The following is a 72089-nucleotide window of genomic DNA, read 5'->3' on the forward strand; positions in this document are numbered from 1 at the left end:
AGTGTGGGTATAATTATATGTTTTTCACACATGTGGAATTAATGGCACTAAATATAAAATAAGTAATCTGGAAAATTAGTCTTTAGGAGTTTCATCTCATATTCAACACAAAAACACTAATGTATTTGAATATTTTTCTTCCATAAGCACGAGAAGTAATATTTAAGAAACACTTAAATGAAGACAAATGTCCTCACCAGACCTTTTTTTTTTACACTAAATTGTTTGAAGGTGTTATTTCATAATTATGTCAAATAAAAGCTTGGGCAATTTAGTCCAGTTGTGCACAGCTGCATTATTAAAAAGTAACTTTTGGCCGGGCGCGGTGGCTCACGCCTGTAATCCCAGCAATTTGGGAGGCCGAGGCGGGTGGATCAAGAGGTTAAGAGATCGAGACCATCCTGGCCAACATGATGAAACCCCGTCTCTACTAAAAATACAAAAAATTAGCTGGGCATACTGGTACATGCCTGTAATCCCAGCTACTCAGGAGGCTGAGGCAGGAGAATTGACTGAGTTTGCGGTGAGCCGAGATTGTGCCATTGTACTCCAGGCTGGGTAACAAGAGCGAAACTCCGTCTCAAAAAAAAAAAAAAAAAGAAACTTTTCCATTCGGTGAAGTACATTCAGCAAGCATTAAGTGAGCACTTATTATCTACAATGTCCTCAATGGTTAGAATGTGCAATGGTCACAATGGTCAACTGCATACAGATTGGAAGCTTCCAATCTCATGGCGTCATGAGGTGGTGTGGAGGTGTGGGTATGTGGGGCTGTCAGGCTTCTCTCATGAACAATTTCTGTTGCAAGTGACAGAATGCTAAATCTTGTGGCTTACTTAACTGAGAAGGTGAAGAATAAATCTGACTTCAGGCACTGAGGGCTGCAGGCAGGGCTTGGCTTCTCAACCAGTCTCCAGGTCCTGCTGCCTCCGTGCTGTCTCTGCTTTGCCCTAATGGTGGCAACGTGGCTCTAGCAGCTCCCAACTCCTAGCTCTCAGTTTCAAGTAAAGACACCAGAGTTCTCTTCGGATAGCTTCTAAAATCAGCTCAAGACTCTCTCTCATTGGATGGGCCTGGGTCACATGTCCATGCTCCAGCCAATGGCTGGAACAGGAATCTGCTGAGCACTGATTGGCTTAGGCCTCCAGAAACCCTGCCTAAAACACCTGCACTGAAGATGGGGAGGAGTGAGGATGTCCAAGGGGAGCTGGGCGCCCTTGTTGAGTGAAGAAGTTTCCTTTGTACATGAGTCTAGCGCCAATGTTGCATCCCAGTGTTCCCTCTGCACCGCAGATAGGGATGCAGACCTGGAAATTGATGATGATCATGCACAACACGGGAGAGCTGGTTTAATAGGAGCACCGGAATCCTGCTGGGGGCCGTCGGAGGCCCGAATGACACACCTGACTGTGTGGAGTGTGCATATCGAAGGGTTAAGAATGCTGGTGGTCTGAGAGAGGAAAAAGGACATGATTCACTCAAGAAACAGTGCCAGCCAAATCACAGAGGCATGGCATCGAGTGTGGCAAAGGTCCCGAGAATTTTAGTGTGCCTGGAACTCAGAGAGCCCAGAGAGATGGAGTAGGAGGCAAGGTGGTCAAGCTTGTTCAGGGTTAGATCCTGAAAGGCCTTACATGTCATCAAGGGAGGCTTCTTTTGCGGGCATCTGTAAGGTTGCTAGAAAAGGGACATAAAAGTGCAGAGTGTGGCTTCGCTAACTGCCTTCCATCCCCATCGCACTCGTTAGAATCAGGTTTTCGTGATTAGGCATGTTCCTTGAAATCAAACTGGTAAAAAAAAAAATCCCCTAAACTTCTTCCTATTAAAGAATAATGTTAATTGGTGAGTGTATATAAAAGAAGGTTGTATGGCCCATTGACTTTATATAGATTGAAATGCTAAGTAGGCCCAAGCAAAGCCTCGGTGGGGAAGAGAGGGTTTGCACTCATCAGCTTTATGTTCTCTTTCCTGTTTACAGCCTACCCCTCACAGTGCTCCAGAACAAGATAAACAGTGTTCGCCTTACTGCTTCCCAAAGAAAGAAACAAGAAATAGCCCCGAATGCCACAACCCATTTCATTGCTGAGGAATGTGTTTTGCTCTGCAAACTCTATGCTCCTCCTGAAGTATAGGACCAGGAAGAAAGTGCCAGCCTTTGGAACTATGTTGATAACAGAAATCTCAGGTCCCAGCTCCCATGCTACCATCCACCTAGTCATTTATTCATTTCTCAAATATTTGTCAATGTCTACAGTCTGTCTGGCATTGCTACAGGCACAGGAAATGCATTAGTGAACCAAACTGACCAAGGCCCTGCTTTCAGGAAGCTGACATTCCTAAAGACAACAGACCATAACAGATAAACACGTGTTATGTAATGCTGAGGTTGATCATGTATGAAGGGAAAGGGCAGGGCAAGATACACTCTGTCCCATGGGCATGGCAGGGAAGATCTCACAGAAGCCTGAATGCAGGCAGGGGGGTAAGTTAAGCTGGGTTCTCCAGAGAAACAGAACCAATATAGAGAGAGAGAATGAGGAGTTGGTTCAAGTGACTGTGTAGGCTGGCAAGTCCCAAGGTCTGTCGAGGGCAAGCTGGAGGCCCAGGACAGTGGATGGCACAGTTGCAGTCCAAAAGCTGGCAGGCTGGAGACCTAAGAGTGGATGTTTCGGTCTGAGTCCAAAGTCTGGAAAAGATCCGTGTCTCGCCTCAAGCGCTCAGGCAGGAGGAGTTTCCTCTTACTCACACTTTTTATTCTATTCAGGCCTTCAACAGATTGGACCAGGCCCACCTGCATGAGGGAGGGCAATCTGCTGTTCTCAGTCTACTGACGCAAAATGTGTGTCCCTAAGAATCTAATCCTAAAATGCCCTCACAAGTGCATCCAGGATAATGTCTGAGAAAATGTCTGGGCACCTGGTGACCCAGGTGAATTGACACATAAAATTAACCATTGCACAGGCAAGGCCCACAGGCATGGAGCATTGCAGGCACAGGAGACGGCACAGGCAAAGGCCCTGGGGTGGGTGCCTGCTTTGTATGTTTGAGGAGAAGCCTGGAGGTTGCTGGGTTGGGGATCATGATGCCCCAGGGGAAGGGTGGTGGGAGGTGAGGTCCCAAAGACACATAGAGAGGTGCAGGTCAGGGAAGCCTCTTAGATTTTAGGGAAATTTGACCCATGTCCTGCTTATGCTCCACTTGCCCTGTTCAAACCTCCCGGGCACTTCCAATGAATGAGGTCATTTATTTACCTGGATGTCTGCCTTCCCCACCAGATCATGAACCTTAAGGAAACGGGGCAGAGAACGAGCTCATCTGTGTCTCCAGCCCCTCGTAAGATGCATAGTAGAAGCGTATTAGGCATTTATTGAGTAAATGCAAAAAGCCTGTCTTTTGACAGAAGGTATAAAATCTGAATGAAAAGAGAAGTATGGATTTCATTTTGTTTCAAAGGTTTTGCAATTGAATCCAATCTTTAGTCAATTAAATTCAACAAACATTTGTTGCTTACCTTCATTATGCAAGGCATTGTGTTGGATACTGGGGATTCGGAAATGAAAAGCAAAAATAGACACACAATAAACAAACCATGCTATGCCAGTTGCGATACTGAGTGTTTTGCATGTTAACTCTCGTTTGATTCTTGAAATAACTCTCCTTGAGGCGGGTTTTATATATATATATATGTATGTATCTATGATGCCCATTACATAATGGGGAGACCGAAGCCCAGGGAGATTGAGGCAGGAGCTGGTCTAAAGTCACCCCAAAAGAAGGCTGAATTCAAAATAGGATTGTTTTGACTCTAAAACCTTTCTCTATACTCTACCACGGTCAGGGACCTTGTGGCAGGATAGAGGAGAGGTGTGGGATGGAGGGAAATATTTGCATGACTATAATACAAATCAGGCAATCATAAATGCAAAACTCAGGGCTAAATACATTGCTGGGATGACTCTAAGCAATCTGACTGATCACATATGGAAATTAATAGAACGCCTGGGTAGGGCCTTCTGGGTAGAAAAATGATGAGAACGTGTGGGCACAGGACGCAGCATGAATGGCTGTGGCACTCGGGACTTGGCTGTTTCCCTCTGCTCTTCTGGGGCCAGTTCTGTCTCGACCTCCCCATTCTCATCCTCTTCTTTTCTGAAGCAAACTTGTCCATCTTCCTTTGCACTGTTTCATTTGATTTTTAATCAAATGGACTTGCTGGATTTTTAATTAAAAATTAGAAATTTTTAATTTTGTTAAATAAAACACATAGCTTTTTGTTTCTGTAAAAATGATAAATACTCATTGAGAAGATGTAAACGATATGGAAAAGCCGAGGAATCGAAACCCATTCCAAATCTCACCAGTGGATAAACCACGGCCAGTAGCTTGGTGAAGAAGCACGTAAGATACATGCAACATACACACCTCTCTGCAAACGTTGTAGAGCACAGGGTTATAGCCCCTGTGCTCTTCCAGCCAGTTATGCAAACCAGAAGCCAGAAGCTCCCTCCGTTCTAGCAAGTCCTATTGATTTGGCTGACTAAATATTTCCTGAATACATCCTCTTTTCTTCGTCTCTGCGGATATCAACAGCAGCAGCCTACCGTCCAGTCTTGGATCCAGCCCTTTGCTCCCGCATCTGACCATGCGGTAGCTTCCTAATCGACTTCCCCACCCACTCCTGCCACCCTGGAGTCTGTGCTGCATGCTGCAGCTTGGAATTCTCTTCTAATTTCCTAAGTCTGGTCATGCCGGCCTTTTGCATAACCCTGATATGCTCCCTCCAGCGCACCCTCTCAGCTGTTCGTCCTGCGACCTACCTTCACCCTCTGACCCAAGACCCAATCACCACTTCTTGCTGCTCCAGCTGCATGTCCTTTCTTGTGGTTTCTGACAGCCTGCTCCCGGCTTCATAGGTTCTTGGCACCTGCAGTCCCTTTGATTTGCCAAGACCACTTTCGCATTCAGTGCTTTCAACCAGTGACCTTGACTCCTGAACCAGGCATTAATTAGCTCAAATATCATCTCTTCCTGGAAACCTTCCTAGACTTGACAACATCAAGCTCTCATTTTTATTTTATTTATTTATTTTGAGAGAGAGTTTAGCTCTTTAACCCAGGCTGCAGTGCAGTGGTGTGATTTCAGCTCACTGCAACCTCCAGCCCCTGGGTTCAAGAGATTCTCTTGCCTCAGCCTCCGCAGTAGCTGAAATTATAGGTGCCTGCCACCACGCCTGGCTAATTTTTGTATTTTTTGTACAAATGGGGTTTCACCATGTTGACCAGGCTGATCTTGAACTCCTGACTTCAGGCGATCTACCCTCCTCAGCCTCCCAATGTGCTGGGATTACAGGAGTGAGCCATCATGCCTGGCCATCAAACTCCTAATCTTTGAAAGTGTATGTTCACATCTACTTTTTCTTTCCAACACTTACTAAAGTTTATATATTCGTACGAAGACTTGATTGCCACGGAACCATGATAAGCTCCTTCACATTCGTTGTGTCCTTAACACCTTGCAAAAGGGCAGACGTGAATTGGTGCCCAGAAAATATGCGTTAAATAAACAACTAAATAAGTGTTCTATGCCTGCCCTATTCACTCATAAAATGTCGTGAACGTCTTTTCGCATCTGTGTGTGCGTGTGCGCATGTGCGCACGCAAATGGCCGCCTCAGATTTAACTGTAAGTGCTACAGTCGTTGACTTAACAGGTCATCTACTACCACTGGGCTGTTTCCAGCTTTTCCCCGTGAGCAACAGAAATGTGATGAATATCCTTCACGCCAAAGGTTGTGTGAAGTTTTTTTTCTTTTCCTTCAAAGTTTGTATTCCTTTCCAGAGGACACATTTCTAGAAGCCAGTTTTCTCGGTCAGAAGAGGATGGGGCATCTTCTATTTTGATGTATTTGGCTCTGCAGGACGGCTCTAGTGAGGCACACTCCACCGCTTCCAAATCCTCACCAAAATACAAGTTTCCCCCATTCTTTTAAACTTGGTCAGTCTGAAAGTTGGGAAGAAAAATTTCTATTGTTTTTATTTGACTATTAGTGTGATTACTTAAATATTATTTAATGGCTAATGTATTTTCTTTATTTTGTGAGTTGATTCATTCTGAGTCTTAGACCAGTTTCTTACTGGGAAGTGTTTATTTTTCTTGTTGAATTTTAACAGTTGTTTACCTGTTAGGAATATTACCTTTATTTATATTTATATTTATTATTCTTTTGGGTGATAATTTTTTTTTTTTTTTGAGATGGAGTTTCACTCTTGTTGCCCAGGCCGGAGTGCAGTGGCATGAGCTCGGCTCACGGCAACCTCCACCTTCCAGGTTCAAGCAATTCTCCTGTCTTAGCCTCCTGAGTAGCTGGGATTACAGGTGTGCACCACCACACCTGGCTAATTTTGTATTTGTGGTAGAGACAGATTTCTCCATGTTGATCAGGCTGGTCTCGAACTCCCGACCTCAGATGAGCTGCCCGCCTCGGCCTCCCAAGATAATTAAAAAAAAATAACATGATTAAAAGATGCTTTTCAACTCAAAAATTATGGGGGGAAAGAAAATAAAAAAGTTCTCTTTTTGTGTTCCATTTTTTTCCATTATTTTTTCCCATCTGAAATATCTTTTGGTGTGAGGACTGTGTTGGGAACCTAGCTAGGCTCTCTGCATGGCTCCCGGGTGTCTATCCTCATGCCCTGTGGAGGGGTCTGTTTTCTGATTCCTTGGAGCAGAGCTGCTTTCCTCACCGGCAGAAATTCAGGGTATGTCCTTGAGACTATTGCTGCTCTACCCACTTGACTTCTGTTCCTGGTTCAGTACCTCAATTTTGATTACTGAAATCATATAAAAAATGAGTGAAAATTCTTCCTCATTGCCCTTTCTCCTTTCTTCGGAATTACCTTTACGATCCTTGAGTGTTTATACATACAGATACATCTGACAGCTATTTTGTCAAATTAAAAGCAAAATAGGTGGTGATTTTGATGGGAACAGTCTGACTTTTCAGGGGATTGTTTCACAGGAAGCTCATTACAATGATCGCCTGTTCTGAGTTGACCGGTTTTCCCTCTCCTCCCAAATTTCTGTGTTGAAGTTCGAACCCTGTGTGTGACCTAATTTGGATTTAGGGTCTTTGCAGTGATAATCAGGTTAAAATGAGGTCATTCATGTGGACCCTACTCCAATATGACTGATGCATCATAAAAAGAGATATTTGGACACAGAGACAGGCACACAGGAGAATGCCGTGTGAAGATGGAAGCTGAGATTTGCTTCTACAAACTCTAAAGATTGCTAGCGACCACCAGAAGCTAGGAGAGAGGCATGGCACAGATCCTCCCTCACAGCCTCAGGAGGAACCAGCCCTGTGGACACCTTGATCTCGATCCAGAATTGTGAGACACCCAATTGGTGGCACTTTGTTATGGTAACTCTAGCAAACCAATACAGCATCATTCATTCTTTCCTTCCTCCATGACTTTGAGGTTGCTAAGGATGTGGGGTTAGGTCTCCTTCATCACCCACAAGAGTGCCTGGCACATAATTGGTGCCTATTACATGTTGCAGGAATGAGGGATTAATGAATGGGAGGAAGTCACATCACAGGTGACGATTCAGGGCTGCTTCTCTTCTATGCTTTCTTTTCCTCCTATGTGGTTACAGACATGGAGGTGCCATTCATTAGGGCTACTACTGGACCCCTTTTTCCCCCATTCATTCCTAGCCCTCTCTTGGGTGTCAGTGACTTGAGGGCATTTCATTCAAACTTCTGAGTGAACATATTCATTTCCTGTCATGGCAAGCGTGCAATGGAGATTGAGACAGTGACGTCTCTAGAGACTCTTCTCATCATCCAGGTACTGCAAGAAATGACTTTCATGGAGGTACTTTCTTTCTGCGTCTCTTTCACAAACCATCTCATTGAATTATTTGAGTTAAACACAGCTTGCTGTCTAAGAATGGATCTGTTTGGTAAGACTGCATTACAAATGGTAAAAATTATTTTTCTAATTATACCGTACCTTCAATGTATAAGATGTGATTCATGTATAATCATCGTTTTAATGTTTTATTCCTTCCACAGGAAAAAAAGTGATGGGAATAAAATATCAATATTCTCCTTAAAATTGACAGTTTGTACTGACATGTAATTTAAGTGAAGGATGAGATATCAATTAAAAGAGGGTGATATAACATTTTGCTCCTTTTTTCTCATTTTTTTTGTTGAGAGGGAGTGAAAGAGATGTTTGAACTTTTTATTTCCTCATTCAGTTAGAAAAAGCCAGTTTAATACTGGTGTATATTAAAATGGATTCAAAAGCGGGAGAGAGATACTATCTTTAAAAATACTCTTATTAATTTTATGATATGTTAGCCAGAAAAAAACTGTAGTCATTCAAGTTAAAGATTCATAACTCAGTGAATCTTCCCAGCCTATTTTATTTTCAAATGACAGTAATTTATATTAAATAAATAACATTTTAGTATGTTGGTCATTCTATAAAGGGCTCTGCAAGGCTTAAAGTTCCATATGTATCCAAGACATACCATGTGGATTAGAGAGAGCAAATTTAGGGGACTGAAAGTACATGAAATTTTAGAGGTCATTTCCTGAAAGAATTCTTTGGGCCAACACTTCCCCACTTAATTTAGCTTAAATTAAGTGTTTAAAACTCATGTTAGTCTTAATTTGCTGGATCAAGTAGTGCAAAATGAGAGTTGTAACATATATATCCCGAGCAGACAGGAAATTTTTATTTCTGGAATTCATTTTGTTTAAATGTTAATTTTAGACATTTTCCCTAGTGTCTAAATCAATTTCTGCTACAGCAGAAACTTACTACATGTTTTACAAACCAATGAAGAAATGAATGAGCAATGAGATGAATGATTGAATAAAAATAGATGGATGGATGAATGTGTGGATGGATAGATGGGTGGATGGATGGGTGGTTGAATGAATGGGTAGATGGATAAGTGGGTGGATGGATGAATGGATGGATGTGTAAATGAATAGATGGATAGTGGATAGATGGGTGGATGGATGGGTGGATGGATGGATGGGTGTGTGGATGAATGGATGGATGAATTAATAAATGGATGGATAGATGTGTGAATGAATAGACAGATGGATGGATAGATGTGTGGATGGATAGAGGGATGGATGAGTTGATGGATGGATGGATGGATGGATGGATTTGTGGATGGGTGGATAGATTGGTGGATAGATGGATGGGAGGATACATGAGTAGGTGAGTTGAATGATTAACAGATGGATTAATATACGGTTTGATGGTAGATGAATGGTGAAGTTCCCAGGTCCAGAGATAGAGTAAGTAACTTTGCACAGAGTCTCCTCCAGTTGGGAGAATGGCTGTCAAATTTGGGTTTGAACATGACAATGTGGTGTGTAGACAGAAAGGCTCAGAAAGTTTTTCCTGATTCACCTTCTCCTTCATTCCACTCCTCTGCTTTGGATCCCTCCTTTGTTTCAGGCTACCTGGAAGCCTGAGCTCTGCCATTGCTTCTGACTGGCTAAATGGTAACTCTCCGTTGTGACTTCTTCCTCCTCCAGGCTCTGAGCTCCTAGAAATCCAGTCCCTCCTGCCCTACCCACTGTGGATTCCCTTTGCCTTGTCCAGTGTCTGGCATGCAGGCATGGCTCAGACAATAGTCCTGCGAAGCCTCAGGTAGAGTCAGACAATGGAGAGTCCCGGTGGTGGCTCTCTTATTCACCAGCTCTCTCACTTTGGGTGAATCGCTTGATGTATCTACTGATTCCTGGAGATTCATCTACTTAAAACACTTTGGGCCTACCACACAGAAAGCTCAATAAATGTGATCTAGCTGTTAAAATAAATGCCATGTATTTTTACAACTATGGTCATGGTCTGGGAATAAATGTCCTTGAAGTCTTCACGTCTGAACTTTATGTTTCAGGAAGCAGCATTTTCATTTGGCAGGCACGCAGCTCGGCAGTATCCCTGACCTCCTGCAGAGTCCAGGTGAGATCAAGGCAGCAAAACAAACCGGAGGGGCTTCACTGCACCACCACTGAATAAAACCCAGCACCTTCGCAACCAGGTGATTGGCAACATTCCCTCTTGCTGGAGATGAGAAAATTACAGTAAGGTTGTTTTCGAGACCACTGGAATCAGGTGGTTGGCCTTATATCCCAGTGTTGTCACTTACAGCCTCCAGATTCTGGAGCCTCAGTTTCCCATTTGTGCAAGGGGGCTAGTGAAAGTCTCCACTTCACACGTCTGTTCACTGGAGTAAATAAGCCAGTATTTACTTGCCTTATGCTAAATGCTCAATACATGTCGAAAATAATGATGATGATGGTGATGATGATGATAATTAGAGTTAATATTTAATGAGCCCTTTCAGACTCAAGTCTTAGAATAAGCTAGGATAAAACATATCTCCAGTGCAGGTCAGAACAGAAGAAAGCCCTAACTTTGATGGGCACCCAGGTTTTTCTGCTGTCCTGGAAGTATTTGGAAATAACCATTATCATGCAGACATATGATCTTTTCTTTTTTTTTTTTGAGACGGAGTTTTGCTCTAGTTACCCAGGCTGGAGTGCAATGGCGCGATCTCGGCTCACCACAACCTCCGCCTCCTGGGTTCAGGCAATTCTCCTGCCTCAGCCTCCTGAGTAACTGGGATTACAGGCATGCGCCACCATGCCCAGCTAACTTTTTGTATTTTTAGTAGAGACGGGGTTTCACCATGTTGGACAGGATGGTCTCGATCTCTTGACCTCGTGATCCACCCGCCTCGGCCTCCCAAAGTGCTGGGATTACAGGCTTGAGCCACCGCGCCCGGCCCATCTTTTCTTAATAGATGGAATCTTGCTGTGTTGGCCAGGGTGAAATACAGTGGCTATCCACAGGCATGATAATAAGGCACTACAGCCTTGAACTCGGGAGCTTAGGCAATACTCTTGCCTCAGCCTCCGGAGTAATGGGGAGTACAGACATTGCCACTGTGTCCAGACAGACACATCTTTTGAGGCATGTCTGGGTCATAGAAGGTGCTCAATAAATGCTGATTATTGCAATAAGAATAATAAGAGCAAGGTACAGGATTAATGATCAATAATATGGGGTCCCTGATAACAAGGTACTAGACTGTGAGGGAGCTGAACCACGTGCCCTTGTAAGATAATGTGCCATTGAAAGGAGAGAGTGTCTTAACAGAGGAATCTGGGAGAGGATCTCCTGGAGTGTGGATAGGGGTGACTTTCGGGTCATGGTGTCAGAGAAGCTTCCTGGTTGGCATGACATTAGAGTTAGTCCTTGAAGGAAGGTGGAAGGAAAGGACAGTGTGGGAAGAAAGGACAATGTGGCAGAGAAAACATCAGGATCCAAGGTGTGGTGACCGAGAAGTTCACCATATGGTGTTGACCTTGACTCTGTATTAGAATCAAAGCAATGCAAGCTGGGTGTGGTGGCTTATGCGTATAATCCCAGTATGTCCGGAGGCTGAGGTGGGAGGATTGCTTGAACCCAGAAGTCTGAGGCTGCAGTGAACTATGATGGAGCTATTGCACTCCAGTCTGGGGGTCACAGAGTAAGACCCTGTCTCTCTCTAAAAAAAAGCAATAAATAGATTTTATGCACCACCCCATGCAAGGAGGAGGTGTCTTGCAAATCACATACTATTGAGAAATGTGACTTTTGCTATGCGTGACCAAATATCATTGACTTGCTATATAAAGAGCTTGGAGAAATCAAGAAGGAAAAACCAATATTCTGTAACAAGTCAGAAACATGAAACTACAATCTGCAACCAGGGCTAGCTTTCCAGGCGTGTGATCTAACAGTCACACAGAACTCTGTGCTTACAAACGTCCTGGGCTTGGTTTAATGCTTTGCTGTAACCATCTTGAAATTCTGAATGATTTTTGAACAAGGGGCACCCACACTTTCATCTGGCTTTGCGTCCTGCATGTTCTGCCGTGAAGACACACAGAGACAATATGTATCTATCAAGGAATCTCAACTTCGTTGTTAAGCAAGGAGATAACAATTGAATTTAGACTGCAAATTTATATGTATTAAATTAGTTAAGCAATGTCACTGCAGACCAGGTGTCCATGACACAGGCAAGTTAGGTGGGTTCTAAGTTGTCTCAGCATCTTGAGCCACTCTCTACTTACCCGTGGGCTCAGTTGAAGGCTTCCTATGCCACGGGGCTCCGCCTTCTAAAACCACATCCTCATATGCTCTGACCACTGGAAAAGCCCTTTCATTTTCTCCCTACATCCCCAAGTTTCTGGACTATTCTTCCCACTGAGACTGTACCCCTGACTCCCATCCAGCAGCCAGGCTTTACTCTCTTCCCCAACCAGCCTCATAACTTGGGACCCTAATTCTGAGCCAAGATTCTGGGGCCCTAACACATTCAAGACCTCAAAATCAGGTCTGTCACTTAAAATAAGAGACTATCTCCATCACCTTTGAGACTGGAAGCTTTGCACAAATGTATTAGGTTGGGACTCTAAGTTGCAACTGACAGAAGACAAACTTGAAATAGTTTAAGGAGGAAGAAAAGAAAATTTATTAGCAATAGAAAATCTTCTAAGATGTCAATTGGCCATCAGACACACACAAATACACACACTCTTACACACATACATATATACATACATATGCATACACAGATATGCACATATACAGCCATATACACGTATGTGTAAATGTGGGTATTCATTGCAAGATTGTTTATGGTATGAAGAGCTTAAATATCCAACAGCAAGGGACATTTCATATTAATTGCTGAATATATTTATCATCAAATATAATACAGTTATTAAACATCAAGTGTTCAGAGGGTGATAATAGTTAATAATAATAAAGAGGGCTAACGTTCTAACATTTATTGAACACCTGTTATATGCCAGGCACTGTTCTAAATACTTTGCTCAAAATAAGTCCTTCAAGCTAGGATTTTTAAGAATATGAAAGAATGTGACAAAAGGCTTACACTGTATTTCTTAGCGGAAAAAAAACAACAGAATTGTTTTTACACAGAAATTTCAGGTTCGTTATATATATTTTTTATATCTACTATATGTTATATATCTATATAGAAAAAATTAGCTGACATATTTATTATATTAGGGGGATTATATCTGGGTGTTTCAATTGCAGTATATTTTGATTTTTTCTTTATTCTTTTCTTCTATATTTTACAAATTATCTATTATATATTATTTTATGATTATTAGAAAGCTAAGCACTGTTGACATGGATATAGGATAAAGAGTTACTTGGTTTGTTTTGGGATAAATTAAAAGAAGAAGAGAGAAATAAGATTAAATCCATGGCTTGGAACTAAAACATGGAGGGTCCAGAATGTCAGAGAACATTCTATTTTATTTGAAAAGCAATAGGGAGCCACTGAATGTTTGTGAGGGAGGTAGTGACAAATGCATGTTTAAATGATTTTAAAGCTGACATTGAGAATGCGGTCAAATGGAAAATGGGAGTCAAGAGGGCCTGACAAAGGGACAGAGGCTTTAAGCTTAGAAATTGCAGGGAGAGTAGAGAGGGGTCTGGCGGTGCAAGCGGTATAGAGGAGGTGGCATCCGCAGTATCCGGCAGCTAGTAAATGAAGAATTCGGACAGTAGTCTTCTCCTTACGCCGACAGTGCGTCTCCGCGTGCGCCAACCACGAGGGAATCATTCTCAGCGTGGCTGCTTTAAAGAAAAAAGAAAGAAAGGAAAAGAAAAAAAAAAAAAAAAAAAGCAGGCAGGAGGCCGGGATGCTGTAAGGGGTTCGCACAGATGCAGGGTGGAATGGGGCAGATGAAGAAGCCCCCAGAGGGAGAGGAACGCATGCAGCCGGTGGAGGCTGCTCACCCCTCCTTGTGTTTTGCTACCTTCTTCCTCTGCTGCCCACAGAGACTTCACAAAGCTTATTAGACTTCGTTCATTCCAAGTTCCAGTTTGGTTTTCCATGGATTCCAACTATAGACTCTTCAAAAGTTCTTCCGTTAATACCCAGTCTTGAAATCTGCTCTGAGTGTTTAGTCCACACGGGCAGCTCAGTATTGCTCTCAGCTCCGGGATGTGGAACAGCACTCACGTTTTCACCCAAAGGAGGGTGATCACAATTTTGTGTTTTGGAATTTGGAAAGGAGAAAAAAAAAAAAAAAGACTTTGTTCTCAGATGACTGTTTTTGCAAACAACAAAGCACATTTCACTCAATTAAGAAAATGTAAAAATGCTTCACCCTTGACCACAGAGGCTCATAAAATCCACAGCGCTCCCGGCTTTAGAAGGAGCGTCATCTCTGCTCTGTCGCTAACATGCAGCCTTGGGTTAGTTGCTTAACTAATCTGGGGCTTGTTTTTGTGACTTACAGGATGAGACAACGGTAGTGTCTCACCTCTTCATGGTTGTGAGGATTCGACCAGCCAGCACTTGCAAAACACACAAAACTTACCTCCACGTAGTAAGCACCCAACACGTGCTAGTTCTTGCTGTGTTCGTTGTCATAACCATTATCATTCTTCCAGCCTAATTTTTGCCTTCATCTACAAAGCCTTCTCTAAACACTCTAATTCACAGATACCTCTTTTATGCCGAACGGGTATCACCCTTAATAAATGCCACCTATTTGGATTTGTTGTCCATTCTTCATCAATTATTAATAAACACACTTGAAGTCCTTGTCCAGAATACACTGAAAAGAGCACAGCCTTTGCAAACCCAGGTGGGCTTTCTGGATCTCGCTGCCTGGTCATTGGACTCAGAGTGCATCTTTTACATTCTCCAAATTCCAGTTGCCTCAAATTGTGAGAAAGCCTTCCTCACATAACAGCTCTGAGAGGATTAAATAAACCCAGGCTTCTTCAGCACCTGGCACGGTGCCCCGACACAAAGAAAGGACTCACTAAATGTTTATTGAATTTTAAAATAATTATGATTGATGGCCACTAGTATCATCGTTTTGAATATTATCCCTGAAAGCCCTAAACTCAAACACTTCTTGGCACTGCAGGTTCTGATAATTTATCCTTTCTATTAAAACTGCTAGCTGGGAGCAGAGACAGTGATGTTGCCCCCATGTCCTTTCTGCATGGGGGTTTAGGGGGTCTCCATGTTCTTTCCAAATGCCTGTAAGTTAATCTGCCTCTTCAAGTGCAGGAGAATGGGGCCCCAAGTCCTGCATAGCACCCAGCCTTTCTATCCCTGTGACCTTGAGCAAATAAGATCCTCTCTCTGATATGGGATATTTACCCTTCTTCTTTTTTTTTTTTAAAGACATTGTTGTCCCTTTCAAAAGGATATTAGGAAAATTACAAATAGATTAGCACAGAAAACTGCTTTATAAACTCTAAAGCACTGTGCCAAAGAGACGCTTGTTTTTATTCTGTATAGAGACAGGACTATTTTACTTTATAAGTGTGTGTGGGATTAGGGACCATGAATATTTTTACACCTTTTCCATATGATTGTTTTTGTAAACGCACATTTTTGTAGTAGCATACTAGAGGAATGATTTATTAGTAAATTCTGACCTGATTTAATGAATACATTCATCTATTCCGCAAACATTGAGAGCGCTTCTGTATATTCAGGGCACCCTGCTCAGTGCTGATGAGACGGATATAAATAAGACAAGTTTTTCCACCCTTAAGAATTATAAGGTTTAACTTGATAAGCTGAAAAAAAAATGTCTTTTGTTAGTTTCAGTTTCTACACGTTAGATTGCACCATTTTTTGTTTTTATTAAGATAAGGTGACCGCCTGGGTTACTTCCTTACCCTGGCTGTGAATAACAAAGTCTGTCATGTCCCTCTCCTTCAGAAACATCCCGTCACGGCATGGCTTCATTCCACACTTTTACGTGAGGCCGTATTTGCGAACAGAACCTCCCCCAATAGTTATTCGTGTAATTCTATTAATATGATCTCAATCACCATATGGCGGTGTGATAGCAATTATATTGTAACCAGCCGACTTAGGAGAAAGGAGGCCGTCTTCCCAGCCAAAGGCTGCACCCTCATTATAAAGATCCCCCAAATAATGGTTTCCCCACTGCCTCCTCCGTGAGATGGATTTTTCCCAATTATTTGATCCGGATATGCTTGGTGGTACTCAAAAGACTAAGTGTTAGAAAGAGGTTGGAATATTTGTTTTCCTTTTTCTGTGGGAAATGTACAATGTTTGCAGTGCTGGTCTGTGCCTTGATAAATGCAAGGCTTGTACAGCATTTTTTGTTGTTGTTAATTAGGGTGGGTTGTGCACAGCTCAATCTCTGTGGAAACAAAACATAAAACTTAGCTTAAACCAACGCAAAGCACATATATTTATTTTTGAACTCCAAACGCAAGTAGTTCGTCTCAGTTATAAAACTCCTGACAGTGGTGTAAAAACGTGTAACACGGCACACTGCATTCCTCTCTAGGACTCTGTGTAAAAGAACTTCCTTTTCTCCCCCCAAAGAATTACATTCGGCACCACATGTCAAAACACAATTGTAATTGTGTAGCACAATATTTCATAAACCTGAAAATGTTTTAAAAACCCATTGTATTTCCGAAGCTTCCAAAGTCATTTTCTGGGTTAGCATTTTTTTTCTGTACTAAGCCTGCCTTTTTTTTTCTTTCTTTCTGATTTCCATATTCCTCAATAATTATTAAGCATTCTTATCTCCCAGGCAGGCATCTCCGATGTAGACGCTGGTGATAGCAGCAGTGGCTGTAATTCTTGTGAATTACTACGTTTAAAAATCTTGTGTTAAAACATGTTACTAAGCTTCCTGAAGTCAGCAGATGGCCTCAAGAAAGGCTCGTTTTAATTTTTCAAGTGCATAAGTATAATAATCCACACTAATGTATGCACATAACAATAAAGAGTGCTTGTTGAGCAATTATAGTCACCGTTTCCCGTGTATACCTGTAAGGAAGGGCTCAGCAATGTGCAAATAGACGTGCATGGACACAATATTCACATGATCAAAACAGGTGATCAAAATGGTTGTATGTCAAAAATAAGAAGAATAATTAAGAGCAACGCTAGAAAAAAAGCTGAGGAATGGAAGAAATAGCTCATTCACCAGAATGGAAAAGTTTGTGAAAGCCATTTAATGGAACTGAATATCAAAACATTTTAACTTTTTCAAAGTTTTTAACATGAAACAATTAGGATGAAGCGCAATTAGGCAGTGCATTGTAGAGGATGGTCACTTTTTGCATGTCATGTGGCTTTAAAAACAAGTCAGATAAATGATGATGCCATTAAAACTGAACTAATTAAAGAAAGCTTCTTTTAAGAACTCATTAACTGCAACCTCATTTGCATAATGATGCATATTAATTAAGTTTTAATGAATCTGAATTTGCACCAAGCCTATTCATGTTGGCTTTGAAACAAATTGAACAAATTAGTTAAAAGCTTTTTGGAATCTACTTTTCACACCAAACAGGATATGAATGCAATCATCTCTACAAAAAAGAAATATTTTTCTTTTAATTTAATTCAAAGGTATGCAGGCCCATTTATTAATTATTTTTAAATGCAATAATTTTCACCTTTTCTTTGGAAAATCAGCAATATTACTTATTCCTGAATGGGAAATATTATAAATGTAAGTTGTGGGGGAAAATCATTACGGCCAATTTATTGGCAATAAGTTGGAGATATTTGACTTTAGGGTACATTTAGTTTATTTAATAGTGGGATTAAAAATTGAGGAGGTAATTTCTGGGCATTCTGAATGAATATCTTCAATGCAGCAACTGAAATGAGATGTCTAAAGGTGGCATGTCTCATTTTTTGGGACATAGACGGCAGCGTTACATTATGGGTGTCACATTCATTTCTAAATCTGATTCTATTCCATCATAAATCTCCTAAGTAGCATGAAAAAAATTAAACATTTACAGAACATGTGTTCTTTTCTTCTGAATTTGTGCAAATCCTAATTTTTTTATACACGGGAAGCAGAATTCAATTTTAACAAGTTTGTGTTCGGCTCATAATAAAAACAAGAATTACAGCAGCGCTATTGATTTGCTCATACTCCATTGTGTCTTCATCAAGAATGAAGAGATTTATGTAATTACTGCTCCATCTTTTGTTGTTTGAAAGCACTTTTTTTGTAAGTCAGCATATACAAAGGATGGAAACGCTTTTATTGTTGAGATTACAAGATCATTTCTCCCCCTTGTTAAAAATGTTTTCTCCAATAGGTGTTTTGGTGAGGTCGACAATTAAGACGATGTTGTATTCTGGAAATGCACATTTTAAAAATGTATTTACAGGTATTCCTTTGCAGTATTTTTTAAAATCCACTTATCCCTTCACCTTTCTCTCTCTTTTTTTTAATTCCTCCTTGGCTGTTTCAGTTTCTGGAGAAGCGACTGTCGGCACCAGGGCAGAGCCAGAGCAAATTCCTGCAGCAAAGTACCGTGAATGCTTTTCAGATGTAGCAGGACAAAATAGCAACGCTCTAGACTATTCTCTCTTAATTACTTACTTTGCTCTTGTTGAAATTTACTTGTGCCTGGGTCAGTGATCACTTCTGACTCTTTTAGAGAAAAATAAAATTAAAATCAGCGCTTAGGCTGCCCCACTTTCTCCCTGAAGTGGTCGAGCTTGCATCCTACATAAACTGCCTGCCCTTGCTCTGTGCAGGGGCTTCCTTTGAGTAAATGCTTTTCCACTTTGGAAGCAAAGTCCAAGGCATTATAAAATACTGTGAGCTCTCTGATCACTTTTCTGAGCTAGGTATTTGTACAAGCCATCCTAAGACTCTTGTTTTTTTTTTTTCCCCTAGAAGGAAGAGGAATTGCCATTTATCAAAACAGGAAGCAGAAGCAAGACTGACAAGCAAAACAATTTAAAATATGTATTAATTCACAAATCATGTTTGGGGTGGTTTTGAAACGAACTGCTCTCCCCTTCCCCCTTTTTGTTGGAATAATCCTGTGTGTCTTTTCCTATGGAATAGTTGCTGTTACCACGCTGGGCTACAATGTAGCCTGTGATGGGAGGCTCTATATAAGATGAAAGCCAGGAAGGGCAGCCTGGTGGGAGTCAGCCCTAAGCTGGGGACCGTTTGCTGTGTGATCCATTATGCTTTGAACGAAATATTTTTTCTGTATTTCCTCCTCTCATTTCTATTATACTTTTTGAGCATGTTTGTTATTGGGAAAGCCAGGGAAGCTGTAGCATATTTTAAATACCATCTGATGTTCGCAGAGAAATATGCTGTTACTAGATCACCCCCAGAGGATGGGGAATCTCTCTTCCTGAGTTTTAGGATTCTGGGTGTGCCAGGGAACAGGAGCACCACCACAGGAACGTATCATTAAAATAATTACAGTTAAAGCCATTGGACTCTTCCATGATGGTCTGTATTCAGATAGGCAGACGTCATTCCAGAGAGCAGAGCTGGGGTGGGTTGTCTGCACCGCCCCCTAGCTGTAGGACTCGGGACAGGGGCCAGGGGGAGAGCGGGGACCCTCCCATTTGTGTTCCCAGCCCTGGAGATGATTTTCCTCTTTAATTTTTAAAGACTCAAAATAAAACCAGGCGGGGAAAAGGTTTCCAGTTGCAACGACTCTCCCCACCCCCTCCAAATGGCACCTCATCAAACCCATTTCCTTTCAAAAGTCTTTAGTAAGGTAGCATTAAAAAAAAAAAAGAAAGAAGAAAGAAAAGTGCAAATTTTGCGTGGAGAATTGGCTTCTTTGGGGGGAAATTTTGACAGAAAGCGCCTTCCTTGGGGGAGGTCAGGAGTCACTGGTATTAAACTAGACAAGCTGGTAGCGGAGTGTTAATGGCCACAGCAAGCAGATGTTCTGTAATTAGGGGAGATGTGACTGACAAGGCGGGAGAGGTACGGAACACGGGCGGGCTGGCACAAAGCAGCTGCCGCCACCGCTTCCCTGTCATGGATGTACACAAGTCAGACCAGCCCCCGTGAGGCTGCCGGCACGGTGACAATTAGAAAAAACTGTATTTGATTAAAATAAGTAATATACCATACAATGCGATTTCTTCCCCCGAAGAGAGAGGAAGACTGGCCCAGGGTTCCACCTGGCAAAAGTAGACCGGAGTCCCACCACATTTCAGAAATGAGGAGCTTCTGCTGGAACTGGCATTTTTGTCTTTTTTAATGATTATTATTTTCTAAGCTGATATTGAGCCTTTTTAAGAGGAGGGATGGATTGCCTTCATTCTCTCCCTTGGTCTTCACATTCAAGCAGTCTGCAAGGCCTGTCTCTTCTCTTTCCTAAATATTTCTAAGTTCTCCCATTTCTCTCCATCCCCAATGTCTGATCCTCATCGTTTCTTCTAGAGTATCTCACAGCCTCCTCCTCCTGGTTTTCCTGCAGCCGAGGAGCCTTTCTTCACTCTGACCCTCCTCTCTAAGGATGGGTGGAGCCCCTTCCCCAGACAGCTCCAGAACCTTCTCATAGCACTGAATTACTCTCTGGCCCCTAGCACACCTAGCACAGTGCCAGCCACAAGGGAAGTCCTCGGGAAACGTGTTTGTGCAAGCGTCAGAGCAAATGCAAAATCCATCACGAGCACAGACTGAGCCACCTCTCCATTGCCGGGTACCATGATAATGAGGAGTCTGTGCCCCTTAATGCTAAAACTGAATTGTAAAACCAAAACATTTTCTTTGCTTACATAAATTGTTTTAATAGCAGTGAATGAGCAAAATCTGTTTTGCAAAGGCTTGTTTGATGCCTATGCTGGTTAGCCATTTCACGGAAACAGCACAAAGACGTGGTGAAGCCTGTTGACTTAGTCCCACCAGAAGGAGGCAGCCTGGCCTGGTGGAAAGAATTCTGGGCTTCAACTCAGAGGCTCTGGGGTGAGTCCCTGCAGACCTCAACTTCCCTGAACCTCAATATATTTTTCCATGAAATGGGGATAATAACACTAAACTCTCAAGGTTGTCAAGAGGCTGAAAAAAGATCACAAGTGCTTTGTTATGACTGAGTTGGCTTCATTTCATCAAATGAGCTCATGGGCTTTGCAGACTGCGAAGCATTATGCAGGAATTATTAAATTCCTCTGTGTCCTGGAAATCCAATAGGACTTGCTTATCCCATGTTCTTAATGTAGGGGAAGGAAACAAGGAGAGAAAACCTAATTAACTTTGACTGAGCACCTCTCTCTTGCCTTTCATTCTCATTTTTCTCACTCCTGGTGTATGTCTCCTGATCTCCATTTACAGGTGGGCAGACTGAGGATCCAAGAGGTTGAGCAAGTCACTCAGGGCCACCTAGTCAGTCGAGGGGCCAGGATGTGGGCCCTACGCTGCCTGATAGCAAAACCAGCGCTCTCTGTGATGTGAAGCTGCTGAGTAAGCCTCAGCGGGATGTCATCCTGTCCCTGCCCTTTGGGTGAGAGGCTGAGATGTCACTGCCTGTCCTCAGAGATGGAAAGAAAGCATCCCTGGGAACCGTTTCAAAGCAGAGCCCCAGTGAGGAGCGTGGCCCCTATTCCCCGCCGTCTTTGTCTCTTTTGCTGCCTCTGTGGGTTCCTCCAGGTCTCCCACCTTAGTCTCTTGACTTCTCCCCAGCCCCTCTTCTCACCCCTCGCTTCCTCTTTATCTCTCTCTCCATCTCTCTCCCTTGATTTCTAATTTCCAAGCCCGCGAGCTATTACAGAAAGCATAATGACGGTTACACTTGTCTATAGCAATATTGCTGTCTAGCTTATTGCTTTGTAAAGTACTTCGGGAGCCTTGAAAATGAAAGGTGTTATGTAAAATGAAAATCGATTCTAATTCTAAATAAACATCATTGCTTCAAGTTTCCCTTGGATAGCATTGTTTCTTGCTCGGGAAAGACAATGGTTCAGAATTTCCTCCTAATGTTTAAAAGATATATTTGGGCATGTCAGTGTCTTGGGGTTTGTCACGACACGGCAAGGTCTGAATCATATCTCAATATATCATTACAACTGCATTTAATTGCATCTGGTAAAATGTGTCTTTGTTCATTATTTATGCAGGGAAATTATTTTTGTCCATAGAAAAGACTGATACCACTTTTACTTGATGTTCAGGTGATTCGTGATTACGTGTAATTTATTTCTCTATCAGCCACCACCATTCAGAAATGGGGAAAGAAACTTTTTCTCAGCAGAAAAACAATCTCCACTTTAGGAAGCTGTTTCCTCCTCCTTCACTGGTAGAGCAATTTACAAGGACATGCACGCCACAAGAATGGAAGTTTGAATCATTTCTGTGCAGAAAGCTCATCATCCCAAATCAGAAATGTCATAAAAGTTAAAATGCCATAAGAGTGTGTTCCCCAAGAAAGAAATCATTTTCTTTTTCATTGGGAACACTGGAGGACATAATATACTTCTTGAAATTCAAATTTTCTTAGCAAATGCAATTTATCTCTCCCTGGCCTCGTTCATCTTTCTTTAAGAAAAAGTAACCGAATATTATCTGTATTTTATATTTATCCACAAAATTATCTTCCAAGTGCTTGTTTCCTTAAAATCATGCATACAGGATGGGGAAGAGGAACAATTTCATCCTTGGGAAAGTACACTGGAAACTTCCAGCACTGGGAAGTACCAACGAGTCGGCTTGAATTCGCTGTGATAACTCAATCATAAGTCCATTTGCATCCACAGAAAGACCCAGGATGCCTGTGGGACTCGTGGCCTCAATTCATTTTTTTCCCTCTTTCAGTTTTATGTCTGGTTAAGTGATCTGAAGTGTCTGCCAGTAGTTCAGGCCCTGCAAATATTCTGAATATAAAATGCTGAATAAAGGTGTCAGTGTTTGAATATGAATGGATTGCTAATACCTGTGCCCCTCTATCAAACAGGTCCTTTCTCACATACAAATCCAAAATATTATTATTTTTTTCCTCTTTACAAAGTTCTCCTTGTCCGATCAGTCGTGTCTGAGCCTGTTAACTGGGTGACAAAACTGCTGGAGATTGATAGACTGTCATTGAAGGTGTGGAGTGCTCAGGTAGGCATGGCCCTGGAAAGGCAGGGGGGAGCAGCACATTTGGGACAAGTGCGATTAGCACAGGAAGCCATCAGAGACCACGCAGAGCTCCTACAGCAAGTCAAAGCCTCCCTGAGCCTCGGCGTTCTTATCTTTAAAATGGGAGAAGTGACTCTCCCTGGAAGGGCTTCGTGGGGATAGAGAAAAGATGTAGAAAGAAGAGCCTGTAGTATGCAGGACTTCCAGCACTGATGGCAGCACATGATATGGGCAGAGTCTGAGCCCAGCAGTGTTTCCTAGAGCTTCTCAACAGACCCTCAGGGCACATCGTGCTAAGTAGTTGTCCTCCACATGTTGATTTCCTTCTGTGTCAGGGCATTTACCCCTGCTGTTCCCCTGAACTGGCATTTCTCCCAACTGGCAGAGGCCACTCTTTGCCTCTCCTTTCTTAGTCAGAGGCTGTCGATTTTTAGCTGGGCACACTGCCCTCCAGAGTACAAAGCAACAGGTTACAGCCTTTTTTGCAATAAATATGGCCAATGATATTTAGGAGACGTGGCAAAGCCATGAAGGCCACTGGTTCAAGCTCAGAGGGAATGAGCTCTCCTGCTGCTCTTCTCTGCTGGCCTGGAACTCTGCTATGATGGCTGGAGTTCCAGCATCCATTGTGGACCATAAGGTGACATTCTATGAAGATGGCAGTAGAAACAGCTAGGAACCAATGATCTAGTGGTTTGCTTACAGCTGGAATTCTCACAGATGAAAGAATATACCTTTACATGTTTAAGTCAGTGTGGCAAGGGATTTGTTTCTGGTAACTGAACACAATCTTAATTAGTATTTGCTACATATCCAAATTCTTTAAAGCCTCTTTCCAATCCTTTCTTTTTCATGAAGTCCTCCCAGGTGACTCTAGAGCCACTGTGATCTGCGTCTCTGAATTCTCACGATGCCGGAGTGCAGTCTATGACTTTATTCTTCTCTCATTGTCTAGGTTTCTTATTCTTGGGCCCCTAGTGAAATATCAAGCTCTTCAGGGACACAGGCCCTGTCTTAAAACTCATTTTATCACCCATAGTATTTATGAATGTGAGAACCAAATAGCTTCTCTAATGAATGTGAGAACCAAATAGCTTCTCTACGAGGAAAGAAAATGTATTGAGCACCTGGCATATTGTTATATGTTATCTTATACTATCCCATTGCCCCCAGTATCTGGTTGAGAAAACTGAGCCTTAGGGAGACTTACAATACGGCCAAAGCCACATAGCTCATAAGTGAAAAAGTAGGATCCCATCCTAGGCTTATAGAAGTCCAAACAGCACACTATCTCCTCTATACACAGGGAGTGACTTAAACGAAAATCACACTGGCTTCCATTTTGTTCCTGGTTATGATTTTTACATGTTTGTTTATTGCAGAAATTTTAGCAAAGTACATAATATTATAAAGAAAACAAATTAAAATGATCTTATGGTATCTCATCATCTAACCATCACTGAAAACATATTACCTTTTTCTTTCAGTGTGCATAATCCTTGACTCGTATAGTAAATATTCCTTCCCAAGTAGTTATTTTTGTAATCATATATAATAATAGCAGTTATAAATTACTATCTGCCAAGTAGTATTCTATATGCTTTATGAAAATTACTTCATAGAGTTCTTGCAATAACTTTATGAGATAGATTCTTTTATTTCCCCTACTTTCAGACGAGAAAACTTCAGCGAAGAGAGGGACAGTACTATTCTTGAGTTCACAGTAGCAAATAAATGACAAAGTCCAGAATCACATGTCACATGCAAGGACTGGGCTCTGGAATCCACTGAGGACTAAGCTATATGGTTTCCTCAATACGACATGTTGCATCTATTTTTTAAAACATGAATCTTAAGATCGGCTCCATAGTCTACCATAAATACGTGCCATACTTTTCCTGGCCATTCCTCGTGGTTGGACATCCAGGGTATTTCCATTTTGTAGTTAATATTAACAGAGATCACCTTTGTACATAGGTATCATTGTCTGAATGTCAAATTATTTCCTTGGGAAAGATTTTAAGGAATAATATTATGAAGTAAACAGTCTGCATACAGTTTATCATTATCCCAAATTTGAAATATCTGGAAGCATTGAATCACAAAACAGAATTTGAAAGCAATCTTCCAGGTCATTTAATTTCACCTGCTCATTACAGGTGTGGAAGTTAAGGTTCAGGGTGAGCAAGGGACTCGCCTAAGGTCACACATAAATTCTGATACCCAAGTGCTTTGTTTGCTGTTTGAGGTTCTTTCCAAGGCGATACCTTTCGTTTCTATAGTAGCTGACTTTGCTGGCAATCCTATGTCTCTTACTATAAAAGGATCAAGACATTCTTTCCTAAGACAAATGTTGACAGAGTATCGACCACATCCCTGTCATTGCTCTGGGCACAAATTTACATGTGAATTTCGATCTTCTCCTACTGTCTCAGGGCAGTTGGGAGATCTAAGATGTGAAAATGTCAGGAGTAGACATTGAGGCCTTTCCCCCTCGCTTTGGCCCTTGTTGTGATTACTGCCATTCTTTCTACCACCTGAGCTTGACTGCTATCTCCGTGAACTCTGCTCTGATGTGCTCCTCTGCCCAGTCTTCTCACTCCAGATCACAACATCAGGACTTCCCTCTTATTACTCTTTAATGCAAGCATTACTTCCTTTCTGTTGTATTCAACCAATGCTTGTTCATTTGCAAAAACAGAAATACTTACCACTTACTGGATGCTAACTGAAGGGCTGGGAGCCACTGAATCCTAGAAACAGAAAAAGGACTAAGACACAGCCCCTTCTCTCAAGGAGCTCCAATCAATGAGGAAGCCAAAAATGAAGACATGGACAGTATAATGTCACAAATACTATTAGAGGTCTGCACAGGATCCTAAGAAAATAGAGAAAAAGGGCATTGAACAAAGGGGGAGTCACAAAGTCTCTTTCTTCCATTTCTATTTTTTCAATTATTAATTTATCAGTATATCTACTCTTCCATCCAATAATAGCTTATTGAACATTTGTTAGGTACTAGGTATTATCCTAGAAACACGGTCACAGAACTGGGGCTGAAACCCACGTTTTCTGTCACCAGGTCCCACAGTATTTGCTGTTGCTGTTTTACGGTGCTGTTACAATCCTGTAAAGGAAAACAAGAAAACGGAATGGGTTTTGGTGTTGCATCCACCCAGGTGGAGTAAAATCCGTAACTCAGCATGATGAAAGGACATGCCAGGCTCATTAATCAAATACTCTGGTTAATAGAGAGTTCTCATATATGCCATGCATGAATTACCAGTTTCCAAAGAATTATAATACAACAAAATATACTGGACCCATACAGCTCATAATTTAATCTGCTTTCGATATGACAGAAGTCACATGAAGGGCTGTGTTTAAGAGCCATCAACTTTGGAATGTCACACCTGCATAATGCAAGTCAATGCAAAATTAACAGCTCTTCACTCTTAGGGAACTGCTTTTTTTGAAAATAGAAAACTCAAACCCAATAAAAAACAAAAATAGATATACCTTAACCAAATCTGCCATATAAAAGGGGAGGAAAAATTATACCTCAGAATTGCAAACACAATTAACCAGAGCCTTTATGTATATCTTTAGGGGCATGCGTAGAGAATGTGTGTTCCAGGGCGGAGGTTATTGAAAGATATTTGGCAATCCAGAAGGTCTTTTTTTTGTTGTTTCATAAAAAAGAAAGTCTTTGTCATTTTGGTTTTATTCCAAGTTGCCTTTAATTGTAGTTGGACTGAATAGGTGTGCTGGTTAGGGAGTTCTGGGATTGTCTAAACTCTTGAAGACCTGGGGATGCTGGGATGTGAAGCACACAGGTGGGTGTGGATGGATGCTCTGAGTCAACAGTGCCCGGTTTAGGTTCCATGAGCAATAGGCTTCCCAGGCCAAGTGAATTTGGACACTGCATCACAGAGTTCCCCTTTGGGGGACTTCAGAGAGTGTTAGTCTAGCAAAGCCTCTGATAAGTCCTGCAGCAGAAAAATCCCATTTTACTTCCGTCAGCTCAGTGTTTCTCGAGGATTGTGCTTTATCACCTTGCAGAGCAAATATTCTGACAAATATCTCTTGGGTTGCTGGCCCAAACCCATCTGTTGTGAGGATGTCTGGCTTGCTGTCTTCCAGCTGCAGGGGCGGAGGGTGGTGGTTCATAAACTGTCAACCATTCTTTCTTTCATTATTCAACATGCATGCTCTGAGCACCTGGGTCATTCATTACTTGGAAAACGTGGGCCGCCCTGAAGCCCAAGGCCTGGAACAGCTATAGTGTGGGCCCCGATGCCATAGATAGATGTACTTTAATAAGTTATAAGTAATGTTTAGTCACTCTATGTTTGAAACAACAGCAAATGAAATCCTGGCCTTTAATGTGAATTGCAAGCTTTATTCTGAGAAATAAACCTAGCCTTTCCTTTCTGGTGTTAGATGAGTCATCTATTCATACAAAAAAGCTTGAAATTGTTTTGAATCTAGCATATAACCATAGCTCATTCTCTGAGGTTTAGAGATGTCAACAGAGTTCAGTACTAAGTTTTTTTTTTTTTTATTTTGCAAAATGAATGAGCTTCCAATGCTTCTTAACTGTGACTTGCTGAGTCTCTCACGACTTTCTGGAGGAACTGTTCCCTTCCCCATACCCACGTGAGATAAAAGCTTGTTTTTCTCATCTAGTGAATCATTTGAGATGAGAAAGCGAAGACATTCATGAGGACAGGTGTCAGCAGCACTTGGAAAAGAAGCTGACGCCACTTGCAAATCCACTAGAGAGAAAGTGCTGGAAGAACAGGCCCTGCCTGCCTTCTTTGTGCTTAGTCCTCAGCACCTGGGACAGTGCCGGGTGCCTTAGACATTCAATGAGCATGTGTTAAATTAGTGAGTGAATGAACAAACTACTTAATGAAATAACGATTCTTCAAAAAGCTCTTACTATGGGAGTGTGTAGTAAGAAAAGCAGAGGTGACAGTGTCTGGATTAGGTGTTGCCGCAATACAGCTGCATGGCAAGCCACCCCATAACTCAGTGGGTGACACTCACAAGCACTTATTTATTTTGTTCCTTGGTTTGTAGATCAGCTGGCATGGGGAGAGGAAACTTATTATCGTGTTATCAGACTTTGGGTTGACTGGGCCTGGCTCTGGGCTTCAGGTGTGTCCAGGTCTGTATGTCTGTCATTCTCCTTGGACCAGAGGCCAAGGGTGTGTTCTCCTGGAATCTGGCTTGAGTTCAAATGCCCACATCATAGAGGCCTCTATTTAAGATGTGTTTTCTAACATTCCATTGGTCAAAGCAAATCACAAGGCCAAGCCCCAAACCAATGGGTTGGAGAAGCATCACAGTGGGGGCTGGGGGAAGAAGGGAAGATATTGGCAGAGCAATAGTGCTGCCACAAATGCATGTTTTTTTAACATATATTTCTCTAAAGTTGGTAGAGAAAGATCTCAACACAGGTTTCAAGCTTTCTGGTGGTCAAAGGAAAGGAGGAAACATGTTCAGGTATTGTATTCCTAGTTCCTCACACACATGAGCTGGGACTGCCATGCATTCTGAAGGTTCTAGAGAAAGAAGCAGTCAGTCCATGTTGTCTCATCATTGGCACCATATTCTGAGGGCTCAGTGTGCCTGGCATTGGGCTGGATGTTGGTGGGATGTTGACCCCTCCATCCCTCTGGCCGCTACAGCCTCCCTGCAGTTACCTTATGCAGTGAGTGAGACACTATCCAGGAGAGCCGTCTGACAGATCTGTAATGAGCATCGCTGAGTCCACAGCTTCTGCCCCACTGGCAAGCTCCTTTTCTTTTTCCGGGTCCAAGCTGGAACTCTATCTTCCTGCCAATCAGACATATCAGCAGCCTCTGCAGAGAAGCAGAGGCTCTGGGGTTTTCTCTAAGACCACAGGAGCAAAGAGGCCTGTCTCCCTGACGGCAGCATCTTCAGAGTTACCAAAAAAGTGGGAAGGGAGACCAAGAGATTGAGGGTGAGAGAAATACCACGTGCACATTTAGCAGCAGAAGCCTGAACTTAAAGGCACTGTGGTCAGAATGACTAAGAATTACCTACAGTATGGCTCTACACCCCTGTGCAAAATAATGCGCACAGGGTCCACTTGAGTGAGGTTGTGTGCATAAAGAGTTGGACTCATTACTTGGCACAGGCGTCAAACCTTACTCAAAGGCTTCTTTAGAAAACCAAAATTGCCTGGAGGAAGGTGCTCCCAGGCTCAGCAGAGACAGGGTTTTATTAACATCTTTTGGGAAGATTGGAGAGCAAAGTCTAGAACCTAGAGAGCAAGGGATGGTAACTGTTGCATAGGGAGTTCTGCTGAAGGCTTTGGGGTCATTTTTCTGAGGATGTTTCACTGATTCCCTTTGCCACCTTCATGAAAGCCTAGCCGAGGTCATCCTTTAAAGATCAGAAGAGGAGCAAGACTCAGTGGACCACTGTCACGTAGGGTCAGGACGTGGGTGCCTGGAATGGGTGTGGCAGCAAGCCCTAGCAGAATGACTGTCCTTGGTCAGGGGCTGCTCAGGGAAACTCCCCAGGCCCTTCAGAACCCATGACCTTATTTGTGAATTATGTTTCAATGTGTTTGCCTCCGTACATTGCCAGGACTGCACTTCATTTGTTTCTGTGCCACCATACCCAGTATGGTCCCTGGTGCTTCCCAGGCATTCATGACTTTTTATTAACTGTGGAATGAAAAACCTGGCAGGGGAAGAGTCACATCTTGCCTCCCTGCAGAGGTTTATCTCCTTTTAATTTATCTCCCACATTCTAGCCAGGCTGACTAGGAAGTGAGGCCACCTTTAAAGACCACCTTGCATGACAAGCGTTGGTCGTGAGACCTTGGACAAATCACGTAATTGTCTCAGACCTTAGTTTTTTCATCAGGAAAATACAGAGACTATAGGACTACTGTAATCAGGAAATGTAGTGAGGCATGCACAGTGCGGGGCACATGAGAACTCAACACACCAGTGCTCTTTATGCCTTTAAAGTGAAGTGCTTGGCTGAGCATTGCCTCTCTTGAAATCCTTTCTCTTTATCTGACTAAAATGGCTTCTTCTCCAACAATATACATTCTCAGAAACCTTTGATATCATCTTCCCTCCATTTCAGCTTATTGGACTCTCTCCCTCTATGCTTCTATTGACCCATGGAAGACATTGCTGGTTGCCTATCTAACACCCATTTTCTGTTCATCTTTATTGAAAATTCACTTCTTCGGACCATCTTGCAGCTAAGGGCTCTCATGTGACAGAGTTCTTGTCAGTGCAGACAGAATTTCTGGCAAGGTGTCCCTCCTTTGACTTTTTTCATTCCCCATTTTTCCGGCTGGAATGCAGGTGGAATATCTGTAAGTGAGGCAGCCTTCTTGCAACCAAGTGGCAAAATGCATGAGAATGGAAACTCACACACGAAGAATGACCTAGTAGAGGGTAGAGAGACAGTTGGATTCTTTAGTGTAGTAACAAGTGACTGTCCTATGCCTGGGTGGCCTGTTGGCAGACTTCATTTTTAATAATTTTCAGCTGATTGTACTCCTGAATGATATGAATGTTCATCTATATCTGTCTAGTCACCGTTAATACCAGACTGCCAATATCTATTCATGTTTCAGTCATCCCAGCTAGGTTGCGAGGGGCTGGCAGGCTCAAAACTTGCCTTATTCATCTCTGTCTTTGGCACAGAATGATGTTAAATAAATGCTGTTTGTCAAGAGAATTGGATTCCTGGACATTAAGGTTCATGGTGATGTACCTCTGCTCTCCCCTCCCCTCCCCTTCTCTCCTCTCTCCTGTATCTCTCTGTCTCTCTTCCTTTCTACTTTCTTAGAAATTTACTCTTTGTCTATTCAGATGAAATGTTCTGAGAGAGAGAATGTAACAGGTAGGTAAATAAATAGTCTTGGTTTGATCAAACCAGCAAAAGAGGGAGTTTTCTAATGTGTTGGTTGCATTTTAAGCTTTATAAATGGTTTTGGGTTTCTTGTGACTACCTCGATGGCACCCTGATTTGGCCTTTATTGGAGTAAGGTGTTCTCTCCATTTTTGTGGCCTCATTGTGGATCTTTCTACTCAGTGGGAACCAGATATAAAAACCAATGCATTTAAAATGTGAGATACAGAAAGAAACCAGAGAACAGTTTCCGAGCTGGCTTCCATTGCCTTATAAATATAGCATAGTTACTTGAATTCCATAAGAATTAAACTCTGATCTTTTAAAATGCATGCAAATTCTTGCAGAATATATATGAAAAAGTCACTATAACTGTAGAGGCACTTCGACTCCCTTGATAAATGGGACTTCCAGACCACACTTTATTGAGTCTCTGATTTTTAATAATTTGAATCCTGCAAGATTTAATTCTGCATAATTCTGGCTGAAATCAGCTTTTGATTGAGTTGTAATGGCTCTGTTATTGTAAATATCTCTGCATGCTAATGTCGTGCTGGAATTCAATAATATTTAGATGAAATTTTTCGCCTTGAGCATTATGGAAGCAAGATTTAGAAATCGGGAAGTTTATGTCAAAGTGACATCTATTTTGGGTAGCCTGCAAAATTTTTAAATGCAATAAATGGTCATCTCAAGACATGATTTAAATAATTATGAATCCTAAATGTGTAAGTGTGGATCAATTATAACATGCATTGAATTAAATATATGTATATTATTCATACATTTTATGAATAAAATATATAAAAATTCTTTAAAGATATGTCTTTATTTAACCTTGCAATACTTCCTGAAATAGTTGCCAGTGACTCAGTGGAGGAAGTGGAAGTGAAACTGAGCCCCTCCTAGCCAGAGAGGAAAGTGGGGCTGTGGAGGTGGTGTGGGTTACCAGCATTGGCACTACCACTGTCCTTACCTGTGAATCAACTTCACGTTTTTGAGAAATTCACTCACATTCTGAGACTCAGCTTTACCTGCTTAAAATCAAATAAATAATGGTTATTTCCTAATCATAGATGTCTCCATTAGATGAAGGGCACCTCGAAGAATGAACCATTTCTTCATCATTCCATCATCTCAGCACCCAGCATGGTGCCCGGCATGTATCCACTACCTCAGTGAGTATTTGTTTAACTAAATGGAAGGTCCAAAGGCAAAAATGCTACTCATTCAGTTTTCACAGCAACTTGTAAAGTAGGAATTATTATTATACCCATTTTACAGAAGGTAAAATAGAACAACACATAGGTTGGCAAAGATGACACCAGCTAGTAGGCAGAAGAAATAGGATTCGAACTCAAGCAGCTGCATGTCAAGATCTAACCCTTGTGATGTGTTAACAATTGAAGAAAGAAAAACTTCAGCCGAATTAAATTTAAAAGAGTTTAGTTAAGCAATGAATGATTTGCAAATTTAGCAGCCCCCAGAATCACAGCAGATTCCGAGGCTCCAGCACAGCCACGTGGTGGAAAATGTATAGACAAAAGAAAGTGGGGGAGAATGAAGTAGAGAAATCAAAAGTGAGGTACGGAACCACTGGATTGGCTTCAGCTCGGTGTTTGCCTTATTGGAACACAGTTTGAACACTCAGCAGTGTACGAGTGGTTGAAGTATGACTGCTGGTTGAAGTATGGCCAGCAGTGTATGAATGGCCAAGACTTAGTTACTGTTACAGGTAACTCTGAAGTTAGGTGTTCGATCTTGTCTTCCTATTAAACTAGGTTGCAGTTCACCCACAAGGACTCAAATACAGAAGCACAGAGTCCTTCTCGGGCCATATTTGGTCCACTTTAATAAGCTGCACATCAATTCTTTGTCAGTTCTTCTTTCAAGAGGTAGACTCAAATTCTGCTCTTGAGCCTGGGTTGGAAGTGCCTTGAGGAAACTGGGTGAGAGCTTCCTGGGTGATGAGGAAAGCATTACTGGAGACTGGAGGAAAGAGCCCCCAAGTAAAGAATTGGCAGACAGACGAGAAAAACTATTATTGGTAGAAACGTGGATAATGGGAGGGACAATGGAGGATGCTGTGAATCTGGCTAAAGGCATCTCCAGGCAGAATGCTGAAAACATCAAGTGGCTTCTTCTAGTGGCATAGGGTAAGGTACAAGAAGACAGAGATGAACTAAGGAAAAATTGTTCCATTTTGAGCAGAATTTAGAGGAAATATCAAGAGCCAGGGCAATCTTTCTAGTCAGCAAAAAGTCCTCAGTGGAAGAGGTGGGCTCAGGGCAAAGACCGAATCCACGGGCCTATTGGTATAAAGATATTAAAGATGTGGCTCTAAGATACACCCATCTTTCCCCCTCCCACCTTTTTTTTTTTTTTTTTTTTGAAAAGTCAGTACGATTTAAAAATGTAACTGGTAAGATTTTAAAGGCATAGCCTAGTAGACTTCTTCAGCTGGACATAAAGGTTTCTATGAAGGTAGAGTCCCTTTTAGAGTCTCTCTTGGAAAGAAAGGTGACTATAATTTTAATCTAATGGTGCAAACCTTATATGCTTTGGATGTTTGTCCTCTCCAAATCTCATGTTGATATGTGATACCCAGTGTGGGAGGAGGGCCTAGTAAGAGGTGTTGGAGTCATGGGAGCCGATCCTTCATAAATGGCTTGGTGCCTTCCCCATGGTAATGAGTTCGCATGAGATCTGGATGTTTAAAAAAGTCTGGGCCCTCTTTTTTCTTTCTTTTTCCCTTGCCGTGCATACTCCCCTTCCCATTCTCCATGCCTAAAAGCTTCCTGAGGCCTCACCAGGAGCCAAGCAGATGCTGGTGCTATATTTGTACAGCCTGCGGAACTGTGAACCAAATAAATCTCTTTTCCTTATAAATTACTCAGCCTTGAGTATTCCTTTAGAGCAAAGGCAAAACAGACTAACACGAATCCCTAATGAGAGTCATAGAAAACCCACAGAGCTCTACAATAATTGTATTGGTGGAAGCACTGCCAGTGTGGGCAAACAGTGACAGAGACACCATCAAATGAAAAGCAGTCTTAGGATACCTCATCTTCTACTCACACAGGGCAGAAGCAGGCTACTAAGGCTACTTGATTGCAAATGGGAACCATTTCCTATGGAAAATAAAGAATGATCCAGAAGGGAGAGCCAAGAGCCATGAAGAATTATTTAAAAGGAACATTACTGGACCCCACTCAACTAGCAACATGTGCCAGGCTGAATTTTGTAGCTGCCAGAGACCAGGAATTTCTAGGCACTCCTGTTTTCCCCCATTAGAGCAAGCATGCCATTTGTAATTATTCTATTTTTGTTTCAACACAATACATTAGATATGTGGAGGACAGGTAGCTTTTTCCTTTAGTCCACCGATTGAAAAGAACTATGTTTGGGGAATTTGCACCCAAGCCCCATCATGCACACCTGTACCTAATTCAGATAATAAAATGTTAGGCTTTAAGGCATTGCAGAATTGGGATGAGACTTCAGGGGTCTTGGGAAGGGGAGAATGTATTTTTTTGTGTGGGAGTATGCAAATAATTTGTGACCAGAGGGTAAACTGAGATGGACTAAAGTTGGCTGTAAATTGTTTGACAATTCTCCTATCCAGAGGAGGGATCTATTTTTCCCTTGCCTTAGGTCTGGGATGGACTGTGAATACTTTGACCATTACAATACAGCAGACATGATGCTATGCCAGTTTCAGGTCTACCCTTAATGGGACTGAAAGCATCCATCTGGGATTCCTGGTGCCCTGAACTTCCATGTGGGAAGTCTGATTATTCTCCTGGAAAGACACACACAGAGGCTCTAAGACTGTAGGGAGAAGGGCAGCCAAGCCCAGTCTTCCAGCTGTCCCTATCAAAGTGTCAAGCATGTGAGTATGGCTGTATTGAACTCCCCAGACCAGAGCAGCCTCCCATCAAATATCCCCAAGTAACCCAGTCAACAGCCTAGAGAGCAAAAGAACCATTAGCCCATTAGCCAAGCTCTGTCTGAATTCCTGACCCACAGAATAGTGAGATAAATGACATGGTTATTGTTTTAAGTCATTAAGTTTTGTGGAAGAACAATAGAGAATGAGAATGATCACTGCCTCCCCTATATAAATGTAAATTATCATGATCATAATGATGATGACGATGGTAATACTACTAAGCATATCTTATAATTCTAAGTTAATCCTCAACAAATAGATAGATATAGTTGTAGATATAGGGTTTAGGCCAAGTGCAGCTATAATTTACTTTGTAGCTGCTAAAGTTGGAGATGGTGACAGTAAACAGTCTTGATCATGGTCTAATATGACCACTGAGGGAAAATATTACTCTTACATTGCCGTGGTCTGAAACCCAGGTCTTGCTTCCAAGCTAGGGTAACCCCACTCTTATTGACCAACTTTTACCCTGTAGTTGGGTGCAGGCCACTTAGTTGTCTTCTCTGCCTCTTCTGTTAGGCAGTGGACTCCTTGAGGGCAGCTGTGATTCTGCGTCAGCCTCCCCACCCTGCCCAATGGTAACCTTGAGCAGGGTGCTACTTGCCTGCCAGCAAAATATATGCATGAACCATGGGCATTTGGAGAACTTCTCTATTTTTCTGCATTTTGAGTCTCCCTCCAGTTTCAATGGCACAGAACAGAAGAATGACACAATTTAGAAAGCTATTTTTACAGATCTCAGGTTGATCATGGAGAACAAATCTGGCATTTTATGCTGAGGCTAACAGAAATGATCGATAATGATATTTTCTTTTTCTCCTTTCCTTCCTTCCTTCCTTCCTTCCTTCCTTCCTTCCTTCCTTCCTTCCTTCCTTCCTTCCTTCCTTCCTTCCTTCTTTCTTTCTTTCTTTCTTTCTTTCTTTCTTTCTTTCTTTCTTTCTTTCTTTCTTTCTTTTTCTTTCTTTCTTTTTATAAAGACGGGATTTCACCATGTTGGTCAGGCTGGTCTTGAACTCCTGACCTCAGGTGACCCGCCTGCCTTGGCGTCCAAAGTGCTTGGATTACAGGTGTGAGCCACCGCACCTGGCCGATAATGATATTTTCAAATATGAAAATAAATTGCTTTCAGTATCAACTAGTGGTCATGTGTGACTTATAGAAAGAGCGCTGGGTGAGGACACCAAGGCCTCTGTGAGCTAAAATGCCCAGTGATGCTCGGCTGTTTAGGTTGGTCTCTACTCTGAATTGCAGTTTTCTTATTTATAAATTATAGATCATGCCTCAGAGGCAAGTGAGAATCAAAGTAGATAATGGAAGCATTTTATAAATCTATTTTTTCTTCAAAAGATGGGAGAAATAGCTTCCCAGAAGCTTTGATCTTGCCAACATTTTTATCCTAAGAACCTTTCAGACTGTGGAACTTGCCTACATTTGGCTCCCTTTGTTTTGTTCCCCCTCGGTCTAGTTACCCGTGGAGCTACCAAGGCTGGTCATCCAACGTGGTCTTGGAACCAGAGAAATCTCATAAGGCATACAAGGGGCGGGTAATTTAGAGTGAATAGACATAGAAGGTTACATTTGATAGGGCCTTGGAAAGGATGCTTTCCAAGCCAGGACCTTATGCAGATGGAGAGATGGAGGGCTGAGAGGCAGCAGGGACTTGCTCAAGGTCACACATGCAATCCCAAGGTCATCTACCAAAGTTGAGCCACATTAAGATCTTCACACCTCAGCCTTACCACACACATGGTTTGGCAAACTTTTTCTGTAAAGAGACAGATGATTAATATTTTTGGTCTTGAGGGCCTTATGGGTCTCCATTGTAATTAATCTAAGGAGCAGCCTTAGACATTTGATAGGGCGTGACCTATCAATGCATGGGCGTGATAGGTCAATGCATGGGCGTGACCGTGTTCTAATAAAATGTCCTTGACGGATCTACCAAAGGGCGTCCTTCCTAGATCCTGCTTCTTTAATTACCGTGTCTGCATTCACTGCATGCAGCATCCCCTTTCCAGGGGCCTGTTTTCCCCAGGTAGTCATGACCATCTCTTCTTAGTGATGAGAACTCTGTTGACCTGTGTTTGAAGTCTGGTCTTCCTTTGCTTTATGACATTGGGTAAGTCCCTTTGCTTTCTGTGCTTCCTCTTGCTCCTCTGTAAGTCAAAGTGGCTGAACTATTACTTCATCGGTGACTCTGGGGCTCAGCTTCCTGCATTTCTCTTTATGAATCTGTTGAGTCAGGCACCTCTGAGTTCCACCCTGGGTTTATACTCACCTACCTTGGGCCTGAGACTTACTTTCCCTCAGACCCAATCTCCCCATCTGTACATAGGAAGGATAATAACACAGACCTCATGAGATTGTTGTAAAGATGTAAGGAGATGGTGTGTGTGTGTGCAAAAACTCTTTATAGAACAAACACTATGGAAAAGTGAGATTCTATAAAACATTAATATATTTGTTAGAACTACTGTTGTGAGATTTCTTAGTTTTCCAAAATGATAGGAGTGTTAGTCCGGTCTCACACTGCTATGAAGAACTACCTGGGACTGGGCGATTTATGAAGAAAAAAGTTAACTGACTTACAGTTCCACAGGCTTAACAGGAAGCATGGTTGGGAAGCCTCAGGAAACTTAAAATCATGCTGGAAGATGAAGGGGAGGCAAGCATGTCTTTACATGGTGGAACATGAGAGAGAGGGTGAAGGGGAAGTGCCACACACCTTTAAACCATAAAACCTTGTGAGAACTTACTCACAGGAACATCAGTGGGAAAATCCGCCCCCATGACCCCATTGCTTCCCACTAGGCCCCTCCTCTGACGCCTGGAGATTACAGTTTGATGAGAGATTTGGGTGGCAACACAGAGCCAAATCATATCAATATGTGAATGTCAACAGTTGAGAAAATATTCTGAGATTTCCTCAGCTCAGAAACGGTCCACGTGTAATATAAGACCTAGCTTCAGTGAACAAGCCATTTGAGAGCATGTTCGCAGAACCCAAACAAGCTCTTGGCTTTTACCAACAACTAAAGAGCACGATTTGTTCCCTGGGCATTTTGTTTTGTACTTTTCTCTTTAATTTATGGTTTGTTATTAAACAATTACATTTGGAGATTGTTTAGCAGAGTGTGTTTGCATTTCTAATTGAACATTCTAATAATGATGTTTGTATTTTAGTTCGTTTTTAAAGGTTATTATAATTTCTATAAAGTTTCATACAATGTCGCAGCCAGAAAAGCTTTCGTGGGAACAAATAAATGTATTCGTTTAGACATTGATGTTTTCTTGCAAAGCTATTGGAAACAGCATTTTGCAAAATTGCAACCAGATTTGCATCTTTGGAGCCAAAGGGAACCATAGTTTCTTCTCAAATGGCAAATGGGGTTAGGGAGTAGAAGTGACTGAGGGCAGTCTGGGAGATTCTGAGGCTGTGATTGGGCTCAGCGGGAAAGGGCTCAGTGATGGATTGGCTATGTCTGCCACAGTACACCCTGGAGGGGTGTGTTTGTGTGTGTGTGAGTGTGTGTACGTGTATGTTGAGGGGAGGGTGACTATGATATTGGCCAGGCCTGATCTGGTACAATCCCTACTCACTTCCTTCTCCCGTCCTCCTTTTGACACATGAAGAAGCACATTGAGGAAAAGAGAAAGTGACTTGCTCAGGATCACACTAGCAACACAAGACAGAGTCAGAACTCAAAGCCAGGAGATCTGTCACTAGGTTGAGTGCTTGTGAAACTCCTTGCCATACGTTTTGTATGGCTGAAGGAGGGTCTCTTCCATGTCACCCCTTGTGTATGGTCTCCTGTACATGTTTGTAGATTATAAACTGATTTAGTTCATTACCTTCTCACTTTCTGATGATGGACTTGGCAAAAACTCAACTTCTCAGGAACTTTGAACAAGGACATTGGTAGCTGAGATGATGACAGTGGTGGCGGCCAAGAAGGCAAAAATGCTTAGGGAAAGCAACAGCTACAAATGTCCTATTTCTCTTGATTGTTCAAATTCCCCATTTGTATGACTTTTTACTATCAAAAAAAACTAGCTTAAATTGTTTGTAATATACCTCCAACGCTCAATAGAAATTGTGTGGTCCAGTTAAGAAATATGGTATTCCGGTTTCAAATAGGATAATCCAGTTTTGGGATGATTAGAAATAAAAGGCTTATTTTGGACATGGAAACTTTGAGCTGAACGTTCCCCATCAGCCAAAATTCCTGAAGATTTAACGCATGCCAGACTCAGTTCCATGCATTCTGGGGAACGCAGTGACAGCAAAGAGGTGGTCCCAACCTCAGGGAATAGTATTGGATCAGAGAGAAACGGTAATGTATGAATGCTGGAAAGTTGGAAAAGTAAGAACTAAAAAAAATGTTCACAGACCTGCTTTTAATAAAACCAAACCAAACCCCAGAAGACTTGCCATGGAGTACAGAACTGCACCTTAGGGCTCATGCGTGTCAGCTGCAATCTGAATCTCAAACTTGAGCATGTGTGGGGTATAGGGCTGCTCCCTCTAATAGGTTATCACAGGGCAGAGTTTAAAATACCACCTGAGCCATAACCACAACCACTTAGAGATCCAGAAAGGGTTCCCACGGCTAATCAGAAACCTGATTTGCAAATGACTGTAAATTAATGTAGTAATAGCAGGGACAGGAATATATGCTTGGAAATGCTCATATAGTGCATAATATATGCCGTGTCTTAAGATGATAATAGTGGTAATTTCCAAGATGACTTTTCCTCTGGCTGGCACCTTTCACCCTGTGATCTTGAAGTCCTTTACAAACACTAATTAATTACATTAATTTTATCATAAAGCTTGCTCATTACTGTACTTTTATTATGAGCTCTTGCCAGCTCAGATTTAATGCAGTGCCCTTATTGAAATTCTGCTCTTTGATATTGCTAAGGATCCACTTAGATATTATAGGTGCCTTTATAGGTTTTTTAATCATACAAATAACAGTTAGAATAAAGGCTCTTTCCCGTCCAAGTGGGAAGGCACAAAGGGACATTTAAGTGGAGCCCAGAGCAAACACCCTGGCCATGCCTAGGGCTGTACAGTATGTGCAGGGTCAAGGCTGGTGCTGTGCAGAAATGGAGTTCAGTTGGAAAGCCCAAGTGAAGGATTGAGAGTGCTGTCTAGTACTCTGGGTTAAGAAGCGTTCTGAGCCACAGCCAGGACTGGCAAGAGCAAGAGCTCTGGTGTGGAAACTGGGGTATGTGAACCAGGAAGGTTTTCTGGTTGCGGTACTTAGTAAAGCAGTAAACATTAAGCTAAGGTGCAGGAGATCTGGGTTCCATTCCACTTTTCTTCTTACGAGGTATGTGATGTTAACTCAGTAACCTTTCAGGACCTCTGTTTCTCTCTCTCTCTAAAATAGGTGTATGAACGCTTGTCTTGCTGTACCCGCAGGGCTTCGAGGTGACGTGCTGATACAATCATGCATGGGCAGAGTATTTCCTCAACTGCAGAGTATTTGAAGAAGCCAGTTACCTAGCAGAAAGCACAAAGGCACTGGAGTGGAGATGCATGGGTTACAAAGTCACACCAAGTGTCTCACTCATTTACATTGTGGCTTTGGGCAAGTCATTCATTCTCCTGAAGCCTCAATCTTTTTTTGTATAAAATAGAGATAATGACATCCTTGCATTAGAGTCAATGCATCTGACTTGCAAATCTGGTCAGAGATCTAAGTGAAGCAAAAAGACAATGATGTGAATGATTGTGATCAGTGTCACATAGTAGGTGCTGAAGAATTAGCTAAAAATTACAGAAATATGCAAACGAAGAAGTGTGAACGGAAATGCACCCAGATGATAAAATGAGTTTTTATTCAGGGGTCGCACTACAGTTGTTATTGCTATTTTACTTCCACTTTTCAACATTTCTCTAATGAATATGTATACATTTTAGAAAGGAATAAAAATCAAAAGCACTGTGTTGACGGCTGCACAAATCTATAGATGTAATAAAATTGCATAGAAACACACACATACACACACACACACACACCTGAAATCCTAATAACACCTGCACATTGTACCAATATCCATTTCCTGGTTTTGATATGTAGCACAATTACGTGGGATGTTACTACCAGGGGAAGCAGGAGAGGGGTACAGAGGACTTCTCTGTACTATTTTGCAATTTCCTGTAGGTGTCTACTTATAAATAAAAGTTAAAACATACTTTTTATTTATCATACTAATCTGAGAGGGATAAAGCAATAGCTACCCAAATGTTAATTCAATACACGAAGGATGGAGGGATGCATTCTCGCCATTCCTACTTCTTTATTCATAAGTAAATACCATCATGCTATAGACATAGTTGACACTACTCTTCTCTGATCATGAGCTTTTTGGCTTGGGAACAAGACTCTCTATCTGGAAGAATCATGGACACACTTTTGTAAATGCCAACTGTATCATCTTTGAGAACAGACATTTGGTCCATGGTGATGCCAGGCTGTGACTACAATGGGTGTCACAGAAGCATTCTTATAGGCTTAAAAAAACCATCACCTAAGGCAGAGAGTGGTGGCTCATGCCTGTATTCTCATCTACTTGGGAGACTGAGGTGGGAGGATCACTTGAGCCTGGGAGGTCAGGGCTGCAGCGAGTTATGATTATGCCACTGCACTCCAGCCTGGGCAACAAAGTGAGACCTTGCTTCCAAAAAAAAACCAAAACAAAAGCTCCTTCTCTGATTCTAAGTGTAGGGCCAGAAAGGAGTGGATTGCCATCTGCTAGTGCATTGGATCTCAGTGCAGAATGGGAACAGAAAACCAACCCAGCCATTGCTTTGGATATAACAGACCCCAAATATAATAAAAATGGTGTTCATATGTTTTATCAGATAAATAAAGCTGACTTTGAGGTTGCTTCAAACCAAAAGTAAACTGAAACCAAATTGGCTGTACTTGACGCAAAAAAGTAAATGCAACAGTGGCTGCCAGTTTTGAGTGTCTACTATAATAATATGTGCAGGAGCACTGCATAGTTAATGTCTCCTAATGTGGCCACAACCCTGTGAGATACACGCTCTAATCCAACTGTGACCCTATGGAATGCATAATCTGATCTGACCATGACGCTATCATCTACGTATTCTAATCTGATGGTGGCCCTATGGTATATGTATCCTTAATTCTATTTCATAGAGAAATAAAATACAATTTGGAAGTTTGGTAACTGGAATTAAGGCATGACCATTAGTCAAGTAATGCTTAGAGCTGTAACAAATGAACCTTAGAATATCAGTGACTTAACACAGAAAAAGTTTATTCTTTTCCCCCACAACAGTCCAATGTGAATGTCCAAGAGGTACGTGGCTTCACATTTCCCGCAAAAGGCTTCCAAGGTAGCCATGATGGTTAATATTGAGTATCAACTTGATAGGGTTGAAGGATGCAAACTATTGTTCCTGGGTGTGTCTGTGAGGGTGTTGCCAAAGGAGATTAACGTTTAAGTCAGTGGACTGGCACGGGCAGATGGCCCTCAGTCTGGATGGGCACCATCCAAGCAGCTGCCAGCACAGTCAGAATTAAAGCAGGAGGAAGAACGTGGAAAGGCTAGACAGGCCCCAGCTCCAACATTGGGGATTACAATTCAGCATGAGATTTGGGTGGGGACACAGCTCCAAATCATCTCAAACACCCAGCTGGTCTCAGTAACCTGAAACACAAAGGCCAGTTCTACCTCTGAGATGCAGGTGGGAGGAAGACACAGCTACTTCTGGGTTTTTGTTCTTGAGGGCAGGGGAGGGGCAGGAGGATGGGCTTTAGTTTTTTTCGTCAAGTCTACAATTGGCTAAATAAATACACAAATACAATGAACATGTCAGATAGTGTTTTCTGCTTGCTTATTTTTCTAGTAGCTTGCCCTATTTCATAGGAATAAAGCAGAGCTGTTACGGGTGAAGGGCCTGAGAGGAAGGAACTGAGAAGAGGGTGGGAAGCACATGTATAACCCCTCACACAGATTTCTTTTCTTACCTGAAATGCCTTCCTCTATTTGTCCCATTATAAACCCCCGTGGAACTTCTAGGTCCCCAAAGAACTCACATTGAGAAACCCTGGCCTCTAAAGCCTGACTCTCACCCAGCTCTGTGGTTTATGTTTCTTTCTAACACGTCTGTAATCATGAATTCTTCTTTGCTGTAGCAGTCTGAATAAGGTAACACGCCCTTCTCAACCTTTATCCTCAAGGACTAACTCAACTTTGGGTTTGTCTGGCCCTGCACTTAAGCCTGGAGTGGTCATCAGCCACAAGTCACTATTTAAATAAAAATTAATTAGCATTATAATATATAATCAGACATTCTTTTTCTCAACCCTGCTAGCCACACTGCAATTGCTCCTAGCTGGGTATGGCCAGTGACTCCATATTGGCAGTGCAGACGTGGACCATCATCGAAGCAAGTGCCATTTGGCAGAGTTGGCCAGAGCATTGAAATGGTCCTGTTGGTGTTAGAGGATGGATGTGGTGACTGCAGGATGCTCTCCTGTTCCCTCGATGGCTAAGAGTTGAAGAGCGATACCAGAATTATTGTACGTGTAGTTTTGGCTTCACAGAATTTTTCCCTTAAGTAGGGGCAACTGTGGGTTAGTGAAATGAGAACCTGCCTAGTTATTCTGAAGTCTTTTCTGTACAAAAGTGAGGGTCTACAAAGCACTTGACCAGCACTTCTCAAAATCGTCAAGGTTATGAGAAAAGGGAAGACTGGAAACGATCACAGACCAGCGGGGACAAAGAAGGCATGATGAGTTGGTGTAATGTGGTACCCTGCATGGATCCGGGAAGAGAAAAAGGACTTTCTGGGAAAAGGTGGCAAAATCCAAGTACAATGTGAGATTCAGTTAATCGTAGTGCAGCAATGGTGGTTTCTAGTTTTGACAAATGCACCATGTAATGCAGGATGTTAACAGTAGGGGAAACTAGGCGAAGAAACTCTCTGTACTATTTTTGCAACTTTTCAATATATCTAAAATTATTCTAAAATAAAGCAAGTACTTTTTTTCTAAGCAGTAGAATTTTAATTTCTGACTCTGCCAGTTACCAGTGGTGGTGCCCTAAGCAAGTCTCTTTTCATCCTTCTGCTTCTCTTCTTTTCGTCAGTAAAATGTGAAGAAAAGCATCTGCTTCATAACGCCACATGAGCTGATAAAAGCACTTTGAAGACGTGGAGGCAACATAGACGTTCAAGTATTGTTAACATGATAGTGGATGCCATGGTTTTACTCTCATGTTAAGAGTGCGTTGAGCTCTGTGAGGTTATATGGCCTGATTCTTGCCCTTGGGGAACTTCCCATGCATTTAACGGGGACTTTGAAGCTCACTGAGCACCTCCCTTTGCCTCACCCTGGGCCACTCCTCTTCTCTGTGTGATCTCATGAGAACCCTGCAGACTCCATGTGCTGCTCCTGTTTGCAGAGGAGGCTCATTTAAGATGTAGCTGATTTAGGTAATATATATACACGGGTATATGTTTATGCTAATGGCAGATAATGGACACAGAGCAAGAGATTGTAACTCCATAATGTAGTCTAAGATATAAACTTTGAGGAACACTTTTCCATCTCTCACACTAGAGCAGACGTCTGTGGAGTAGTCACCCTGAACACCGGAGAGAATGTGGGCTCAGGCCTTACTGCCCACGTGCGATGGTAGCATGACCTTGAGTAGGTCCTTCCCCTTCCTCAACCCCATTTCCTCTTATATACAGTAGTGACGGCTGGGCCATTAGGCTGATCTCATGATAGGTTCTGTCTGCGGTGGGGCTTCTGGCACAGCACTGCGGGGCAGGTTAATAAGAACTGCTCTCTACCCTCTGATTTTACTATCGACCGGCTCCAATCACAGGAGGCCGAAGAAAGGCAACGCTGTTTCCTAAGGTGTTGTGTTTCATTTGCTTCTCTCCTGAAATGGCTGCTAGGGTGAATGTCTGGGTAAAAGCACTGCCAAGGGGAGGTCCAGTCTTCACTGGATGGGCTGCAAAGGGGGAACCCAGCTGTGTTCTCAGGCCATCCTAATCTCTTGGTTACACTGCCTCTCCAAAAGTGAAGACAAATGAGGCCGAGAAAAGGATAGAGGCAGATTGGAAAGTCTTCTAGGCCATCTTAGGATCTTCCTTCTGATGCCAATGAGAAAGATCCCAACATTTCTTGTGACCCAGAAGCGATCTTAATAGAATTGTTTTTGAAAAAGTTTAACTGTGGTTGCACTGAGGAAGATAGATTGGTGCTTGCTCAAATATAACCTTATAACAATAATGAACCCTTGGTTTTGTTTAATAATTACACTTGTGTCTGAAGCCACCTCTCCATAAGACAGCAGCTGTAGAAGAGCTTTGTAAAAGTGAAGAAGGTTATATGAATACGAGGTTGTTAGTAACATGGTATTGGGTTATTGTTTTGTTTGGGGACAATTTCCTTTGTTCTTGGAAGACTTTGAATAGAGAAAGGGTTTCTCCATTGTTCAGCATTTGCTATTACGGATGAAGTTGAACTGGTTTAAATTTAAGCTTTTGTTCCAATTTTAATGTCTTATGTAATACCGGGATCTTTTTGTTTACAATTTATTCCTGTTTCTGCAGGTGCTCCATGGGGTAGGATTGTGCACCTGAGAACGATAGCATTAATTTTGACAAAAATGGTTTAAAAATATAAATGCCAGCATCTCCGGCACGGTGAAGGTGGCAATGGATGACAGAAGGGCCTTCTAGGATGGCGCTCCGAAATAGAATTCCAGATGCCTCCTGCATGTTCCCGAGTACAGGCAGCCATGCTGGCCTCATTTGCTCAGCCCAAGTATTCTTTTATTTAGAAACTTTCTGTGAGACTGGTTGGTGTAGTGTAGGGTCAAGCAGACTGATAATTATCTTTGTTGCCTTCCAATTGGGCGTCCTTGGACAAGCCTCCTAACTCTCCTGAGCCTCAGTTTCCCCAGCTACAAAATAAAAAGATGGGAATAAGTTAAATTTGTTAATATTTTCCAAAAAAAAAAAAAAAAAAAAAAAAAAGAGACAGGCTCCACCGAGGGCAGGGGCTGTGTTAGTTTTGTTCTCTTTTCATCCCTATATCCACTCTGGGGATCATCTGCATGCCAAACTGATGCTGGTTTACAGGGAAAACTCCTTCTCAGCCCATGGGATACTGACACTGAAACTTCTTGGTTGGCTCCACTCAACTCCAGGGAAACAGACACCAGAACCATGACCATCATTGTGTCTCCCCAAAGCACATGCGCCAAGCTCTCTGCCTATTTCCCTGCTGCCTTCATCTTGCTCCCAGCAGCCTTCTGCAGACTCTTGTGCCACCCTATGCCTCTGGGAGTCACCATCCCTATGTACATGTAGAAGACAAGGAACTCTTCACCCACATCAAGCCTGAAAGTTGTACCCATTGCTTCACTTGCATGCTGGTTGGAACTCATGCACGTGAACGTCACCACCTACACCAGCAGTTGGTAAACGTTATGTCGCTGTATGACCAAGAATAAGAGGAGATGGGTTTTGGTAAATAGCTAGCACTCTGTCTGTACACTGCTGATAAAGACATATCAGACTGGGAAGAAACAAAGCTTTAATGGACTTACAGTTCCATGTGGCTGGAGATGCCTCACAATCATGGCGAAAGGTGAAAGGCACGTCTCACATGGCAGCAAGATGAGAGAAGAGAGCTTGTGCAGGGAACTCCCCCTTATATAATCATAAGATCTCGTGAGACTTACTCTGTATCACTAGAACAATGTAGGAAAGACCTGACTCCATGATTCAATTACCTCCCACCTGGTCCTTCCCACAAAACATGGGAATTCAAGATGAAATTTGGGTGGGGACACAAACAAACCATATCACACCCTCACCACAGATTGGCAGCATCATATTTAAAGAATTTTCTCTCTGGTAGATACGAAATGATCTTTTATTGAAATGTCAACTTATAGTTCCTTAATTACCACAGAGGTTGGTAATTTGGACATTGTTTACCATTCATGTGTCCTCCTCTGGGATTTGCCTGTTAGTGACAGCTGTCCCTTAAAAAAAATTAGCTTAATTGCTTTTCCACGTTAATTTGAAGATTTGTTTTCTTTTGTTTTGGGATTAGGGATATTGATACTTGTTTGGTTATATGTTTCCAAGGATCTTCTGAATTGTGCTTTGTCTTTTGTACTTTGCCCGGGATGCCTTTCTCTTCAATAGAGAGCCCCTCCACCACTTCAATCCACCTTGCGAACTCCGGCTCTACAGAACAACCTTGGCCTTCACAGCCAGCTGTGCTCCTTTCTGCCTCCAGCTTTCACACACGCTGCTCCTTCTGCCCAGAATGCCTTCCTTCTTCCTCACTTGGCCTGGTTGAACCTTACCTATTTGCCAGATCTCATCTTAAACGTGGCTTCCAGAGGGAAACCCTCCATACCTCCCTATTCCCCACTCAAGTGTAGGTCAGGTTCCGTAGTTACCTGCTCTCCTGGAACCATGATTTCAGAGCCCTGTCTTAGTTAATAATTATAGATTTCACTGGGTTTCTGTTGTTTAGAACAGTGTCTGTCCCTAGTAAGCACTCCATAAGTATTTCTTAGGTGAATAAATATAGATTGAGTATCGCTTTTCAAAACGTTTAGGATCAGATGTGTTTCAAATTTCAGATTTTTTTCAGATTTTAGATGTATTATACTTACTGGCTGAGCATCCCAAATCCCAAAATCTGAAGTCCAAAATGTTCCTGTGGGCATTTCTGTTTTATGTCAGTGCTCAAAAAGCTTGATTTTGGAGTATTTTGGATTCTAGATTTTTAGATTTGGAATGCTCAACCTGTATATGTATCTTAGCACCTCAATAACACAGACACGGTGCATGTTTAATAATATTTATCACCATCACACAACATGGTGCTAGTGCCTTGTCCTCATAGAGACTCAGTGAATATCTAATGAATAAGTAAAACTCATTTTTAGTATATTTGGTATACTAGGGCTCTCCAGAATATTTTTTTAAATGAATGAGTGTATGACTACATAATATCCTACAAAACTCAGATTATAGCAGGAGGACAATATATATGTGTCTCCTCAGTCTTTCTTGAATGAATATGGCCTCTCCTGACTCACAGCTACATTAGAATATATTATAACAGCAAACAACACTTTTTCTGTGTGTGTATGTTATAGGTACCAAGCCATGTTAGTCAGGATGACACACAATAGATGTTGTAATTAAAAAGTCCCAAATTGTGGCTTAATTTGATAAAAATGGTTTACTGTGCATACATGTGCACGCACACGTGCGCACACACACACACACACATTTCCCATTCATTTGACTGTTCTATGTAGGTCAAGTGGCTTTCCTGGTTGTCTTCCTAACTGGTGACTTAGGGATCTGGATCTTCTCCAGTGCACATTCCTGATGTATAGAAAGAAGAGGGAGAGTAAGCTAAGGCTCCAGTGGGAGATTCCAAAACCCAGGCACAGCCTTGCATACATCTCTTGGGGTTGCTGTCTATTAGCTGTAACTAGTCACATGGCCACAATATAAGTGCAGGGGAAGTTGGGCATTGTAGTCTTCTTGTACCAGAAAACAGCGAAAGTCTTGGGGAGTATCCAGCCAGACTGTGCCAACAAACTAAAACCTGTTTAGAAAAAGCAGAACCTTTTCGTCTGTTACTGCTTTTTCCCCCTGAGTAGCAGGACCTAGTGAAGAAATGGAGAGCTTTGGGATCAGAGAGGAAGGAGTTTGAATTTTACTTCCCTGCTCCCTACTGCAGATGATTTTGTGAACTTGGTAAGTCTTTTGACCCTTGCAAGTACTACCCAGGTCAGGCTACATAGGACTCAGATTTGGTCTTGTTTATACCAGTTCATAGGGGTCTCAGTCAGTTTGGGCTAGGTGGCTTATAAAATACAATCATTTATTTCTCACAGTTCTGGAGGCTGGGAAGTCCAAGATTTGGGCACTGGCAGATTTGTTTTCTGTTGTGAGCCTGATTCCACGGTTCTTAAAAGGTGACTTCTTGGTATGTCTTCACAGGGTGGAAGGATCAGGGGTCTCTCTTGATCCCCTTTTAGAAGGGCACTAATCCCATCCATAGGGGCAGAGCCCTGATGACCTATTCACCTCCCAGTGATGCCACCTCCCAGTATCATCAACTTGGAGGCCAACATTTCAACTTATGACTTCTAGAGGGAAACAAACATTCACATGGTAGCAAGTGCCTTTTCCTGGTCTCAGCTAGGCCGGCTGCACAAGGCTTAATGGGAATGCTGGCCTACACAACAGGCTCCCATTGTGCCATTTTAAACTGGCTGTGTTGAGGAGAGGAGCTCATCCAACAATGCACATGAATTATCTTTGCTGCTACCATAAAATGCCTGGAAACCAGACCTTTCCCAAATTCCAGCTTGATGACAAGCCCCATTCTTTTTCTGTTTGTTGACATTGTATGGCTTGTTTTCTACCAGTACAGCCATTGTGCCTGGCTCCCCTGGGGTCGGACGTTTTATTTTCCTTTGGCAATGCTTCCTCCATTCTTTTCCCCACTGTAAGAGGCTGGCAAAAAGCAGGCTTCAGTGAAATGGCCATCAGATCACTGTGTGTCTTGGCCCTGCTTGGCTATTTGTCTCTGGGGCACCCGTCAATTCAATTAAACAAGGTCAAAGCTGTGTTGGCTAAATGTATTATCACTACTTTTTGAAATTTTCACCTTATTATAAAAAGTGGTAAGGGCATGAATTGTAATTTTATTTCAAATCTCAATAACATACAAATACATCGAAATACAGACACATCTCCCTTCCACTCATACATACGCACACAAAGAAAATAAACCAGAAGAAAACATGCCAAAAAATTTATAGTTGTCATCTCTGAGTGGTGAGGTTTTTGATTAATTTATTTGCTTATCTATATTTTTTCTGTACTTTGCACATTTTCCAAAGTGGGCTATTATTATTTAAAGTCTCAGCAGAAAATTCATGTCATTTTCAAAGATTAACTGAAGAGTATTTTGTGAAGCGGCTGTTGATAGGGTTCAGGGTTAAGGCTGCTGGATTAGTCCTGAGAGGTTACATCATACGTTAGAAACAACAGCAAAATACCCAAATCTTGGGCTGGACGTAGTGGCTGACGCCTGTAATCCCAGCACTTTGGGAGGCTGAGGAGAGTGGATCACCTGAGGTCAGGAGTTCGAAGTCAGCCTGGCCAACATGGTGAAATCCCATCTCTATTAGAAATACAAAAATAGCCAGGTGTAGTGGTGCATGCCTGTAGTCCCAGCTACTCGGAAGGCTGAGGCAGGAGATTCGCTCGAACCGGGGAGGTGGAGGTTCCAGTAAACTGAGATTGTACCACTGCACTCCAGCCTGGGCAACAGATTGAGAATCCGTCTCACAAACAAACAAACAAACAAACAAAACCCAAATCTCAGTTTAGTTCTTGCTCATGATATACGTGTTTAATAAGCAGTCTATGCTCTTCTTCACATTCCTGTTTTTTGCCTTCTCTCTGGGGTATTGACTAGTGGAACATCCTCTCTCTGGCATGTTGCTGGTCCTCGTGAAAAAAAGAAAGAAAGCTCTGGTCGGAGCATGATATATATGTACTCCTGCACTGGCAAAAGATGCTTCAGGCATACCATGGTGTCCTACTGGAAGACGAAGAAATCAGCAAGCACGCTCCTTCCTAGAGTCAAGCAGAAAGAACCCGAATGTTGGGCAAAACAGCCCTAATAACCAGCAAGGAAATATTGAGAGGCAATGACACATGTGACTAGCAATTGTGGGAAGCTGTTGGTACCTTTGAGTCTGAACACGTTCCTGGAGCCTAACAGGGGTGTGATCTCTGTGCCATTTGGTAGCGAAGCACGGTGACTGCCATGCCAAGGCTGTCAGGGAAGAGAGAAGTCACCTATTTCTCTTTCCTTCTGTAATCTGATCTTCCAGTGGTGCGTCCCTCTATGAGAACCCGACGGGAATCCAGGGGACATGGAAGCCTAGGTAACATAATCAATATGACAGGCCTTCTTGGACACCCAAAAGGGCAGAAAAAGCAGAGTGGATCTGGAGGGACAAAAAATAAACAGTACAAGCTGTTTTATTGTGGTATGACTGTTGTAACCAGAAAATGAGGTGTTATTTATACAAAAATAAAACTCAGCAGACTAGAAATCAAGCAGCATCAGTGAACTCATTTTTACAGCCACGATTCTGAGCTAACACTATGCTCAGCTTCAGGAATCTGAAGATGTTCTCAGACATGGCCTGGGCTTTTGAGGAGTCACAGTTTCCCTGAACTGTGGGTTCCACGTGTAACCCACAACTAAACTCAGGTAGTGGGTGCTGTCTTAGAATTGTGGACAGCGGCTGGCTGCAGTGGCTCACACCTGTAATCCCAACATTCTGGGAGGCTGAGGTGGGTGGATCACTTGAGGTAAGGAGTTTGAGATCAGACTGGCCAACATGGTGAAACCCTGCCCTTACTAACAATACAAAAATTAGCTGGGTGTGGTGGCGTGTGCCTGTAATCCCAGCTACTCTTGAGGCTGAGGCAGGAGAATCTCTTGAACTCAGGAAGTGGGGGTCGCAGTGAGCCGAGATTGTACCACTGCGCTCTAGCAGGGGCAACAGAGCGCAACTCTGTCTCAAAAATTTAGAAAATTAAAAATTAAAAAAAAAAAGAAATGTGGGCAGGGTCCTTTCAGAGTCCTTTGAGGGCTCACAACTAACAAGGTATATCAGGGTAAACCCACTTCTTTTCTGACGTTCAGATTTCCTGTCTGCAGAGTAAGGCTCATTAATTCCAGGCTCAGAGCCTTGGCCCACCCAAAGACACCCTATTCCTTGCCTTAAAGAAGGCAAAGTCTTGTGTGCATCTCTAGGTTTGAATATTTACTGAGATTAATCTAAGATTATGCATTCCCTTGGTCCTGATTCATTTCAGCTCATCCTGATTTGAAGAGGGTTTAGAGGTCATGGCCCTGGGCTTATTTGCTTGTCTTTTCCCATAGGCATGCGTGTGAATGCACACATGCAAACCCACACACCCCTGCTTTATTGCTGCTCCTCCTCCACTTTGCAAACATGAAACACATCTTTCTGGTGCATTATAGAAAAGGCTGGGAAGGGCTGGTTTTACTACATTAACTGAAGATGTGCTTGTGATGAATTATGAATGACCTAACATGTCTTAAATCATAAAGAAATCCAATTTAAGTTTCTACACACAGTTCAAAGTCTGCATTTAATCTATACTTTGCTCAAATCTATTGTGCATCTTAGTAGGTTTTGCACAGAGAAATGAGAAGCAAAATGTTGGGGTTTAGCATCAAGCAGATACTGACTAATACTTTTTGTTGCTTTTCATAGAGAAAGATCTCTTTTTCATTTTCTTCTTTCTCTCTGTATGTGTATGTTTAATATCCAGTAGCAATAAATAGCACATCAGCCCAAGAGAAGAAACCAACTGCTATCTTTCATTCATTTCCACCGATGGTATGGATCCAGAAGACTCCTAAGAGTGAAGAAAGAATTCAATGCCTGTCTATTGGCATATGTTCATTTCAACAGAAACCCTTCTGTTTTAACTGTGTCTATTAAAGTCTCTTTTTTGGTGTGAGGGATTGGAGTGGGGAACGGTTTCTAGCACTTAGTATTTAGTCAAGAAAAGAGCAGTCATTCATAAGTTTCATGTATGAAGTGTTTGGTTTTTTTAATAGCTAAATTCTTTTGTTGAGATAATTGCAGATTTACAAATATAGATGCAAATATATACATATATATATGCACACACACGGAGTCTCTATATTGTATACTATACAATATACAAACGTAATATATGATATACTAATATATAACGTAATATACACATACATATTATTATATGTAATATATTATACAAATAGTATATTATATATAATTATATATCACATATATAGCATATTACATATTATTATACATAATATACAAATATATATTGTTACTGGGTGTAGTGGCTTATGCCTATAGTCCCAGCACTTTGGGAGGCCAAGGTAGAACTTGAGGTCAGGAGTTCAAGACCAGCCTGGCCAACATGGTAAAATCCTGTCTCTACTAAAAATACAAAAATTAGCCAGGTGTGGTGGTGGGCACCTGTAATCTCAGCTACTTGGGAAGCCGAGGCAGGAGAATCACTTGAACCAGAGAGGCGAAGGTTGAAATGAGTCAAGGTCACACCATTGCACTCCAGCCTGTGCAACTGGAGTGAAAGTCTGTCTCAAAAAAAAAAAAAATAAATATATCATGTATGCTATATATATAATTTATATAAATTATATAATGTAAAGTATATGTTATATATATATAAAATAGAGAAACTCCATGTATACTTTAGCCAGTTTCCTGACACAGCTAGGCAAAGAGTTCTTAGATTTAAATAAAAAATGTGATATATAAAAGGAAAAATTGATAAATTGTAACTCATCAAAATCATAAGCTTTTGTTTCATAAGAGACCCCACTAAGGGGATGAGAAAAAAGCTATAGACTGGGAGAAAATATTTGCAAGCCATATATCCAATGATATAGAGAACCTCCATGCACACGTTAGCCAGTTTGCCGACATGGTAACATCTTGCAAACTACAGTACAATGTTACCAGGTGGGTTTTTGGCTTTGATATGACCTGTAGATCATATTCAGATTTTGCATTTCATTTTTGTCATCATTTTGTGTATGTACATGTGTACTTTGCTCTATTTTGGTAACACATGTGGGTGTGTGTATCCACCACTACAGTCAAGATCTAGAACGATCCATCATCACAGAAATTCTCTGTTGTGCTTTTATGGCTACATCCATTCCCATGACCTTCCACCATCTCTGCTGTCCCTAACACTTGGTAACCACTAATCACTTCTCCATTTCTATAATTTGTTCATTTCAAAAACATTATGTAAATGAAATTCTGCTGTATATAACCTTTGAAAACGGGTTTTCTTCACTGAGCATAATTCCCTGGAGAGTCAGCCAAGCTGTTGCATGTATCAATAGTTTGTTCCATTTAATTGCTTAATAGTATTCCATGATGGTATTGATGTATCACAGTTTATTTAAACATCCACTTATTGAAGGGCAACAGAGCAGTTTTTTTTTGGCTATTAGGAATAAAATCGCTGTAAATATGTATGTACTCGTTTCTGTGTCAACACGCATTTTCACTTGTGTAGGATAAACGCCCAAGAGTATAATTGTGTGGTTCATTGCATATTTGGTTTTATAAGAATCTGCTAAACCATTAGTCAGAATGTTTGTTCCATTTTACATTCCCAGCAGCACGACATGAATGGTTCCATTTCTCCACATCCTTGCCAGCATTTGATGTTGTCACTATTTTTTGTTTTAGCTATTCTGGTAGGTGTGCAGTGATACCTCACTGTGGCTTTGATTTGCATCTCCCTAATGGTTAATGATGTTGAACAAATGTGTTCAATAGAAAACATGCTTTTTGGTGATATGTCTGTTCATGCCTTTTGTCTGTTTTCTAACTGGATTTTTTGCTTGTTTGCTTTTCTTTTTCACCGTTGAACTTTGAAAAATAAAAAGTATCTATTCTAGGTATGCCTGTTTTTTTACTGGATATGTGGTTTGCAAATATTTTCTCCCAGTCTATAGCTTTTCTTTTCATCCTCTTAATGGAGTCTTTCATGAAGCAAAAGTTTATAATTTTGATGACGTATAATTTATCAATTTTTCCTATTTCCCTGAAAGCTTTACAGTTTCTCATGTTTACATTTATGCCCGTAATGTACTTTGAGTTGATCTTTGTGTAAGCCACGCAGTTGAGATACAAGTTCATTTTCTTCTGCCTCTGGCTGTCAAATTGCTGCCGCAGTGTCTGTTGAGAGGGCCATCCTCCCTCAGCTGAATTGCATTTGCACCTTTGTTAAAAATCACTGGGTATATTTGTATGGGCTGATTTCTGGGTCTCTAGACTGTTCCATTGGTCTGTGTAGCCATTCCTCAGGCTGTATCACACTGACTGGATCACTAGTTACATAGTCAGGTTGAATATTGAGTGAAGTGATTCCTCCCACTTTGTTCTACTTTTTCAAGGTGTTTTAACTATTTTTGGGGTCTGTGCCTTTCTACTTAAACCGAGAATTAGCTTGTCTATGTCTAAAACTTTCTATATGAGGTGTTTTTATATGACAAACTAGTAGCTCACACAACCATGAAGAGGCCTGGAGGTGTGAGGGCAGCAGTGCCATCTTGGACATCTCACAGCACTGCTGAAGATGGGGCTTCTGCAGGGCTTGTCCAGAGGCTGTGAAAAACCTCAAGAGTCTCAGCAAAGCTCCTACTAATGCCCTCAGTTGGCTGCACTGAAATAAGTGACTTCTCAAGAAATTGACCTGAGCCTACCTTGACTTCCCAGCCACCTCTGTTTCTGCAACTGCCCCAGAGGAGCAATGGCCTTTTGCTCTCCTGCCTCCTAGTGGCTGACTTGGATCCAGGAAGAGGACAGAAGGACGTTCCCCTGGAGGTGCAGAGGAGACCCTGGAAGAGGTGGGAGAGGGCCAGGGTTGACACCTCATAGTTTCACACTGTTAGGGCTAGAGTTCTTGTGAATGAGTTGTCAGGTCTCTGCACAGTGGATAAAAAGAATTCTTCCTTAAGTATTCTTCTCACAGAGCACAGTTTGCAGAGGGATAGAGGTATCTGGGAGTTAATTCCTAAATTCCAGGGGGTAGGAATCCAATCTTTATGTATGGATTCAATCAGTGACTCAGTGGAAAGATGTATCCATCAGCTGAGGAAGCAGCACAGTTCACAGTGTAGCTGTCCAGACAGGTGGGTGGACTGGTCATTGCAGTAGTGTCGGAAATGCTGTGAGAAAGGAGACCAGGCATGCAGGGCAGGTGTGTGGGGAGGAGGTGGGTAGACGGATGCACCCAACCCTGTCCTTGTGCCCTTGGGAGATGTTGCAGGGAAGAAAGCTCTCTACTGGGACCTCAATGTGCACTGGAGTAAGCAGGTGAACAGGGCATGTAGAACCAAGTATGGAAGGAAGCATCTTCCATTCTCTCTGAGCGAGAGGTTTTCCTGGAACCAAGGAGCAAGGCTAGGACACGGGTATAATAACAGGTCAGAGTGCAGATGTCAACACTCTTGTGTCAGCTCTTACAGTGTCCTGGGGAGCTGTGTGACAACCCCAGACTTCCAAGAAAAAGCAAGAGTAAGTTGATTCTTTTGGTTTCTTTCTGCATCTGAGTTCTATGAATCAAGCACGATGTGTTTTCAAAAGAACCAGTAGCTTATGTGATATAGCACTTGTGCTTCCCGCCCCCCAGGAACACACCAGCACCCTTTACAGCTCGAGTGAAGACTGAGGAGTCTCCTTTGATGAAAAAATAATATTGCAGATTGCACTTGTTTTATCCCAATGAAAGATTTTTTTTATCACGTACAGCTCTCACATGAATAACACGTCAGTTCCATTTTGTGACAGGGAGCTAAGTTAATCTGGCTCCAGCCCTCACAAGGCCACTCAGAGCATGTCCCAGAAAATAATAATGCAATTGTTTAAGTGTCACTGCAGCAGGGCTGGGAGCTGGGCTGTCTGCGACTTTGTGCCCCTATGTGGCAAAACTGTCCAAGGTCTGTGTTATACAAACTATGCTGGGCAGTGGGACAGCTTTGTGTGGTGGTTATAATTGTTTCCTGGAGGTAGATGTCTCCTTTAAGAAGCATTCAGATTGGTGGCCTTCAGCTCATGGTCTCAAGCTGTTCCTCCGTGGTCAAGCCAAGGTCCTGGTCTCCGGCAGCTCCTCATAGTCTCAGGGTGTTTCACAGTGGTCAAGCCAAGGTCAGGGTCTCAGGTGGTTCCTCATGGTCTCAGGGTGTTCTGGTCAAGCCAAGGCCATGGTCTCAGATGGTTCCTCAGTGGTTAAGTCGAAGTCATGGTCTCCGATGGTTTCTCATAATCTCAGGGTGGTTCTCAGCGGTCAAGGTCTCAGGCTGTTCCTCCGTGTTCAAGTCGAGGTCATAGTCTCAGCTAGTTTTTCATGGTCTCTGGGTGTTCAGCAGCAGTCAAGCCAAGGTCGTGGTCTCAAGGAGTTCCGCAGTGGTCAAGCCAAAGTCAGGGCCTCGGGCTGCTCCTCTGTGGTCAAGCCAAGGTCACAGTATCAAGTCTGTGGTCAAGTCAAAGTCATAGTGTCAGCCTGTTCCTCAATGATCAAGCCAGGACCACTGTTCTAGGCTCTCTCTCAGTGGTAAAGCCAAGGTCTTTTGGTTGGGAGCAAGAGAGGAACTAGTGACCTACTGAAAGCCCCAGTCAGGTGGGCAGAGCTGTACGAAGAGGAAATATCCAGGAAAGTAGATGAAGTCAAGAAAAACTGACGTCGGAAGAGTCGGTAGCCCGGTGGGCAGGTGCTGTGGTTAGTTCAGGAGCTGAGCTGCTTGAGGAAAAGGGTGGTTCTCTTCACCAGAGTGTTCAGTCCCAGCACAGAGAAGGGGCTTTGGATAAATCGTGTGATTCCTTCCTTAAGAGGATTACACTGCTGTTTAATTTCCCAGGGCTGCCCTAAAAAATTATCAAACTGGGTGACTTAAAATAACATAAACAGATTTTCTGACAGTTCTGGAGCCCAGACGTCTGAAATGAAGGTTTTGGTGAGTTGGTTTCTTCTGGATGCTCTGAGGGAGAGTCTGTTCCATGACTCTTTCCCGGTTTCTGGGGGTTGACACAATCCTTAGGTTCATTGGCCTGTGGCTGCATAATCCCAGTCTCTGTCTCTGTCTTCATGCGGCCTTCCCCTGTGTGTGTCTTCTCCCCTTCTCTTCTTTATAAGGACACCTGTCATTGGATTTAGAGCTCAGCCTGTCACAGTATGATCTCATCTCAAGATCCTTAACACAATGACTTCTGCAGACCAAAGACAGTCACATTCACTGGTTCCAGGTGGTCACATCTTTGGAAGGGACACAGTCAGCTCTAATGACATCAGGCATAATTGGCCCTGCCCTTTGCTTTGGTGAGCAGGAGGGATATATGCCTCTTCTGAGCAGAAGCTTTAACTGCCAATGCATGGTTCTGCCATGTTCTATTTCCTCACTATCAAGAGAACAATATATTCAGAGGGGGATTCTTTCACTGGTCTAGAATGAAGAAAAATATATGTGGAGCTAAGCCACAGACCTTTCAGCCAACAAGTAATAAGAGAAATTTACCTTTGTTAGTGTAAACCTCAAGGACTTGAAGGGATGTAGTTACCACAACATAACCTTGCAAAAGCTAACTCAAGTATGCACATTGAATTACAAAGTGTGTTTTGGACAAATACACATTTGTAAAGCCCCAAGATACCATCTCAGATTCAGAAATGGTCTAACCCTTTCTTCTGAAGTCTACCCTTATAGTTCTGAGTTTGATTCAGAATAGATTCTTCCAACTTCCCTCTCACTGGTTCTGTTTCCATAAAGATTTTTAAAAGCCATGGGCTTGTAGATGGCTGAGGAGCAAAAGAGCCACAAAACCAAAGTAAGGAGAAATAAACATTCTGGAATGTGGAAAAGTTAGACAGTCATAGCCCATTCTCCAGGTTTCCCACTCCATTTGAGATGGTCACTTGCAACCCATCACTGCCCTAAGATGACCATGCCATCATTCATCCATTCATTTAGTTAAGGAGAATTTACCTGTTCCTACTAGGGGAGTTGGGCTGCTCTTGACTCCTCTATTGCATACCCTACATTTATTTTAGATTCCATATCAACCCACACCGAGTCACATTGATTCTTCTCATTCTCCTGCATCCCTACTGCTTTGATCTAAGTTTTCATTTCTTACCTGAGCTACTTTCAGAGCCTCCTGACAAGACTTCCTGCCTCAACTCTCACTCCCAGGTGTCTTTGAGGTAAGCCCAAAACATTTTTTGAATGCATGCATGGGTCAACCTTCAGGCTAGAACCTATAGTCATATGTTCTTGTAGAAGATACAGACCTGCAACATGTAAATGCACAAATAGATTAATTTCAAATTGCAAAGAAAACAAATGCTGGGCTGATATGAAAAGGGAGGAGCTGCATTAGCTAAGGACCAGGGGACCTCTCCAAGGAAGTGATATTTAAATGGAGATAAGAATGTAGAGAAGTGAGGTGAAACTTGAGCCAGCAACATAGAGGCCAGGAGCTGTATGCAGAGGACTGACTACTGAGAAAGCTCCCTCCAGTGACCTGGATAACAGATTGCTAACAAACATTGGTATTGCGCTCTGTGATATGACACGGCTCCTTTCCTCCTGATCCCTCTCCCAGAAAAGTTCTGCTATATTTTGGGTTATCGTTGAGAACATTTGTCATTTTAGGTGCACAAGGTAGAAACCTGTGCTCTGGTTTGGAGGAATCACAGGATAGGGGGAGCCAGAGCTGTGTCTCCCTTTTGACAGAGTGGAAAATGCATCCCTTCTCCTGTCCCTTAGCTCATGGGAGCTAACCAAATATGCACTCCCAAAAGTAATGTCAGCTCATTTATCCTTAGCAACTGATGTCATTTAGCTATGTCCCCACCCAAAGCTCATGTTGTGGGAGGGACCTTGTAGGAGGTAATTGAATCATGGGGGCAGGTCTTTCCCATGCTACTGGCATGATAGTGAGTAAGTCTCATGAGATCTGATGGCTTTATAAGGCAGAGTCTCCCTGCACAAGCTGTCTCTTTTCCTGCCACCACGTAAGATGTGATTTGCTTCTCCTTGCCTTCCACCATGATTGTGAGGCCTTCCCAGCCATGTGGAACTCTAAGTACATTAAACCTATTTTTCTTCCCAACCTCAAGTGTGTCTTTATCCGCAGTGTGAAAATAGGCTCATATCACAACTGTGAGTCCAGAGGCATAGAAGTGAGGGTGCAGTGGCTCAGGTATCCCAAGAAGATGATTCCGGTGAAAAGGCATTGGCTGTGTTCTCCTTCTGAAGCTCCTGCCTGAGCATGGTTCTTCTGGCTTCTTGTTAGCTCCACAAGCCTCTCTCTCCTCTTCTAGTAAGTTCTTAACTTGCTCAAGTTCACCAAAAGCTACTTCTTTGTAATAAACTCTGACCAGTTGAGTGGCTTGGGTATGGGGGATGGAGAAGAGGCTATGTATTCAGATCGAGAAGGGCATCTGTAGTGTTTCAGGGAAAGGAACAGGAATGTGGAAGTGGCAGAAAGTCAGAGCTTTAAAATGTAATCCTGCTAGGAATTTACAGAAATTCTTGAGAAGGAGACATCCAAGGACTCCGAACAGGGTGCATAGATATTGCCTAGATTGAAAGAAAGCTGATTTACCCTGGATGACATCTGGATTCCAAATAAATGTTTAAGAATGGAGGAATGAATGAATGAATGAATGAATGAGCATATATATTATACAGCCCACACGATCTTGACAGCCAGTGATGGAGATTAATTTCAAATCACAAAGAAAAGAAATGAGGGGCTGAGATAAAAAGGGAGGAACTATATTAGCTAGGGGTCAGGGGACCTTTCCAAGGTGATATTTAAATGGAAATGAGGGTGTAGAGAAGGGAGGGTGAAACTTCGACCAGCAACTAATCAAACCTCACGGCAAACAGTTGTTTTGGTGGGATGAGTCCATGGAGGAAAGAGCAGGGAGCAGAATTTGAAAACAGAAGGTTCAAGAATGGAAGAATGGTGTAATCTGGTGTCCATCCCTCCTCTCAGGAGCAGTCCAGGGAGAGGATGCAGCTCCCGGGTTACTGGTAACCAGGGCTGATGGACACCTGTGTGGAGGACCTGGGAGAAGTCATTTGCTCCAAACTTGCTACTTTCCTGCCACGTAAAGTTATGCAAGCCAGAATCCCAAAATGACCCTGTCTCTCCTGCCCCTCAAAGTCTGACTACCACATCCTTTCTTGGGTTTTCAATTAGGTTTAATAAATGCAGTAACATGCAGAAATTATGAGTGCAAAGGATGGAGAATTTCTGCTATTGTACACACTGTGTAAACACCACCCAGATCAAAATGTCAAATGTTTCTATGTCCCTAGAAAGTTCCCTGCTCCCCTTCTTGATCACCTCAGCCCTCAGTTTACCAATTTTAATTTTTCTCACCATTGATTAGTTTTGCACCATCACCTCTTAATGTTTTCTCAAAATACTGAATCTCTCTATGCCTCTCCTTTTGTACCACTGACTCCCTAGTCCAAACAGCAATTTCTTACCCTGAGCCACTGCATTGCCTCCTATCTGCTCCCCTGCCTCTACTGCTCACTTCAATTGCCATGTTGCAGCGGGAATCACTTTAGCTGCTAAAAACGCTTAATCAGCCCTCCAGAGAAGTCTTCTATATGCTGCAAGTTGCCTGTCTACCCTGGCCACCAGCCTCCTCCTGCACCCTTCTCAGCTCACTTCCTGAAGCTTACCCTCTATGTTAACCTTGAACTCTTCCTCCAGAGCACCCACACTAATTCATGTTCACACCAGCCTAAACTCTGAGCTCCACTGCCATTTCCTCAGGAAAAGTGACCTGTACCTTCTTAATGTGTCAAATTCCCACATCACCATGCATACCTTCTGTTCCCTTCCTTCATAGCCCTATCCCAGTGGTGATTTTATAATCATTTGTGTGATGATTTTATTTATTTATTGTTCATCTTCACCACTGGACTCTGAAGTGAGGGCCGGGGTCCATTTCCAGTCCTCACTGTATCAGTTCCCCTGGATATGCCACCATATTTTGTTCAAAGAGTATGCTCAGTAAATGCAGTTGAATAAATGAATGAATGAGTGAACACGGTTAGGCTCTGGCCCTTATCAGCAGGATAGCAATACTGCCAATAGTTAAACCTATGGCGCATCAACCACCTTCCAGGTTCCCAATCTCCTTCATTCTTCGATTTTGCACACATTCTTCCATTCTCCTTCCATTCTTTCATTCTGCACACACTTACTGAATGCTTCTCTAAGCCAGGTTCTCTATTAAGACAGGAGATATGCTGACCACCTTTAGGAAACTCAGTGTGAGAAAGCCAGCAATGACAATACGCCATGGCAGGAGTTACCATACAGGTCTGAGAACACACCACGGAAGCACAGAGGGGGAAACCCTCATGCTGTGGGGAGGGTCTCTAAGAATGAATAGGAATCTGCCTGATGAGAATACTGGAAGTGGTGCTTCAGGTGGCAGGAATAGCATGGGCAAATGTGTGAAGGGTGGAAATGCATGCCGAGTTTCAGCCGCAGCAGATGGTTTGGCTGCATCTCAGCTTGAGTTAGGGACAAGATAGTAAGAGTGTCATATACAGAATAGGTGCTGGGAAATCTTGATAGAGCTCCATTAAGTGATACTCCAGTCTTCTCTACTTGACATATCTATTCAGTGTGTGGTTTTATTTAACATTCACTTTTTGTGAACTTTGGTTAGTTTTGATGTTGCTGGAATTGGCGGTGAAAGGTGTTACAGTACTTTCCACCTCAAGGAAAGGGAAGAGGAATGCAGAGATCCAAATGGTCCCTTGAATTACAGGGTGGACGATCACCTGAAGGCAAGACCTCATCCTGCTGATGAGGCCTTTGATGACCCTCATTCTCCATCTTCTTGTGGGCAGCACCTGGGCTGTTGGCCCAATCTTGTGAGGATAAAAGCCTTCACAAAAAGTGGCTGAATCTTCATGAAGTGCTTGATAATTAATGAAAGAGTTCATGTGCAGTTTAGCTGATATAAGAGCAAAATAAGAGGCAGGCCCATCTACCTAAGGAAAGAACCAGAAATCAGAACGGGATTCCCGAGATGTGGTTGTACCTCAGGAGGATGACCTCGTGAATGATTCTGATGGAAATGTGTCATGAGGAATGAACAATGACTCAGCCAGTCGTTTAAGAAAGTGAAGTTTCAATGTCAGCCTTGACACAAGCAGTGTAACCCAGGATAGGTGACTTCTCCACTGTGGGCCTCAGTGTTTACCTATGAACAATGGGAATATTTAGAATCTGCCTCACAGATTATTGCTTGTGTAAAACCTACTTTATCAGATGCTCGCTGGACTATCTGGAATAATCGCTGTTCTGTCAATAGCAGCTGCTCCTTGTAGAGATCTTTCACCTCCTTGGTTAGATGTATTCCTTCCTAAAATTCCTACCTAAAATTAAATTAAGTATTTAATTACTGTGTGACCATTATAAATGGGATTGTGTTCTTGGTTTGGTTCTCAGCTGGAAGGTTATTGGTGTATAGAAATGCTGCTGATTTTTGTACATTGATTTTTTATCCCTAAGGGTCCTGTAAACAATGAGTTTTCTAGCCAGAGTGATTCCAAGCACAGAAGGATCTCACCCTTTTACTGGCTCTGAGATGTGGCAGAAGTCCACAGGTAAGCCACTGAAAGTAACCTCCAGTTGCCGAGAGCTGTTCCGGTCTGACAGTTAGTAAGGGAGTGGGGACTTCAATCCTACAACCGCAAGGAACTAAATTCTGACAGAGCTTGGAAACGTACTTTTCCCTAGAACCTTTGGTAAGAGCCTGGCCAGGCTGACACCTTGAAGTCAGTCTTCTGAGTCTAAGAGAACACAGTGGAACCCACCTGGACTCCTGACCTACAGAACTGTGAGCTAATAAAAGACAAAAACTGTGAGTTCTTGTCTTAAAACTATTTCATCTGTGCTAATTTGTTACAAGAACAGAAAAATTCACACTGTCAGATAAACCACAAAGCCAAAATATTCCCATTTTACAAAAGAGAAACTGAAACCCAGCGTGATTGGTGTCTTGCCCATCGTTGTGCCGTCTGCGGCAGAGTGCGAACCTGAACTGCATTCTGCTGAACTCCCAGTCTATCCTTCTGCTGTGCCACACAGCCATGTGTATTTAAATAAAAGAGTCCTGTGGTATATATTTCTTATTCAGATTACTCAGCCATTTGATCCACTTAGTTATTTAAAGATGCAGAAATTGCTCAAAATAATAGAGAAAGGAGCATGCAATATTATTACCTTTGTTGGCACTTAATGGGTAACTTGAGACCAAGCTTTCACTCCAGTTAATCATGTGACAGTGAGTCTAGGAGGCCTTGGCCCACAGGCCGGGTGTCTTTGGCTCTCCTGGCAGATGCAAAGGTGACAGGCTACGGCTTATTGATGGATTTGGCGTAACTTGCGTTATGCTGTAACAGAACCTAGTAAATTGTAAGGGAATGGCAAAAGCTAAATGATGATCACATGTAAGCTATTAATGTAATGGTGTTCTTAAAGCCTCCTTCCTTAATTTACTCAAGTGGTGATTTCAGATTGAATTGGAGTCACAGCCCAGGAATAATTCATCCCCAGGCCTCACCCTGCATTTGAGTCAACAGCACATGACACACATGGTGCTTGCTTTTTTATCGTCGAAATCCCATAATCTACGAGGCACTCTTGGTCATGAAGTAGCTCGTTATTAAAATATAATATTATGTTCACGTGTGATTATTATTTTAATTCAGCGCTCTGTTGACTTATACAAGGTGGCCCACATTCTTTCAGTATCTACTCTCCATTCTCCTAAAGTTAATTTATACCAAGATGATAAAAAATTTGATTTATTTTACAACAGATCAGTAATTGTGCTCTACAAATAAGTTCGTAATGATAATCAACAGCATTTTCAACATAATTTAATTTGTCTTCTCCCGAGAGGTAGTTAAATGCAGTAATAATAACACCAGTGTTATGGACTCTGCAGCAGTTAATCATGGTCTGAATATGCAGACAGCCCCAATATTGTATTGACAGAAATTAAATTAACCATCAGCTTGGGCAATCAGTGGCTATACAGCTATTAAAAGCAATAAAGGCAACAAACCCCAACCATTGCCAATTACATTTTGACATATACAAGGAAAAGGACAGATGCTTTTGATTTGAGATTTTTATTTCAGTGAAAATAAGACAGGAGAGTAGCACCTTGAACTTATCAAGAGCTTCTTCCCCAAGGTTTGTGGAGCATGAGATGCATTCCCATTGGTATTCTGTACTGATTGTCTTCTCTTTGTTAAAAGATAAAATAAAATTTAGTGGCCAGGAGTCATAGTTTGTAAAATTTTAAGACATTTCTCTGATCTGTTTTGCCTTTCAGTGCCCCTAACGCACACAATTCCCTACTTTTTTCATCCTAGTACTGTGGCATTGGACACAAGCACATTATGAGGACTCTGTTTTAAGAGGTAGGGTAGGCCAGCTGCGGTGGTTCACGCTTGTAATCCCAGCACTTTGGAAGGCTGAGGCAGGTGGATCACGAGGTCAAGAGATTGAGACCATCCTGGTCAAAAAGGTAAAACCCCATCTCTACTAAAAATACAAAAATTAGCTGGGCATGGTGGTGTGCGCCTGTAGTCACAGCTACTCAGGAGGCTGAGGCAGGAGAATTGCTTGAACCCGGGAGGTGGAGGTTGCAGTGAGCTGAGATCGTGCCATTGCACTCCAGTCTGGGAAACAACAGCACAACTCCATCTCAAAAAAAAAAAAAAAAAAAAAAAAAAGAGGTAGGGTAAGCAGGGGAATAAGAAAAGAAGAAGAAATCTATTATCTTTGAGGTTGTAAAGACTCAGACATAACAAACCCAATCATGCTGTGACAAGACAGCATTTCATCATTATCTGGGGGAGATTCTGAATTGGTTTAATTCAATCCAAGACAAAATAGAGGTATGAGGTAGTATGATTTCTTTCCTTCCTTCCTTCTTTATATTGTTCTCTCCTTTTTTCCTTCTTTCTTTTCTTCTTCCTTTTGTATCCAGCATGCCACCCTCTTTCTTGGGGTAGCTTTTGAGTCTGGAAGTTTTCCATATAGGGTTGATTATGTAGGGGTCCTGGCTTAGCCATGGAGCCCAGATGAGTCTGCCCTTAATGAATGGTCAATGGGCACCATATTGACTGAAGTTGATGTGAGGATGCTCTTGCTGGACATTGGTAGCAAGGGTGGTCAGTAAGTCTTCTGGACACTGGCATTGGTATACTACTCTTAAAGACTGGACCATCTGTGGAACTGAGCATGACTCCTGTGAAGCTCTCTGTTACTAGAAACAGATGACATTTTGAGTTGGAGCTGGATAGGGTCTGAATGCCAACTCTGCCTACACTGTCTTCCTGGGTCCTGTTATTCTAGATGCCCTGGGACCTCTCCTTCCCTGTGACCTGCTGTCTCTTCCCTTCCTCCAGCTGGGGGAATATCTGAGGTTGGCAAAGATGCTTGACTCTCATGGTAGACAAAATATTGACCTCCTCTTCCCACAAAAAGATGTCCACACCCTAATACTCAGAACCTGTGAATATGTTATCTTACATGACAGTGAGACTTTACAGATGTGATTAAAGATCTTGAGATGAGGGGAAATATCCTGGATTATCTAGGTAAACCTAATGTAATCACAAGGTCTTTAGAAAAGTGAGGGTGGAGGTTCAGAGAGAAGAAAGTGACATCTTGATGGAAGCAGAGGGTGGTAAGGAGATGGGGTGATGGTCAGAGTCAGCAAGAGATTTGGAGATGCTACGCTGCTAACTTTGGTTGCATAATGGTAAAAGGATCAATATAATAAGAAAAGCTAATGATCCTAAACATATACACACCCAATACAGGAGCACCTAGATACATAAAGGAAGTCCTTAACGACCTACAAAGAGACTTAGACTCCTGCACGATAATAGTGGGAGACTTTAACACTCCACTGTCAGTATTAGACAGATCAACGTGACAGAAAAATCAATAAGGAAATCCAGGACTTGAATGCAGATTTGGACCAAGAGAACTTAATAGACATTTACAGAACTCTTAACCCCAAATCCACAGAATACACATTCTTCTCGGCACCACATCACACTCTAAAATCAACCACATAATTGGAAGTAAATCACTCCACAGTGAATGCAGAAGAATGGAAATCATAACAAACTGTCTCTCAGACCACAGTGCAATCAAAGTAGAACTCAGGATTAAGAAACTAACTCAGAACTGCACAGCTTCATGGGAACGGAACAACTGGCTCCTGAATGTAGACTGGATAAACAAGGAACTGAAAGCAGAAATAAAGATAGTCTTCAAAACCAAGAGAACGAAGACATAACATACCAGAATCTCTGGGACACATTTAAAGCAGTGTCTAGAGGGAAATTCATAGCAATAAATGCCCATGTGAGGAGCAAAGAAAGGTCTAAAATCAACACCCTATCATCAAAATTGAAAGAGTTAGAGGAGCAAGATCAAAAAAACTCAAAAGCTAGCAGAAGACAAGAAATAACTAAGATCAGAGCAGAACTGAAGGAGACAGAGACACAAAAAACCCTTCAAAAAAATCAACAAATACAGGAGCTGTTTTTTTTTAAAGATCAACAAAATACATAGACCACTAGCCAGACTAATAAAAAAGAAAAGAGAGAATAATCAAATAGATACAATAAAAAATGATAAAGGGGATATCACCACTGATTCCACAGAAATACAAACTACCTCAGAGATTACTACACACAACTCTGCACACAAACCAGTAAATCTGGAAGAAATTGATAAATTCTGGGACACTTGCACTCTCCCAAGACTAAACCAGGAAGAAATTGAATCCCTGAATAGACCAATAACAAGGGCTGAACTTGAGGCAGCAGTTAATAGCCTAGCAACTAAAAAAAAGCCCAAGTCCAGATGGATTTACAGCTGAATTCTACAAGATGTACAAAGAGGAGCTGGTACCATTTCTTCTGAAACTATTCTAAACCATACAAAGAGAAGGAATCCTCCCCAACTCATTTTATGAGACCAACATCATCCTAATACCAATGCCGGGCAGAGATGCACCTAAAAAAAAAACTTCAGGCCAATATCCATGATGAACATAGATGCAAAAGTCTTCAATACATTACTGGCAAACAGAATGTAACAGCAAATCAAGAAGCTTATTTATCATGATCACATAGGCTTCTTCCCATGGATGTAAGGCTGGTTCAACATACGCAAGTCTATAAATATAATCCATCACATAAACAGAACCAAAGACAAAAACCACATGATTATCTCAATTGATGCAGAGAAGGCCTTTGACGAAATTCAACAGCTCTTTATGCTAAAATCGATCAATAAACTAGGTATCAATGGTATGTATCACAAAATAATAAAAGCTATTTATGTTAAACCTACAGACAATATCATACTGAATGGGCAAAAACTGGAAGGATTCCCTTCGAAATCTTGCACAAGACAAGGTTGCCCTCTCTCACCACTCCTATTCAGTATAGTATTGGAAGTTCTGGCCACAGCAATCAGGCTATTAAAAGAAATAAAGCTTATTAAATTAGGAAAAGAGGAAGCCAAATTGTCTCTATTTGCAGATGACATGATCGTATATTTAGAAGACCCCATTATCTCATCCCAAAATCTACTGAAACTAATAAGCAACTTCAGCAAAGTCTCAGGATACAAAATCAATGTGCAGAAATCACAAGCATTTCTATACACCAACAACAGAGAGCCAAATCAAAAGTGAACTGCCATTCACAATTGCTACAAAAAGAATAAAATACCTAAGAATACAACTAAAAAAGGATATAAAGGACCTCTTCAAGGAGAACTACAAACCACTGCTCAATGAAATAAGAGAGTACACAAGCAGATGGAAAAACATCCCATGCTCATGGGTGGGAAGATCAACATCGTGATAATGGTGATACTGCCCAAAGCAATTTATAGATTCAACACTATCCCCATCAAACACCAATGACCTTCTTCACAGAACTGGAAAAAAAACACTTCAAACTTCATATGGAACCAAAAGAGAGTCTGCATAGCCAAAACAATCCTCAGCAAAAAGAACAAAGCTGGAGGCATCATGCTGCCTGATTTCAAACTATACTACAAGGCTACAGTAATCAAAACAGCATAGTACTGGTACCAAAACAGAGACATAGACCAATGGAACAGAACAGAGGCCTCAGAAGCAACACCACACATCTACAATCATCTGACCTATGACAAACCTGAGAAAAACAAGTAATGAGGAAGGGATGCCCTGTTTAATAAATGGTGTTGGGAAAACTGGCTAGCCATAGGCAGAAAGCAGAAACTGGACCCCTTTCTGACACATTACATTAAAATTAACTCCAGATGGATTAAAGATCTAAACATAAGACCTAACATCATAAAAATCGTAGAAGAAAACCTAGGCAAAGCCATTCAGGACATAGGCATAGGCAAGGACTTCATGGCTAAAACACCAAAAGCATTGGCAACAAAAACCAAAATAGACAAATGGGATCTAATTAAACTTCAGAGCTTCTGTACAGCAAAGGAAACAATCATTAGAGTGAACCGACAAACAACAGAATGGGAAGAAATTTTTTCAATCTACCCATCTGACGAAGGACTAGTATCCAGAATCTACAAAGAACTAAAACAGATCTACAAGAAAAAAGCAAACAAACCCATTCAAAAGTGGGCTAAGGATATAAATAGACACTTGACAAAAGAAGACATATATGAAGCCAACAAGCATATGAAAAAATGCTCATCATCACTGGTCATTAGAGAGATGCAAATCAAAACCACATTGAGATACCATCTCACACCAGTTAGAATGTCGATCATTAAAAACATCTGGAGATGACAGATGCTAGAGAGGATGTGGAGAAATAGGAACACTTTTACACTGTTGGTGGGAGTGTAAATTAGTTCAACCATTGTGGAAGACAGTGTGATGATTTCTCAAGAAAGTAGAAATATAAATTCCATTTCACCCAGCAATCCCATTACTGGGTATATATCCAAAGAATTATAAATTGTTCTATTATAAAGACACATGCACACATATGTTCATTGTGCCACTGCTTACAATAGCAAAGACCCGGAACCAACCCAAATGTCCATCATTGATAGACTGGATAAAGAAAATGTGGCACATATACACCATGGAATACCACACAGCCATAAAATCTATGAGTTCACGTCCTTCATAGGGATATGGATGAATCTGGAAACCAACGTTCTCAGCAAACTGACACAAGGACAGAAAACCAAACACCACACGTTATCATTCATAGGCCGGTGTTGAACAATTAGAACACGTGGACACAGGGAGGGGAGCATCACACACTGTGGTTATGGGAGGCTGGGGAGGGACAGCAGGGGGTGGGGAGGGAGGGGAGGAATAATGAGGGGAGAAATACCAGATATAGGTGACTGGGGGATGAAGGCAGCAAACTACCTTGTCATGTATGTACCTGTGCAACAATCCTGCATGATCTGCACATGTACCCCAGAACCTAAAGTACAATTAAAAAAAAAAAGAAAAAAAAAAAGACTTAGAGAAGGTAAGCCAGGTAAAAAAGATCATCATCCATTTTCATTCTCACAACTGACCTGGGAAGGAAAGTCTCTTCAATAAGAGAAAATAAAAGAAATTTTCTTTTATCAGATAAGCAAACTTGGGCCCAGAGAATTTGCTTCAAATCTCTGAGTTTGTTAGTTGTGGATTCTGATCAGAACGCGGACTTACTCATTTCAAATCCAATGCTCTTTCCACTTTGGGAGAGGGCACTGCCCCTTCACAAGGGCATAAGATGAGTGAAAAGGAAAGACGGGGGCGTCTTCAGTTCTTTGAGGACCAAGTAGACAGCCCTTGAATGGGAGTTGACGTTACTCTTCAAACCAACTTCCCCTGCTTCCAGGATGAGTCCAGGGCTCTGCTGATGGAATATATATCTCAAATGGGACTGGGTATTTCTTGGCCCAGTCTGATATTATTAAGGTCCTATCGTCTCTTATGCTGCCTGGATTTGCTACAGGGAGTATATCAAAATGAGCCCAACACCGAATCTATTTCAACAAGTGCTACTTTTACTTTGTTCATTATGCATATTGATCTAACTATAGAAGTTAACCACACATGATTTGATTGGAGTTTCTACAGAATCTTTGAAAAAAAAAAAGTGTTACGACTTCAATTATAGGCATTGCTGTTCTATGGAGGTTAAAGCACTATCTGAAAAATGACCATAACATGGACATTTTATTTAGAAATGGGAATTTGAGGGATTTACAACCTTTAGATTTATGAGCATTAAAAAAATACCACAGCCAGCAGAACCTATATAGTTTAGAATTGATATCGGACTGGAAATTTAACATGTGAATCAGTTTGGGGTTGTGAGTGGAAGAACATAATCGTCTGTCTTCCTTTTGAAAAGCCATGTGGACTTGACATTAAATCATTTTAGCTTCTCGAAAGAACAATCAACTAAAACCTCAAAGAAAATAAAAATGTTAGTGACATTTATACAATTATTGGTCAAACTCAGTTTAATCTACAATACATGAGATTGCTCGGATTCATATATTACAGAAATATGACAATAGTACAAGTATTTATCAGTAAATAAAGTGCATTTTAAGAGCACATATTGGCTTGTTAAGAGTATCTACAGAGCATAATGTGAGGGGCCAGCATGGGAGAGGCCGCTTTCTATTTATTGTCCCTGGGCTTGCACTAATGAAGAAGTCAAGGTAGAGAGGTAAAGCCATGAATTGACTCAGAAAAAATATTTTCTAGATTATAGAGAGCAGAAGGATCATGAATCACAACTCTTCTTTTTAGTGGATTAAAAATAAATGAAGCTCAAAGTGGGTAGACGTCATGACTAGGGGCTGCACCACAGTTCAGGGAAATGATGTCGAGGATGGTTTTGTGGGACAGCTCACTGTGAGATCACATTTAGGAAGAACTTCTGAACAATAATAAAATACTAATAAAATAATCTTAATTTGTGTTCTTAGTAACTCCTAAGCACCTACCAGCATGCCCAACCATGTTGGGCTGGGATCAGAGGATGTGGACATGGTGTCAACACTGCACCAGCAGCCCAAGGTCAGGGAGGTCCTTTATATAACCACAAAACAGAAAAATAAAAAATAAAAAAACACATCTGCTGTTTGTCTGGTTGGGGGCTGGGGTTCAATGAAATGATGGAGAGTCCGTATGTTTGGAGATAATGAAGTATGGTAAATGCAAAGACAATGCATGTCAGCTGGTTTTCAGATGAACGTAAAGGACAGGGTGGGCGTTCGAAAGGGGTCTCAGAAGCGACTGGTTGGGAGACACACCAAGCTAAGCACTGTCAATGCATTAACTTAAATTCTCTGTGCGACATCTGATATAAAATGCCTACTGTGGACCAGGCACAGTGCTGCACACTGGGATACAAATATCAGTAAAAAGAAAAACAAAAAAAAT

At 42.0% G+C, this 72089-nt stretch overlaps 2 long non-coding RNA genes across 2 annotated transcripts; both read left to right on the plus strand.

Moving 5' to 3' along the window:
* The first annotated feature begins 5634 nt into the window (after window positions 1–5634).
* On the plus strand, window positions 5635–21755 carry LOC118145028 (uncharacterized). Its single transcript, XR_004730127.3, has 3 exons — window positions 5635–5787; window positions 9936–10079; window positions 18796–21755. It is a non-coding gene; the product is annotated as an uncharacterized LOC118145028 (long non-coding RNA).
* Window positions 21756–28334: 6579 nt separating this feature from the next.
* LOC118145131 (uncharacterized) lies at window positions 28335–40527 on the plus strand. Its single transcript, XR_004730303.3, has 3 exons — window positions 28335–28506; window positions 31986–32087; window positions 40261–40527. It is a non-coding gene; the product is annotated as an uncharacterized LOC118145131 (long non-coding RNA).
* Window positions 40528–72089: the final 31562 nt, after the last annotated feature.

This window comes from Callithrix jacchus, chromosome 8, assembly GCF_049354715.1.
Source record: "Callithrix jacchus isolate 240 chromosome 8, calJac240_pri, whole genome shotgun sequence".
Taxonomy (NCBI): Eukaryota; Metazoa; Chordata; class Mammalia; order Primates; family Cebidae; genus Callithrix; species Callithrix jacchus.